Below are 72089 nucleotides of genomic sequence, written 5' to 3' on the forward strand. Positions count from 1 at the left end.
CCAGTACTGAAACTGTTTAAGCAGCCTCTAGAGACTGACAGTTATTGCCCAATAAGTTTCACCAATATTCTCTGTAAGTTGCTAGAATGCATGGTGAGCTGGCAGCTGTGTTGGCTCCATGTGTTTTGTGATCTTTTGCCTCTTTTCCAGGATGGTTTTTGCCAAGGCCATTCCACTACTGTCATCTGAACAGCATTTGCCCAATGTCAACACCTTAAAGTTGTCTTCTTCAACCAGCAAGGGCTTATGGCACCAGGTCTTTGCTACTTTAGATGATTATGGTCTCCAGACTCCACTCCCAATTTTCATCCAGGACTTCCTGTCTTACCTTATTGTTTTGGGTTTGTGTTGGTGCTTCCCACAGTATCCCCCATATCCAAGAGAATGGGATCGGAAAGGTGCAGGCATGAGCCATCACCCATGGCTTGCAATTTTCTGCCACTGAGACTAACATCGTGTACTTCTGTCAATGTTGTACCATTCAACCACAACCAGAACTTTACCGCAATGACCAAACATGTAATGTGGTGGAGAGTTATTGCTTTCTAGGACTGGCCTTTTATTCCTGGCCAACATGGGTTCCCCCATCAATGCTAGCTTAAGCAAAAGTGTTGACTGCACCTTAATACTCTTCGCTACCTGAGTACCACCAGCTGAGTTGCAGATCACAGTACCTTTCTGCAACTTTACAAAGCCCTGGCACAGTCCCACCTTGGTTATGGGAATCTGACACATGTTTGGCATCGCTGTCAGCATGTGGATACTGGATACAGTAAACCACTGTGGAGTTCGACTTGCAACAGGAGCTTGTCAGACTTGCCCTGTGAAGAGTTTATTCATAGATGCTGGGATTTCTCCACTGTGGATCAGGCACCATCAACAGCTTTCCAATTACACTACCCACATTGGCAATGCCCCTAAGCATCTGACTACCACCCAGACACGGTAATCCATCTCCGGCAATGGCAGCCCCAATGAGGGACTACCATTGCAATCTGCATCTGGTAGATCCTCTGAACTTCAGTTCTTCCCTCTTCCATGCCTCCTCTGGACCCACCTCCACAGAGCATACCTTGGCTTCAGCTTCATCTTGACCTATCACAATGTGCAAAACACATGGTCCATCCTAAGGCCCCCTACTGCAAATTATTCTCCATCCTTGATGCATCCCAGAGTTCAGAAGTTGTCTATACTGACAGCTCAGTGGGCACTGGTCATCTAGGCTTTGCTTATACTTGGGCAGGACATTCTGAACTGCTCTGCTTGCCAGATGGCTGTAATGTTTTCACTGCAGAGTTGGTATCCACCTCTCATGCTCTCGGGCATATCCATTCCTGCACTCCCTGAGCAGTTTGCAAACTAAGCTAGTGCTACCCTCACCACACCTTTGTTATTGTTATCCATGATTCCCTGTATGGCCTCAAACAATGTGTAAACTTGGTGACCTTCATCTGGAACCTGTGCCACATTTAGATCCTAGGGAATGAGCTTGCTGAACACTTGGCCAAACAGGCTACCAGTAAACTGACTCTCAAGAACAATTTTCCAGAAACTGACCTGCAGTTGGTATTAGACCATTACGTTTAGGTGCCCAGAATATGGTATGGCTCATTATGACTTCACCAAACTAACTATGGGTGATAAAGGAGACTATGAATCTGTGGAGGTCCTCCATGCAGGCCTCTAACAAGCAATCTACCTTTCTACCTTTAGAAGATCCCCATTGGCCATACTTGTCTAACTCATGGTTATTACCTCCATAGCATGGACCCATCCCACTGTTGTTTTGGCACCCATATGACAGGGGTCCACATTTTGCTGGACTGTCCCAAAATAGCCACTCTGTGGCAGACTCATAGCTTCCGTGACTCACTGCCCTGGTGCCAGGAGACCATTACCCAGAATCTGACTTAGTTTTATGTTTTTTTCATGAAGCAGGCTTTTACCACTCTCTTTAAGGAAGGATCATTTAACTTCACTGTCCTGTTTGGGGGTTGGCAGAAAATTCTGTCTTCCTTGTCCAGACTGAGCTGCAGCTATCTTGGCTTGGCAATCCGGAGCAGTCCTGGCCCTACCCGCTCTTTCTCTGTTACTGTCGTTTCCGCCAATCCTCATGTGATCTGTAAGACTTGTTCATCTTTTCTTGTCTGTGCTTTTCTAGCTGTAGTAGGTAAGGAATTTGGTCACACCGTAAACAATAGTGAGAGCATCTTTTTCTATATGAGAATACCTGCACTGAGTTTGAATGAGCAGCTTTTAGGCAAAAGCAATGGGTCTGTCTTGTTAACCAATTTGTGTGAAATCACAGCGCTGATTCCTTAGGAACAAGCATCAACTCGCAAAACTACTGGTTTTGCTGGGTCAGAATGCACTAAACATCTGTCACTAAGCAAGGCATTCTTGAGTTTCCAAAATCTGTCTTGACAGGTCTTAGCCCAAAAAAAGATACATTTTTGCGATGCCAACAATGCAATGAAGCCACAATTTGTGTGGCACTGGGTATGAACTGAATGTAGTATGTCATCTTGTCTAGTACTGACTGAAGTTCAGACACATTGCGAGGAACAGACAGGTCACAGATTGCAACAAATGAGGCTGGAGGCGGTGCAAACCCTAAGTATTGTAGTTCAGTGTGAAAAAAGTCGCACCTTCAAACAATGGAATATCCAGGATGGAATGTAACAATGCGGAGAAGGAAAATTGCTACTCACCATATACTGGAGATGCTGAGTCGCGATAGGCACAATAAAAATATTCACATAATCTTAGCTTTCAGCCATTAAGGCCTTTGTCAGCAGTAGACACACACACACACACACACACACACACACACACACACACACACACACACACACACACACGAAAGCGCAACTTGCGCACATGCCTGCAGTCTCAAAGAGCTGAAACCACACTGCGAGCAGTAGCACCAGTGCATGGTGGGAGTACCGACTGGGTGGGTTTAAGGAGGAGGCTGGGGCGGGGAGGGGAAGGGATAGTATGGTGGGAGTGGCGGACAGTGAAGAGTTGCAGTTTAGACGGAGGGCTTACTTCACTGTCCTAGCCACCATCCTTCCCACCCCTCCTACTGTGGTATTCCGCTCTCCACCGAACCTACACAATATACTTGTCCATCCTTACACAACCCCTGCTCTCAATCCCTTACCTCATGGCTCATACTCCTGTAATAGAACTAGATGCAAGATCTGTCCCATACATCCTCCTACCACCACCTACTCCAGTCCGCTCACTAACGTCACCTATCCCATCAAAGGCAGGGCTACCTGTGAAACAAGTCATGTGATTTACAAGCTAAGCTGCAACCACTGTGGTGCATTCTACATGGGCATGCCAACCAACAAGCTGTCTGTCTGCATGAATGGTCTAAGTTTATGGTATTGTCAGTATATTTGGTATGAATTTCAATTATTAAACAGTGTTTTGATACAATATGTTCAGGACTTGCTGGTTTATTTGTCACAATTTTCATTTGATAAAATATTATTAACACTGCTTTGCTTCTGTTTCTGTTGTTATCAGACTTAATGTTAATTAAGAAATAATGTCTGTGTGGTGATACTAAAAAGACAGATTTCCTGTATTTATTCATTTTTTAAAATTGTGTTATGGATTTTGCAGTAATTTTTTGATTGCAGAAATAATATTCGAGGATTGCACAGTTGCTAAGTTACTAAGTGAGAGCTTGAACTTGTTAACAGGAAAGACAATGTCCTTCGCCTGTGAAATTACCTGCTGGAGGTTCTTGCAGCTTGCTATCTTCAGTTGGAGCTTTCTCTCTAGTTGCAGTAAAACTTCCAAATGATGCTGGATATACTGGGCTCTACGGAATAATTCTGGGTGAATAATAGAGCATAGAAAATACAGCAATTTGTGTCCTGTGGATGGAAAGGAGTTGCAGTTCTTTTGCTGCTGTGTGCTTAATACATGGAAAAGGTTGAATATCCTTAGCAGTGATATCTAGGAAACTGAAACTTCAATTCAGCAGCAACAGAAACATTTTTCTGTGTAACCGGCCAGCAGCAGTGCAAGATGTGAAGTTGTTAACTTTAAGAACATGATTTTCTTTCACTCAATGTAAGAGTGGTAAGGATTGCTAACTGTTGTTGCTTCCCATTTTCCAGAAATTCTGTTCTTCATTGTCTCTATGTTCTAGACTCCATCCTTACACCAGAGTCTTTTGTTGCTTTGCTAATTCTCATTTGCTCCAACCTTTTTATGCCACCTAACAGTTGAAGGAGCCCATGGTCCTGAAAAGTAGCAAGATTTATTTTTCTTTTCACTGCTTGTGTTACTGCTGTTTAGTAAACAGGTACTTTGTTATTATCTATTTAATTATCAACAGTTTTTAATAAAGTATGCACATTCATGAGCCAGAACATAATTTCATAGTACAAGATATCCAAAATTGTAGCTGTACAGCAGTCAGTAGCTTCTTGCACTTAGAAGTTTGTGAACTGTTTTAATTACTACAGTTTGTTTAAAGTCATTATAATTTCTAAGATGATGCATTAATCTCAAGTTCTGGGCTTCATGTTGATATGCTTACAGCTCTGTCTAAAAAAACACTTAATGGTCAGTTCCAAACCGTACTGCGTATGGACAGGTGCTATCACAGCCGATGTAGAAACTGCAGAAAGGTACCTCTTACTAAAGTGACCAAATATTTGGTGTCATGTTGTATGCTATGGGTCCATGTCATGTCTTGAAATTGTCTAATACTTTCATTTTGATCTAAACTATAACCATGGAAGTTGTATTGTAATAAGTATTGATGGCTCAAAGTACCACATGTATGTAAAAAAGTGGCACTGCTAGTGACTGAAGGGATTGACTTTCTCCAGAAAAAATTGAGGAACCATACATTCCCATCTATCCCTTAAGCTTATGCCAATACAATCTGTTTCATATTTCACACTAGAAAAGTAAGAGAATTAACAAAAGGGAAAACAAAAATCTGAAATAAGATGCAGGGAAGTTCCCTAATTTTGAGAAGCAATGAATTATGCAATGATTCTATCTTGAGTAGGATTTCAGTTTCTAATGTGATGAGAGCCTCAAGAAACTGGTCATGAGGATTAAAACTGATTCTGTTTCCTAGTCTCAACCCCTCTTGTATATTAAAAGTATTAGACTGCTGGCTAGCTCTTCTGACAATGATGATAGTACATATTTTTAGGTGTAAGTGCTTGTAGTTATGTGATGAGAGAAATACATGAAATTTAAAGAATTCAGATTTTCCTACTTATTTGGTTGGTGCCTCATTCTGCTTTTGGTTTCTTCAGCTGTTTTCAAAAGTTGGGCAGTGGGTTGTTCAGTTATTAAACTGGACACAAGATGTTTTTCATTTTTTTATATCCAAAAGACATGTCATCCCTTCATTACTGCTGTATATCAACCACAGTTTATAAAAACACAGTTTGTTGTGCAGCATAGCCAAGCATCAAAGCATAAGAAGCTACTAGCTTCCACCACTCATGTCCCTCTCTAACCAACTGACAATGCATTTCCCTTTCCTTTGCACACAAAAATGGACACTTTACAGAATGCTGGTAATGCCACATTTACTAGTCATTTTAACTGTTTTGTTTTAATAACTTTAGTTCTTGGAATTATGTTTTGTTTTGTTAGTTGTATTTAGTTTTTATAATAAAGGAGATAAGTGAAGACATAATAAGAACTGCCATTTATATGACATTAATGAAGTTAGTCAAATTCAATTGATCAATCTTTGAATTGTAGTTTAATAGAGGTCATTTAGAACTATAAATGCAGTTATGCAAATATGTCTTGGGTTTTACAGGCACTAATAAACATTTAAATGTAGTTATACCTTTTCTGTATAAATACAAAAATTGTAGAGAAATTATTGTACAGATACATAGCATTTTTCTGTTACGTTTTAAAATTGGGATAATTATAGCATTGATTATATTTCCTTGCACTGACAGTCATTAGTGTTGCTTTGGATATATGATTTGGTCTACATTTGGAAATGTAGTTGCAATGTGAAGAAAATGGTTTGTGGTCACAAAAGTGATTTGTAAGCAATTTTCTTTGTAGCTTGATTGCACTTCCATAGTGTTCTACCAATCAGATGAAGTCTACCACCTGGTTTACTCTTGACTGAGCATATATGATCATCCCATTTCATGTACCAAACTGTGTTTCATCCAGGTATTGGTATGCATTGGTTGATTCCAGCTCTTACTCATTCATGTCATAGTCCGAGGATGTGACATTTTTTTTCATATGTGAAGTGCACAATTTTACATTTCTGCATATCCAAACAAAGTTTCCAATATTTGCCCCACTTTGAAAACTTATCAAGTGTTGAATGAATATTTATGTTGCTTCTTTCAAACAATATTTCATTACAGATAACTGCATCATCTACAAAAATTCTGAGGTAACTATTAGTATTGTCTCCAAGGTCATTAGTATAAAACATGAACAGCAAGGGTCCCAGAAAATTTCCTTGGGGGGTACCTGAAGTTACTTTTACATTTGACAATGACTTCATCTGAAAACACATGCTGTATTCTCTCAAACAAAACATCCTCAATCCAGTCACAAATTTCACTTTATACACCATGTGATTGAACTTTCAGCAAGAAGCATAGGTGTGGTACTGATTCAAATGCTTTTCAGAAATAAAAAAAATACAGCTATCTCACTGCCTTGAACCAAAACGTTCACTATTTCATCTGAGAAAAGTGCCAGTTGGGTGTCACACAATCACTGTTTTTGGAGCCAATGCTGGTTAGTATTGAGTAGGTCATTCTATTCAAGATACCTCATAATCTTTGAACACAAAATTTTTGCCAAGATTTTACAAAAAATCAATGTCCAGGATATTGGAAGGTAGTTTTTTGGCTCACTTCTACTACCCTTCTTATAGCCAGATGTGACCTCTGCCTATTTCCAACAACTGGGCATCGGTTTCTCTTCACAGGATCTATAATAGATTGCAGGTTTAAGAGGACTAACTAAGCCACAAATTCAGTACAGAATGTGGCAGGGATTCCATCAAACCCTGCAGCTTTGTTTAGTTTCAACAATTTTAGCTGTTGTTCAATACCACTTATACCTAATACTTGTTCCATTCATCTTTTTGTATGCGCGACGATTACACTGGGGCAATTCTCGTGAGTTTTTCCTTTTTAAATTCATATTTGAAAAGTGTTAAGCATTTCAGCTTTTGCTTGCTACCCTCATTTTCAGTTCCTGTTTGAATCTCTAGGGACTGGACACTAACTTTGGTGCTACTAACAACCTTTTCATACAACCCGAATTCCTTTGGGTTTTATGAGATATCATTTGACAATATTCTGTTATGATAGTCAATGGAATCATCATGCATTGGGCTCTTAAATGCATTTCATCAGGCAGCTCTCTGCCTATAGCCCTATGCTTTGTTTTACACTTATTTTGCATTAATCTCTGTTTCTGTAGAAGTTTCTTTACAGTGATTATATACGATGGAATTCCCTCTCCTTATGAACTTTTGTAGAGGGTACATATCTATTCAGCATGTCATCGGCTATTCTGTTAAACTTGGGCAATAGTTTGTCTACACATTCTTGTCCTGTGCTGAGAGATTAAAGTTCCTCATTGAGATTGGACATTACACATTTCTTATCCAGTTTCTTAATGATAGGTTAGTAATTGAAAAATCAATGTGCTAAATTTCTCTTACAACAGTCATTATATGAAAGCTGTGATCCTGTTATCTGGGAAGTATTTACAAATATTTTTCAATAATATTATGTATATATTATATATGTGGAATGGGAGAATTAATTTAGAAATGATGACAATCACACAGGCACATAATCAATTATTATTCACACATCGAACTTGCGAGTGAAATGGGAGGAAATGGGGTGTGATTAATAAAAGCCATTCTGCTCTATGAAGGGTGAAGGGTGGGGGATGTGGCATTGACCAAAGAAGCAAAACCTTTATAAGTAAACCTGCTCTATTTTCTGTTTCTAGTAATCATCATCTTTATTTTTTCTTATTTAAAAAGAAGCCACTTGCAATGTAACAATTTAAAAAAGGACCCAACAAATGTTTTAAGTGTTTGAATTATGCCAACACTTTTTTTTAAATCAGCTGTGGCTAACTGTAGAAAACTATACCCTCTCTCACATCCTTTCCTTATATTATGAGAGTGACTTCAGTACTAAGATATTTTAACTGTAATGCTTATTTTACAGCTACTCCTGCTGTCAGATGACTGCAGAAAGATTTTATGGGTGTCAAAGACCTCTTACACAAGCAGTCTCTGGTAGAACTGGACACCAACACATTTGGCCAGAGTCAAGGTGGTGATGCAGATGTTGCAGTGCCTCCTGGACCAGGAATCTACTGAACACTACTGTCCGTGTGACCCTGCCAGCATTGGCGAAAAAGTGCAACAGCTGGAGGTGAGTCCTGAGTGTGGGTTTCTAGTAGGTAGTAACTGGCATGTTAAAGATTGGTGACAGGTGGCTATGCCTTTTTTTAGGTTTGAATACAACAGACAAAATATCCTGCAAGACAAATGTCTGCTTGTGTCTGTGTATGTGTGGATGGATATATGTGTGTGTGCGAGTGTATACCTGTCCTTTTTTCCCCCTAAGGTAAGTCTTTCCGCTCCCGGGATTGGAATGACTCCTTACCCTCTCCCTTAAAACCCATATCCTTTTGTCTTTCCTTCTCCTTCCCTCTTTCCTGACGAGGCAACCATTGGTTGCGAAAGCTAGAATTTTGTGTGTATGTTTGTGTTTGTTTGTGTGTCTATCGACCTGCCAGCGCTTTTGTTTGGTAAGTTTCATCATCTTTCTTTTTAGATATATTTTTCCCACGTGGAATGTTTCCCTCTATTATATTCATATCATTAATTTTACAATAATGTGTTTCATATAGTAATATTTGTAAGAGGAACAGTTTGGTTTTTATTTATTTACATATTTGACAAATTTCTCATCCAGGGCTTTGCATGACTGTGTTGAATGTTTTCATTAGTAATGAACTGTCTTGAGCAAAACTACTGTATTATTCCACTTCAGTACACTGCCTTTTGGAGCCACACCACCATTCTCAAGACAACTGTAATATTCTTTGGTCATTGAATCTGCTTCAATCTATCATCTAACATAAGTGAATAATACAGTGGTTAGTTTAATGCAAAAAAAAATCTTGAATGGAATTATTTATATTCATCTTCAATTTGGTCACAAAATTTTTAGCTTGTGCATCCATAAAAATGATCCATATTTGCACTTGCACTTGAAATAGTGAAATACACCATTAATCCAAAAAGTACAGAGACCTATTTTATTGCCAGTGAATCAGTACCAACAGTGGAGTATTATGCTGGCAGCTTGAACTAACAACACTGAACAATAGATGTGCATCTGACCAGTCACTTGTAAGTAGAGAGTGTTAAACAGTGGATGGGTGGTCACATCATGCCAGCGTTGTTCTCATCACAAATCACATTTGACCAACATCCCTAAATCATGTGTGTAATATGTTCACCAGAATCTTTTGAAGAAGAGAAAGGTTTGTGCAAAAATTGTCCCGCAAACCTTTTCTCCCAAAAAAAACAATGATGCTTGGACGCTTTTGCGAGTTGATTGAAATGCAAAATGAGGACATTTCTTTTCTCAAAAACATTATGACAAGTGATGAGACATAGTTGTTGTTAGTGGAAAACACTAATTTAGTGCTCAAACAGTTCACACACTAGGAAGACAAAGTACAGTAAAATTAGCAATGCACAAGTGGCCAGTGGAGACCGATGCTCTGGCCTGTGTATTCACTAGGTCCTACAGGGGGCACAGCCGCCAGGCTGCATATGCAACTGGTGTCATATTAGCAGGCCAGGTGGTCTCTAATGGCTGAATCAAACACAAATTTCACATGCAAACTACAAAACAATGCACACACAAAATTGGTAGTTACAGCTCACCTCTTCCGTTCAATGAAGTGAGCACTGTTCTTATGTCAGTTTCTTTTCTGCTCACCGTAAAGTTTGAGATATGAACTGGAGGACATTGTCTGTAACTAATATATATGGAAGACCTTCTGTTGCAAAAATATTTGATAAAGCTGAAGTTATTGCGGTGGAGAAGTAGCTGGACAATGCACCACATATGGAAGCACAGAAAGTTAGAAAAGGACCTGAAAAATGTTCACAAATTTGTTCCCATGGCTGCTATGGATCTGTCAACGGTGACAAGGAAGTGCGCAGAGCCTCCTGATGGGTGTCACACTGTTGTTGGGCCATTACAATCTTCACCATTTGCCCATCAATGTCTGGCAAGGAAATATTTCTACATGCTAATGCTTTTGTACATGACACACCCTAGTGGTAACCATGCAATAAACACACAACGTCACAGCGAAGGATGGAGGGCTCTACAACCTGGGAGCAGTGTTCTCTGTAGCTAACATCACCACTCCATCCCAAACAGAAAGATAAATTTGTAATGCAAAATAATTTCTCAAAGTATCGGAAGCATGGCCCAGAGGCTTGTTTGACCGCCATGTTGCACAAAAGAAACAACTTTGCTTAACACGGGATTGATAGCTACCACAGCTGCAAATTTAGTGCTAGTAATAGGGAAAGCATCAACAACATTTTGTTCTTCCATGGCTAAATGAAAACAGAGTAACATTAGCATGTTGCACCATAGGTTGGTAATGTATCTCTATTTGAATTTTGATAGGAAAAGAGCCCAATGCTGAAAGTTATGTGTGGCTTCTTCTGCCAAGAATACCAAAGGGTTAAAAAGAGATACCAGTATTTTGTGGTCTGTAATCAGGTGAAACTAAGAACCGTATAGAAAAATATGAAATAATTTAGGGCATACACAATTTCTGAAGCCTCTTTCTCTGTCTGAGAATAAAACTGTCATGCTTATTGTGCTGAATTTAAAGAGATAGAGGCATATGCAAAGGGTGTTTGGATCTGTTTGCATACTTCTGAGTGAGAATGGTGCCAATTAAAAACTGAGATGTGTCCGTCAGAAACAGAAGTGGCTGGTTCTGCAGGAAAGTGACCAAACAAGTAGGCAACTGCAGCTTAAATTTTAATGTGTGGTCACAAGCTGGGCACTAATGGAAAGGAACATCTTTACATAATAATGCATGGAATAATTGTGCCACAGTAGCAGCATCTTGTACTGATTTTGGGTAGTGCACAATTTTGAATAAAAATTCCTGTAATTCCGTAAGAGATGTGGGGTGTGGCAGTGTGGCAATAGCATCCATATGCTGGTGCCATGGATGAATTCCAGCTCATGACATTTAAAAATCCAAATAAATAATGGATGGTTGGAAAAACCTGTGTCTTGTCCAAATTGCACTTTTATCTTCCAGACTGTAAAACAGAAAATAAAGCATGAAATTCCTGCAAATTTTCCTCTGAAGAGGCACCAGATACTACTATGCTGTCTAAATAGTTGAGACAGTTTGGAACTGATGCAATAAGTGGCTGTAAAATGCATTGGAAACTAGCTGGTGAGGTTGCTATGCCAAAAGGCACAGACTGGTATAGATAAGGGCTAAATGGATTATAGGTAACTAGAAGGTGTTCAGGTTACTTGTCAAGTAGCAGCTGATAGATGTATCTCTGTTTTTGAAAAATAAGACCCCCAATAATTTTGCCAACAGCTTGCCCAGGGTACAGCCGAGGGTAGGTGTCAATGATAGACTGTGCATTAATAGATTTTTTTAGAGTAATTGCAGAGGTGTAATTTACCAGCATGTTTTTCTACCATTGCTAGTGGTGCTTATCATTCACATGAAGGAGGAGAACAAATACCATTGAGGGATTGAAGATGATCTAATTCTGCTTTTTCTTAACTCCATATAGTTACCAGTACCAGGGGGACCCATAAAAAATGGGGATGGGCAAATTGTATTAACGTAATATGAGCTTGAAATTCTGTTCAACAATCCAGCTCTGGAGAAAACAGATCAGAAAATTTGGCACAGAGCATCTGACTATTGGAATGAAATTTGATCTGGAACTAAATGCAGTACATCATTGGTGGAGAAGCAATAGAGTTTGAAAGTGTCAGCATAAACATTGCCCACAAATAGGGATGTCAATGAACAAACCACAGCCTTGTAAGTCACAGGTGCAGAAAATAGTCCATGACTGGGAATGTATTGTTTGTTATAGCTCACTAGCCTCTGTGGAAGTGGGGTCAGAGAGGGAGGCCCCCCACCTTTCCCTTTCCAGGAGCCCATAGTTCTTTCATGAGCTCATGCGTGGCACATGTGAGGCTCCGAGGTATTGCAGCCCATTCTTCATTCTTCCTTCCTGGGCTGCATTTCCTTCACTTAGCCTCTCCCCCCACATGCTGGCTTTTTCCCCACTGCCTTCACCTGGCTATCCACCACATTCTCTGTGCTGGGGAGCGGACCGAGTGGTCCTTCTCCGCCTCTATCGCGCCTTAGTGCGCTCGAAATTGGATTATGGAAGCATAGTCTACTCCTCTGCTCGGCCGTCTATTCTTCGGCATCTCGACTCTATCCACCACCGTGGATTACGTTTAGTGTCTGGAGCTTTTTACACCAGCCCTGTGGAAAGCCTTTATGCTGAGACTGCTGAACCTCTGCTGTCCAATCGGCTGGCAGTCCTTCTGAGTCGTTATGCTAGCCATCTGTCTTCCATGCCTGCTAATCCAGCCCATGACCTTTTTTTCGACACCTCCTTTGATGTCGGGTATGCAAGCCGCTCCTCCTCCCTACTACCCCTGGGAGTCTGCTTCCGTCAACTGCTCCATTCTCTCTCCTTCCGCTTTCCTAAAACCTTCTTGACAACTTGGGGTACAGCACCGCCTTGGCTCCATCCCTGGATCAACTTGCTCAGAGACCTATGTCAATTTCCCAAGGATGGTACCCCTACACTTGTCTACCATCGGGCATTTGCTGCTCTATGTGCACAAATGACGGAAGCCACATTTATTTACACCGACGGCTCGAAAACATCATTAGGTGTAGGGAGTGCCTATATTGTTGGCGACACCCCAAATCACTTTCGGCTTCCCGACCAGTGTTCGGTTAATACTGCGGAGCTTTACGCTGTTCTCCAGGCTGTCCACTACATCCGCCGCCATCAGCGGATACAGTACGTAATCTGCTCAGATTCTCTCAGCTCTCTCCTCAGTCTCCAAGCTCTTTACCCTGTGCACCCTCTGGTCCACCGGATTCAGGACTGTCTGCGCTTGCTCCACCTGGGGTGCGTCTCAGTGGCGTTCCTCTGGCTCCCGGGACACGCTGGTATCTGTGGGAATGAGGCGGCCGATATAGCGGCCAAGGCTGCAGTCTCTCTTCCTCGGCCAGCTATTCAGTCTCTTCCGTTTACCGATCTACGGAGCGGTTTATGTCGCCGAGTTGCTCATTTATGGCATGCGCATTGGTCAACACTTCCCCATAATAAATTGCGGGAAGTGAAAGCCCTTCCTTGCGCTTGGACCTCTTCCTCCCGAACGCATCGTCGGGAGGAGGTAATTTTAGCTAGACTCCGGATAGGGCACTGTCTTTTTAGCCATCGACATCTTTTAAGCGGTGTTCCTCCCCCACTCTGTCCCCACTGCTCTCAGCTGTGGACGGTCAGACACCTTTTAATTGAATGCCCCTATTTTAATCCGTTACGCTCCCATCTACAGCTATCGCCTGATCTATCGTTGATTTTAGCAGATGACACGCGCTCGGCTGACCGCGTTCTACAGTTTATTAGTGACAGTGAAATGACATCAGTCATTTGATTTTTTTTTTTTTTGGGGGACAACCAACCCCTCTCTCTAGTGGATTTTTAAGCATTCCTTCTGCCTTTAGTTTCTCAAATTTTATGACTTTGTTCCCCTTGCTGCTGATTTTAAATTTCGTTTTTTTCCTGTTTCCTACGTCACGGGCTGGGCGCTAATGACCATAGAAGTTTTGCGCCCTAAAACCACAAACAAAAAAAAAAAAAAAAAAAAAATTCTCTGTGCTGCTTGAGATTTTGTACCTCTCGCTTGTTACCTTTCATCCATTTGGGCCCACCCTTAGGATTTGGCCTCCACTTCTAAATTTTCTATCTTTAATGTGTGCCATTTGGGGAAGAACTCCCTCCCTACCATCTATGGCATGGATTCCCCCTCCCCCCTCTTCCTTCCCTGCCATAACCCCCTCCATCATGTAAGATAACAAGCATGTTCAGGCTGTCCAAATGGTGGGGCTGTTATGTACCCATCTGGCTGAGCCCCTCCTGACAACACAGTAAACACACTATTTATATGTGAGCTGTTCCCTCCATGTGTGTACAAAGGAGTGGTTGCTTGTCGTCCTGGAGCAGTGGAAGTCTCAGCAATTACCGCTGTGCTACAGAGCTGTTGCTGTGGCTGGCGAATGCCCATGGGCAAAACCCCTGATCGGAGTGGGTGGTATTGAGGAAGATGGTTGGCATATGGATATTCTCTAATGGCCATCTCTTTGAGTGGTAGTGTATCATTGAATGCTGGTTCGTATCACCCTGCAGCCTTCCCTTCCTTGGCTACACCCTGGGAAGAGGGCCAGGCTTGCCATCTTGGAATGAAACCCTGGCCCCTCTAACTGACTGTACTAGAAGGGATAGGGACGCATTCACCTCCACAAAGCCATTGTTTTTGTGGAGAATATCGAGGGCAACATAGAGGTGGATTCTGTCAGTAAGATGCAGTTGGACATGCTGTTCATCAAAACTTCTCCTGCTGCCCAGTCTACAGCCCTCCACGATTGTGATCACCCTGGTGACATCCAGGTGTCTATTACCCTTCACCAGTCTCTGAATATGGTCCAGGGAGTGATGTTTCATAGACCTCATCCTACAAAATGATGACGAACTCCAGTCTAATCTGGAGTGACCACACATTTATTTTGTTCAACATTCCCAGGAGGGTCATAAATACAACCACTAAACCACTACAATTGTAGGCCCCTTTATTCTGGCTTTTGAGGGGGTAAGCCTTCATAGATGGTCAAGATTGTGTGTTACCAATGTGACATGAAGCCGTGCATTCCTCCACCTGTAAGGTGCTTGTGGCACTTATGTTTTGATCCGAAGTGTTCCTGGTGTATGGCGGACCCTGTGTGTGAAGACTGTGGCCACACATGCCGTGTGGGAAGCCCCTGTATTCCACTACCTAAGTGGGCAAACTGTCATGACTGTCACTCTCCACTCTCACAAGATCACTCATTTTATAAAAAAGAAAAGGAGATAGAGTTAAAATCCATTGGATTTTCTATCTTATATTGATTTTCACCAAAAATATTACCTAACACAACCTACTGTCAATTTCTTCTTTCATCTGTTGCGTCCTTTCCCCCTTCCAACTGTATCTTTACTCTATACCCATCCACTTTTCATTTCCTCTTCCCTTGTAGTTGCCACACCCACCCTTCTGGGTGTTGTTCAACCTTCCTGGCCATATCCTATGGGGTGCTGCATATACTGATTCATTGGTCCTTGCAGAACACCTCGGAACACACTTTGCAACAGCTTCAGTGTCCTCTTCCTATCTTGCTACCTTCCTCTGCCAGAAACACTGAGTTGAAGAAACCCACTTCTGTTCATCCCCCACTGAGCAGAATCCTATAATGAACCTTTCACTGAATGGCAATTCCAGCAAGCTTTTACCTCTTCACAACATGGCACCATGCTCAGATTCTAACCACAACCAGATTATCCAACACTTGGGTATTACCCATAGGCATCATCTACTCAGGGTCTTCAACTGTATTTGGCTTGTGGGTGCCATCCCTTCACAATCTGCCATCCACCTGGCCTCTGCATGGGCTCTCCCCCACAGTTTCCAGTTTTCTCCCTACGAAATGCTCGTCACGAATTTTTGCTGCTTACCCTCAGCACCAATTGATCAAAGACTTTATTTAGGCAACCGAAGCCTCAATGCTATAGCACAGTCCTGTTTCTTTGGTCTTACTTTTGATAAAAAGCTGGCATGGATGCCCCATATTCTCCACCTGAAGACACCCTGCATGTGGAAGCTTAATGCTATCTGCCCCTGGCCACACCTCTTGGAATGCAGATCAAGCTTCTCTTCTCCATCTTTACTATGCTCAGGTTTTGTCCACACTAGATTATGGCTGTCAGGTTTATGACTCAGTGGTTCCTTCCACTCTGAAACTACTTGACCCTCTTAATTGTTATGGGGTTCATCTGGCTTTATGTGTGTTTTGCGCTAGTCTTGTCAACAATCACCCTGCAGAAGCAGGGATTCCCTCTCTATATGTATGACCGAGCCAACTCCTGGTTTCTTATGCAACAGCCATTTGGTGATACCCTGATGATCCCTTGTACCCCATCTTCTTTGCAAATGAGGTATGTCTCCCTCCTGCTACCCACCATAGGGTGGGATTGCTGGTTGGAGTGCATCTCACTTCCTTCTGTCCGGATTTTCATCTCTACTCACTGGAAATGGCCTTGTGTATTTCCTCCTCCCCCTTCCCGCCCAGCCCAATTTGATGGACCCTCGAATGGTTCAAATGGCTCTGAGCAATATGAGACTTAACATCTGAGGTCATCAGTCCACTACAACTTAGAAATACTTAAACTTAATTAACCTAAGGACATCACACACATCCATGCCTGAGGCAGGATTCGAACCTGTGACTGTAGCGGTCACGCGGTTCCAGACTGAAGTGCCTAGAACTGCTTGGCCACACCGGCTGGTGATGGAGCCTTGACCACAGATGCAGACTGACCTATTTGACGGTCCTAGGATCTCCGTCTGCCCTATGATATTCTGGAATCTTGTACATTCTGTCCTTGAAGAGTTCCCGGATGCTATCATCTTCAACAATGATAGTTCTAAAATGGTAAATTTGTGTGGGGGGGGGGGTGTATGCTTTTGTCTCCTATTGCACAAATCACCATTTACTGCTGGTATTACGTAGTGTGTTCACATCAGAGTTGCTCGCCATTTTCAGGGCCCTCCATTTTGTTTTTCAGGCCTCCCTCCATAGTGTTTTAATATATCTGGCTCAATATGCAGCTTGCAACCCATTAACTGATGCTGCCCTCGTCCCCCTTTGGTCTCTGCCATCTATGACCACCTCTGTGCCCTTTCCTGTGCTCCTGCTCTGTTGTCTTTCGCTGGGCCCCAAATCATGTGGGCATCCCCAGGAATGAACAGGCTAACAATTTGGCTGGTGACACAGATACTCAGCACCATTTGCTTTCATGATTTTAGGTGCAGCTATGCTAATCTAATCTAGGTAAACATCAAACATCTTTTCCCAAAAGTGAAATGACATATGGTGCTCGATGCTCTCTGTAATAAACTACACACAAACAAGGAGATTACTGCAGTTTCGTACTCTTCCTTCAACTCATCTTGGAAGGAGTCCACTGTCTTATGATACCTGCACATTGGTCATACTGGGCTCATCCACTGTTTTCTATTGCATAATCAGCCACCCCACAATGTGCTCATGGAGCCAGAATGCCAGTATCCCATATATTGGTGGAATGTCCCCTCTGTCTTATGCAAGTAACTTTTGAATTATGGAACTGATGACCTTGCCGTTTAGTTCCATAACTTTGCCTCGGTCAATTCTCAGACCTACTTGGATTTGGATTCTCCCTCTCTGTTTGACTGATTGATTAATAATGCTTCTGCACCCATGTCGACCTGAATTCCCAGTGGTTTGTTAATGCATTCTCATAAGTCATTGGCTAGTTGCAAACATTGCGTTCTACCATCTGGCACCTAGAGTACTGTTCTTGCTACATCTCGCTCCATGAAGGACATAGCCATGCAGACATGCCACCTCAATTTCAGCTATGAGGTTGTGAAACCGACTAGTGTTATGGTAGCAATGCCGTCCTTCCATCCAGCTGCGCAGCAAACCATCAAACTCGCGTGTCACAAAGTGAAATTACCAGCTATACAACCGGCAAGTTGGAAAGGGCAGAACGAATACTCCTGTGAAGACTTCCTATGTCCCTCCAGCCAACCAACACCTGAGTCTTTCTCTGCTAACTGCAAAGGCTTGAAGAAGTCCAACAAAGGCAAATAGTCTGTTTCTCTGCTGACTGAATAGCCTCCTCAGCGGTGTCACCAGGTGATACCTTTGCTTGACCAGCCTCTGTGTTGCTGGTGTGGAATACCAACCATTTTTCTACATTGGAATTAGCAGGCCGACAGCATAAGAAAGCCAATACTTATGTGGAGCAGGATCCTCCTGCCTCTGTGCCCTGTAGCAGCCAGTCTTCGTCAGCTGGCCCTCGAGAGCTGCTGAAGTGACACCTCTTCATTTTTTCCTCATCCTGACTCTTCTCTGATGGAACATTCACGGCCTTTCATACAACAAAGAGGATTTACAGTTGCTTATAGAACTACAGCGTCCACATGAGCTCTTCTTCAGGAAACGAAATTGCATTCACATGAGTCCTTTGAGTTTTTGCATTTCTTCTGAGTCTGTTTTGACCCCCCACCTCCGAAAACAGCATTTCATCTCATGGAGGAGTGATGCTGCTCATATGGCATGACGTTCATAGTTAACCCATCTCCCTGACTACCCACCTTTGAGCTGTTGCAGTTTGCCTCTTCCTTTTTCACTTGACCTCTTCCCTTTGTACCATTTATATCCTGCCATCATTCAGTGTCACCCGGGCTGACCTCCTGCAGCTTACTGGACATTTCTTCTGCTTGGTGACTAATGTACAACATCTCCTTTGGGGTTCTCCCAGAACCCGTCGGAGAGGTGCCCTCTTTGGTGACCTTAATTAACTTAATCTCTTCTGCCTTAACACAGGAGCACTGAGGTTCCTTTCTGACTCCTCAAACACCTATTCCCATTTGGACCTATCCTACTGCACTGCCCAGCTTGCCCATCATCTCAAGTGGTCTGTTCTTTCTGGCACCTACTTGAGCGACCATTTCCCTTGTGCTATCCATTTGGTCACTCCTACCCCACCTGCGTGCACATCCAAATGACAGCTTGCTAAGGCTGATAGGTGGCTTTTCTCCTCCACGGCGACCTTTGATGAACAAAATTTCAAAAATTGTGATGACCAGATGGAATGTCTTAAAAAGGTCATCGTTACTGCTACTTAACGTTCCAGTCCCTACATGTCCTCCTTACCATGCAGTGTCCCTGTCCCTTGGTGGACTGATGCATGCCATGACACAATTTGCATGCAAAGATGTGCTCTCTATATTTCTTATGGTGATCCTATGATGGCAAACTGCATTTATTACAAACAAATGCTTGCACAATGTTTTGTTCCTCGTAATAGGAAAAATGGTAGCTGGATTTCATTCACTTCTTCTTTTAACAGCTCCACCTGCTGCTCTGTCACATGGGCTGACCCCTGATGGCTATTTGGAACCAATATCTATTCCCCAATATCCACTCTGACAGTAGCATACGATGTTATCTTGGAACCTATTGCTATCTCCAATACCTTGGGCCACCATTTTTCGGAAATTTTGAGCTCTTCCTCATATCACACTGCCTGCTCAATTGGAAATGAGTGGAGGAGGCTTGGACAATACCCTTCCCTTCTCCAAATTGTGAGTGCTACAATGCTGCCTTTACTATGAGGGAGATAGATCATGCTCTCCGTTCATCCTGATCCTCCACCCCAGGGCCAGACTCCGTTCATATTCAGATGTTGAGGCATCTTTCTTTTGAGGGCAAACACTTTCTGATTAATATGTACAACTCCAGCTATGCAGAGGGAGCATTTCCCTGAAACTGGCGTGAAGCCACTGTCATAACCATACCTAAGTCTGGTAAGAACAAACACCTTCCTTATAGCTACTGCCCCATCTCTCTCATCAGCCCTATTTGCAAAGTGATGGAATGTATGATTCATGCCCGGCTTGTATGATGGCTCGAGTCTCACAATCTATTAACCATTGTACAGTGTGGATTTTGCGTGCGTCATTCTTCAGTTCACCATCTCAACACTTTGTCCACACATGTCATGAATGGCTTTCTGTGGAAATCCCCAACTGTAGCCTTGTTTCTCGATTTGGAGAAGGCCCGCAACACCCACTGGAGGACTGGTATCCTCCGTAAGGTCTACACTTGGTTCCATCCTGAGCATTGTCCTCTTTGCAATTGCCATTAACCTTATAATGGTCTGCCTCCCACCAAGCATCTCCACTTCCCTTTTAATTGAGGATTTCTCCATGTATTGCAGGTCTCCATGGGCCTGTCTCATTGAGTGGTGTCTTCAGTGATGTTTCGATTGTCTTTAGTCAGGGAGCATCGTTAATGGCTTTCTTTTTTCACTGACAAAACCCTTCGTATGAATTTTTGGTGGCACAGTTTGTTTCTCCCACGATCTTTACATCTGGCGCCAGTTCTCTTCCATTCATTGAAACTACAAATGTCCCGGGGCCCATGCTCGATAGGAAATGCTCTTGTTCCTCTCACGCATCTTACCTGGCAGTCCCCTGTATGCAGTCCTTCAATGTCCTACGTGTCATCGATGGTTCTTGCTGGAGTGCAGATCAAACCACACTCTCCTGCTTGCACCGGTCACTTGTCTGTTCGAAATTAGGCTATGGGTACTTCGTTTTTGCATCTGCACACCTATCCCTCTTATGCCATCTCAACACTATCCACCATCATGACATGCATTTGGTCACCAGCCCCTTTTACACTAGCCCATTTGAGTGTCTCTATGCAGGAGCTGCTTAACTACCATTTTCTTACCACCTTGACTTTGTCCTCAGCAGGTATGCATGCAGTTTGTCTTATATGCATTGCCACCCATCCTGTGCCACCTTCTTCAATGACTCCTTTGATTGCCAGTATGGGGCACGTCCCTCTTCTGTTACCTCGTTTTTGGCTTTTGCTCCTAAAGACCCTACTCCATTCTGGCTGTATTCCATTCAGTTTCACAAACTTCACACAGAATTTCACGATAGCACCTTTGCTTGCACTGGTGGTTCTTGGACTGACCATGGCATTGGGTGTGCCTCTATCATGGGTGCTGATGTTTCTCGCTATCGGATTCCAGAACACAGGTCAATATTTACAGGAGTGTTCCTCACCCTGTATCAGGCCGTGGAGTACATCCAGCAACACTGGCTTTTCAATTGTGTCCTGTGCTCAGACTTGCACAGCACACAGTGGCTTCAAAGGTGCTGAGAATCACCCATCCCTCGATGCAGCAGGTACAGGAAAACTGTCAGTTGCTCACTCTTGATGGAGGGACTGTGATGTTTGTGGTTTCCTGGCCATGTCCATCTGTCTGGAAACGAGGCTGCTGACACTGCTGCCAAGGCTGCAGTCCTTGTACCCCGGCCCACTTACATTCCATCCGATGATCTATCTGTTTCAGCCTGTCAGGAGGTGGTGCCACTTTGGCATCGCCACAGGCCCTCCCTCCATGGGAATAAGCTCCAGATTATTGATCCCATTGTCCCCAAGTTGTTAAAACTTCAGCTTTGTGATGGAATGCCCATTTTTTAACTATTTAGGTTCCCACTTGGATTTGTACTAATTGCAGCAATATGGCGAAGGCCATTTAATTTTTAGTTCTTTACCTCCATTTCTCTATGGTGTATTTTATAGTTCTTTCTCCGTGTCCCTGTTTTTAGCTGTCTTCTCTTACATTGATTGGGACTGATGTGTATTCATTTATTAACTCCTCTCTGTCTTCATGTTCTATAGTTTTGCCGGCCGAAGTGGCCGTGCGGTTAAAGGCGCTGCAGTCTGGAACCGCAAGACCGCTACAGTCGCAGGTTCGAATCCTGCCTCGGGCATGGATGTTTGTGATGTCCTTAGGTTAGTTAGGTTTAACTAGTTCTAAGTTCTATGGGACTAATGACCTCAGCAGTTGAGTCCCATAGTGCTCAGAGCCATTTGAACCATTTCTATAGTTTTGAGATGGGCACATATGTCCCTAGATGCTTTTGCATGCTAAAACGAAACAAACAGTGCACACATTTGAATTTGTTAGATTTTACATTGGGTTGCAGTGTGCAGGTCAAGCAAGTCTCCCAGTGTAGAGGAGTAATACAGGAGAAGAATGTTCTGTAACAAGTGTTTATTTTCACTGTATTAGTTAGCTTTCCTATCTGAGAAGGAATTGTGGGGTGCACACACACACACACACACACACACGTGTGCCGTTTGGTGGCCCAAAGAAATCGCATACCATGTCCAGTGTTCCTAGTGAATTCCTGATAAGTGAAATGTTTCATGTATTGGCGATCACCAATCTGAAACGATGAACTGCACAATGAGAATATCCCGCTATTGCATAGTCCTGATATATGAATGCATGAGCCCCACAGGCTTTCCTCCACATGCATGCAGTATTGTCGTAGCCCTGTCCTCAGGAAATTATTACCAATTTTTCAATTACACATCAAGCTAGTCCTTAGTCAGTCACATCAACCACTGGAATAAATTACAGGAAATCTTCATTAATATCAAGATCCAAGGAATGGATACAGAGAGATAGTTGCTCTATTCTAGCAATTTCAGCAGTTTGATCTGCAAGAATATCGCAACATTTGGCATCATTGGTTATTGATGCAACAGCTGATCAGATTTTGGATTGGGGTCCTTAATGTAATTCTTTTCATATATACCAGTTCCTTTCAAAACTTACTTGTAGGTTTTCATCACCTTTCACAAAATATTTTGTAATTTCGAGAAAATTATTCATCTTGTCGTCTTGTTTGTCAACTTTGGTAGTCCCAAAGCCTCTGTGTCCCAATCATACCATTTCCTGATATACACAAAGAATCATTGCTTGATGATAAGGACTGTACATGTTGTATCCCTTTCCATCTGCTCCACAAGGCCTTGGTCCAGGCAATGTTTCATATTGTTTGTCATGTTCACCATCATGTGAATAAGTCACATTCAATTACAAAGGCTTGTGATAAGTGTTGGTTGTATGTATGTTGAAATATTAGAGTGTATGCGTTCACTCTGAGAACATGGAAGAGACCAGGGCTGGAACATTTTGATGACTACCTTTTGCATAACTAGCAGAAAGCAGCATAATCATTTTTGGAACAGTATACCAACCAAAGATATTTCTTCATCCAACTTAGACTAAACATTCAACATTGACCACTTTGCAAACTGAGGGGAAATTTATAAGTTGTGTTGGGCACAAAATTTTTTGGAAATATTGTAGCGTGATGCGCTCATCAACTTTTTCATTATTTGATAGTAAACAATCACTTGTGTTGTACTTGCAGCCATGTAGAAAGTTGTCAGAGGTTGATGTGTCAGTTAAAGGTGTTGATTTTGTATCAGGACCCAACAAAGGTGATTCTGAATTAGCATTAAAGCTTCTATTGCTTTAAAACAACATTTGTAGCAACTGTGGTGGATCATCCATTATCCAAACCTGAGAGGAAAGAGTTTGTTCTAGTTATAGAGATTTTGAGAAGTACTTAAAATATCATCAGTGAAAGAGTCAGCAACTGAAATTGTGTGTAACAGAGCAAAAGCTGGAATACTTAACACTGTTTTTAAATGTTTTGTTACAAAGGAAAAACCATGAGTATTGTCCTCATTTAAACCTCATACTGCTGAAACAATGAGTGATATTGTTATTAAAAGTCCAATTGGTTTTAAAAAAGCTTAAATCATTGAAATTGAACGAAGCTCCAGGAACTAGTGGAATCCCTATCATATTCTATACTGAATTTTTGGTTGAGTTAGCCCCTTTTTCTAACTACAGGGTGAGTCATAAATAAGGAAAAATATGTCTAGGACCGCATGCTACTATGCATAACATGTGACACATCATTGTAAATTTTGTTCTCCTTGATGTGTTGTGTATGTAAAGCAAAAACACATGTTAATCATTGAATGAGATACCGACGAGCCTCACGATCATGACATGTCATTCACCCATAGATACAACACATGACACACCAATGAGCTGATGTGTATCTGTAAGTGTTTGAAAGATATGAGAGAGAGAAAATCCCATCCCAATGTATCTGAAATTGTATCAGAACTTGGGAATCACACATTGCAGGTTGTAACGGAGTGTACAGTCGCATGTTAGGGAATGTGTGCCCTGTAAGCAGAAAGAGTGGTCAACGGTGGAAGTAAAACCGCAGCATGCACGATGTATTTACAACACCTCTGCAATGGTCACTCTGCTGGATACTCGCCATGTCAACAGTTGCTACCAGCCGCATCGCAGTGTTACTACAGTACCGTGGCAAGTTTCACAAATGAGGAATACGCCGATGTCCACCTCACCTACAGGCTTGCAGATGGAAGAGCTGATGTTGCAAGGCAACTGTATCCCAAGAGGATTCCTAGCCGGCACCTTCCATCCACAAAATCGTTTTACTCTGTGGACAGGCGCTTGAGGGAGTATGGTGCTTGTGTAGCACTTCCAGGATGATGTGGCCATGACCGACAGTTGATGTACATTGCGGATGATGAAGGAAAAGTGTTACAAACCATTGCGGAGGGTTAACAATAAGCACCAGGTCTATAGCCACTGTGGTTGGCATGTCACAATCTACAGTACTCCATAGAAACCAGTACCATCCCTTTCACATGCAGAAGGTACAGGCATTATTGCTAGAAGACTACCAGAGGATGCTGGACTTCTGCAACTTTATCCTACGGTGTCAGATCTACAATCAGCATTTTTCACATACAATACTGTTCACCGACAAAGCCTATTTCATGAAGGAGGGTATAGTGAATTCGCATAATTGGCACCAGTGGGTGGAAGAAAACCCCCACAGCACAGTGATACGAGGCTACCAACAACAATGTGGTGTCAATATCCGGTGTGGTATTATTGATCACCATCTCGTAGGGCAACATGTGCTACCACAAAGGCTTACAGGGGAGCGGTATCTGCATTTCCTAGATGTTACATTCCCAGAATTGTTGGAAGACGTTAGTTTGGTCTTTCATGTGAACCTGTGGTCCTGTGGTACATGCGTGATGGTGCGCTCGCTCACCTGCACAGTACCTTCCCTTCAAAATGGGTGGCTTGTGGAGGCCCTTTAGCATGACCAGCAAGATTGCCAGACCTGAATCCACTGGATTTATTTTTGTGGGGCCATCTGAAATCTGTGATTCATGAAGGAGAGGTTGTTGATGTCAACACCCTTCAACCCAGAATAAAACATGCCTGTGATATTATGCAAAGAGATACAGACATGTTGGATCATGTTCAGCAATCCTTCCTGCAAATAGTTCAACTTTGCCACACACGTCGTGGCTGTCATTTTGAACAGTACTTATAAACCGGCACTGCAGCTTCTGGTCGTGTGTTTCTATGTTAGTTTTGATTTGTACAGCTGTATTGTATTCGTTTGTGTGAACTGCCACATACCTATGTAGTAGTATTTTGTATTCTGCATCTATGTACTCTTTTCTTAAAACTAAGTCTGGACACAAAAACCAAATTATAAAACATGCATGTACAGTAGTGCAGCCCCTCCTCATGTTCGTTTCCCTGTGCCAACTAGCCATGATACATAGTACCGGCCAGCGTAACTGGTATGAGATAGATGTGGGTGCTATCGTTGCTCGCAATGTCATGTACACTGTTGCTTGACGCTGATGCCTTGCCTTCTCGTGAGTGGCTAAACTACCTACAACACTCGCATAGCCAATGTCGGCACACAGTAACACCCAAATGTCCACTTCGTATTTCCACATTTTTACCATTCAATTGCATTGTCATTTATTGACATAGGAACATGTGAGCTCAGTGTGTGACAATTTGCACAACATATTTGTCCTCATTTATGACTCACCCTGTATATTTTATCATAGATCTCTTGAACAAAAACACATGCCCAGTTCTTGAAAAAAGGCACAGGTCACACCCATCTACAAGGAGTATAGTAGAAGTGATCCACAAAGCTACCATGCAGTATCCTTCATACTGACTTGTGCAATCTTAGAGCATATTCTGAGATCAAACATAGTAAGGTATCTTGAACAGAATGACCTTCTCAATTGCAATTATCGTGGTTTCTGAAAACACTGGTGAATTGTAATTCAACTTGCATTTTTCTCACATGACATCCTGAAAGCTTTGGATCAAGGTAGTCAGGAATACATAATGTTTCTTCATTTCTGGAAAGCACTTGACTCGGTACCTTACTTACACTTTTTTGTCAAAAGTGCAATCATATGGTGTATTAAGTGAAGTTTGTGAATTGATTGAGGACTGTTTGGTAGGAAGGAGGCAGCATGCTATTGTGGATGGAGAGTTATCATCGTAGGTAGAAGTAACTTCGTGTGCTCCCCAGGGAAATGTGTTGGTACTCTTGCTGTTCATGTTGTATAGAAATGACTTTATAGACAATATTAATAGTAACTTCAGACTTTATGCAGATGATATGATTATCTATAATGCAGTACTATCTGATGGAAGTTGCATAAATATTGTACATCTTGATAAGATTTCAAAATGGTGCAAAGATTGGCTACTGGTTTTATATGTTAAGAAATGTGAAGTTTTGCACGTCACAAAATGAAAAACCAGTAGAATCTCATGACTATAATATCAGTGAGTCACAGTTGGAATCAACCAACCCAAAGAAATACCCATGTGTAACACTTTGTAGAGATATGAAGTGAAATGATCACATTAGTTCAGCTCTGGGTAAAGTGGGTGGTAGAATTGAGTGTATTGATAGAATACAGGGGAAGTGCAGTCTATCTTTGTATGGTAATATACTGTATCCACACCCTCCACCTAGCAGTTTCCACCCCCTCCTTCCCATTTTCAAGTCCAACCTTGTTTATTTGCAGCCAACTGCTGTATACTAACAATTGCTGTGGCCAAAAGCTTTGTGTGACATTTAATTGTACCTGTCTTCAACTTGACGGGCCTTTTTTATGATATGCAGCAATCTGTCTTTCTTTACATTGTTTATACAACTGGAAACATGTACTGTTACTACATACCAGAGCACGTCATTTAAATAAATGAACTTGAATGCCTTAAAAAAGAAAATAAACTCTGATTACTGTTAATCAATCACAACTTATGACCAAGCCATTTATAGGCAATTACTTGTTGAGCAGAGATACATTTGGAAATAGGCTGTCATTGACATATTATACCAGGATAACTCACTTCTTCACACATTGTAGCAGAGGTGTTGGTAATTCTTATTTTCTGCCTGTAGTATGAAGATGTTGACTGCAGGTGTAAAAAAAAAAGTAAAAAAAAAATCTGAGCTTCTTGTCATGAAGTCCGAACTACTAATTTCCCTATGAACTTTTTATGTATATAGTTCTGCCTTCAGTTGATCTCTGCTTCTAATGATTCTTTCTCTATTAAATTTTTGTAATGCTACAGGGATTTTGTACAGCTTACTGAAACTGAGATTACAAATAATAGTGTTCACACAGATTTCCTGTAGACAAGATTGCTACTGACTGACCCAGGTGTACTCTTTAAAGTTTCACTAAGTTGTGATACACGTGAAATTGGTTCTACACATTTCCTCTATAACAACTTTGTTAATATCTGTTAGTTGTATGTTCTTCTTTGACAACAGGTTTGACCTTAATATAAGTTTTATTTACAATTTTATCTAATACAGTTTTGTTCCTTTCAGTTCATTCCTAACTTTTTCATAATGGGAATTTATTGTATCTTTTGATTTTTCTATAGTAGCGTCATGACTAGATTTAGTTGTGTATCTCAAAATATCATTGACAGATTTTATTGTAGATGTGAAGTGGTCAAGACTGGAATTAACTGCAGTTCTCAAAGAGTTGTACCTCACATTAATTGTATTGCTTCAAGAATTATAACTGTAATCTATAGTATTTTCTTAATTTAGCATTTTAGACATGAAAGTGTCATGGCTGGAACTGCTGACTGCAAATCTTTCATTTTGGCTGACAATTCATTCACCAAATCTGGTTCTTCTTAATTTTTTGACATTTTGATTACGTAAATACTCATTTTGAAACAGAAAAATGTGAAACTGGATGTTGTACTTATCTTTGTCCTTGCTTCATCCCATTGTTTCGCAGTCCTTTGCCAGTTTAATTACCTTTCTTCATTTGACCACTCTTGAAGATAATTCACACATTTTGTTTCTAGGTCCAGTATTTTTATCTTCCTTTTTGCTGTGGTATTTAACATGTAAACAATATTTTTAATTTATGAAAGTCATAAATAATATCAGTACTTTGTCTGCCACAAAGGATGCCAGTCCGAGCCCATAGGTTCGATAAGGAAACTAGAAAACTGTTTGTTAAGTCTGTTTGTTGTAGAATATCAACAGTGAGACAATACTCATCTTTCCCCTTCAATGCCACAGTTGCAGTTGTTTTTGTGGTACCTCATTTCCTTAAAAAAATTGGGGTATGGTCTTACTGATAGTAGTCCTGGATTTCGTGAAAGTTTAACATCATCACATTACCCACCTCCTTGCTGTGCAAGGAGCGATTACTTACAAAGACTAATTCAAGCAAAAATAAAACTTGACTATATGTGTATGATGGGAGAGACTGGCTGGGCACTAGTCTCTAACAATCGAGGATGATACAGCCATATACCAGGAGCAGTTTTGGGTGATGTAATCACAATTCCATGCTGGTATGTTTCTCTATTAAACTGCAAGTGGGGGATGATAGGGTAATGTAAGAAGTAGGGGCATAGTGTAAGAAGTTGGGGGAATTCAGTGCAGGAAAATTTTATTACGGAAGAAACACCGAAAACATCTCGGGATCCGACGGTCGTCACTCCGCCCGTTAACACCGAACGTTAATGTCGCTGGGGGATATACAACTTTATGTCCTTAATGTTGTACTTTCCTGTCTCTGATTCCATTACAGGATCAAATAAAAATGTTTCAGGATGTACTATTGTTTGAACTCGGTAGGGTCCCTCATACACTCCTGGAAATGGAAAAAAGAACACATTGACACCGGTGTGTCAGACCCACCATACTTGCTCCGGACACTGCGAGAGGTCTGTACAAGCAATGATCACACGCACGGCACAGCGAACACACCAGGAACCGCGGTGTTGGCCATCGAATGGCGCTAGCTGTGCAGCATTTGTGCACCGCCGCCGTCAGTGTCAGCCAGTTTGCCGTGGCATACGGAGCTCCATCGCAGTCTTTAACACTGGTAGCATGGCACGACAGCGTGGACGTGAACCGTATGTGCAGTTGACGGACTTTGAGCGAGGGCATATAGTGGGCATGCGGGAGGCCGGGTGGACGTACCGCCGAATTGCTCCACACGTGGGGCATGAGGTCTCCACAGTACATCGATGTTGTCGCCAGTGGTCGGCGGAAGGTGCACGTGCCCGTCGACCTGGGACCGGACCGCAGCGATGCACGGATGCACGCCAAGACCGTAGGATCCTACGCAGTGCCGTAGGGGACTGCACCGCCACTTCCCAGCAAATTAGGGACACTGTTGCTCCTGGGGTATCGGCGAGGACCATTTGCAACCGTCTCCATGAAGCTGGGCTACGGTCCCGCACACCGTTAGGCCATCTTCCGCTCGCGCCCCAACATCGTGCAGCCCGCCTCCAGTGGTGTCGCGACAGGCGTGAATGGAGGGACGAATGGAGACGTGTCGTCTTCAGCGATGAGAGTCGCTTCTGCCTTGGTACCAATGATGGTCGTATGCATGTTTGGCGCCGTGCAGTTGAGCGCCACAATCAGGACTGCATACGACCGAGGCACACAGGGCCAACACCCGGCATCATTGTGTGGGGAGCGATCTCCTACACTGGCCGTACACCACTGGTGATCGTCGAGGGGACACTGAATAGTGCACGGTACATCCAAACCGTCATCGAACCCATCGTTCTACCATTCCTAGACCGGCAAGGGAACTTGCTGTTCCAACAAGACAATGCACGTCCGCATGTATCCCGTGCCACCCAACGTGCTCTAGAAGGTGTAAGTCAACTACCCTGGCCAGCAAGATCTCCGGATCTGTCCCCCATTGAGCATGTTTAGGACTGAATGAAGCGTCGTCTCACGCGGTTTGCACTTCCTGCACGAACGCTGGTCCAACTGAGGCGCCAGGTGGAAATGGCATGGCAAGCCATTCCACAGGACTACATCCAGCATCTCTACGATCGTCTCCATGGGAGAATAGCAGCCTGCATTGCTGCGAAAGGTGGATATAAACTTTACTAGTGCCGACATTGTGCATGCTCTGTTGCCTGTGTCTATGTGCCTGTGGTTCTGTCAGTGTGATCATGTGATGTATCTGACCCCAGGAATGTGTCAATAAAGTTTCCCCTTCCTGGGACAATGAATTCACGGTGTTCTTATTTCAATTTCCAGGAGTGTATTTTTAGAAAAACTTGTGTCTCTTTCCTCAGGGCAGAGCTCTGAAGATGCTGTTTTACGAGAACTAGTTCATCGACCTTGTAGTGAGGTTTGATAGTCTTCTCATTACGTCTAATCACTCATTGTTGCGCCTTTTCAACTAAATTTTTAGAACCCATTTCCTGTTTAAGTTCGTAATCTTTAGTAGGCTTTTCAGGCCAAATGAAACATTTAATAAGAGGTTCTCCTGTAAAGGGTTTGCCTATTACTTCTAAAGGTGTTAACCCTGTTCATAAATGTGGTAGTATATTTAAAATAAGTTTAAAGTCTTTGATCTTTGTTGCCCATAAGGTATGTTTTTTTCATGGCAGTAGGTGTGGCATAATTTCACAAAATTTTTCATTACCTGTTCACACAAATTTGGGGACAGGTTATAGTTCGATATTAACACTTCACAAATACCTTCCCATGCTAAAAATTCTTTAAAATCATTACTAACAAATTGTGGTCCATTATTGGAGAGAAACAGTAGGGTTTTCCTACCTCCAGAAAGTATTGTAGCAAACAGTGTATAACCGTTTGTTGACCAACACTCTACGAAGACTAAAATGTATGACATTCCTCCCTTTCCTTTCAGAATAGGTACTAGGAAATCTGCTGCTGTAAGTTTGTGTATAGACTTTGGAATGATTGGATACACATGAGTGAGTGTTCCTCTCTTTCACCTTCTGAAAGGCTTCACAAGGCCAAATTAATGATGCTACTTTATGTCCTAGCCTTTTAAAGTAACAGAACTTATTCATACGAGCTATACATTTCTTTATTCTAAAGTGTCCATTCCATGTACGAACATACCACACAATTTCATCTTCCATTAACTTCAGAATGCATAAAAGCCATTGTTGCAATCTTATACTATCCCACCAAAATAAAATATGACCCATAATTTTCCATTTCTCTGCTTGCTTAGGAGGCAAGGGATTCCTAATACATGTAGCAAACATCTTGGTAAAAATAGGGATCATGTTCTTTATGCCATCTTTTGTATCCTGGTGTGTGGATACTCTACTGTCAGAAAATTAATTGCAAAAATTACACCAGATCACTTTTAACTCTTCCATGTCTATATGTAACCTAGACAAAGTGTCTGGTACAATATTCTCCAAACCTTTTACATACTGTGTTCTAATGTCATATTCTTGTAGGAACAACATCCATCACATTAATCTAGTATGTAACAAATGACTATTCATCAAAAAAGATAGAGCGTGATGATATGCGTAAATATGGATTTCTGCCCCCATACTAGTGTTTGGAATTTTTGGATACTCCATATTAATGCTAATAGTTTTTCAGTAGCTTTGTAGTTTACATCATATTTATTAAGACTATGGGTAGCAAAAGCTATAGATATGTGATTTACACTATCTAGACCCCACTCTTCTTGGAATAGTTCTGCCGTGATCCCATTAACAGATGCATGGGTTGCAATTTTAAAAGGTTCACCCAGACTCGGATTATGCAATATGGGTGCTTCTACTAATGCTCTTTTTACATTTACAAATGCATTATTTGCCTCTAGATCCCTAACCAATGGTATTTTCTTTCGTAACAAATGTAAAACTCTTGTGTCATTTAGTTCTTGTCTCCTAATATAATGTCTATAGTACCCAGCCATTCTGATAAATCCCTTCAGTTGCCTCACGTTTTTAGGGGTGGACATTCTTCAGGAGCTTTTATGCACCCAGGATCTGGTCTAATCCCCTGTACCCCTACGAGATGCCCTACGAACTTTAACTCTTGCCTCTCAACATGTGACTTAGACAGTTTCACTGTAATAACCTTTTCTTTAAATTTTTTCAGTGATAGGCGATGTTCTTCCCAGTTAGCTGAGATTAGGAGAATATAATCGACATATATTATTAAATATTATATATAAAAACAAAGATGAGGTGACTTACCGAACAAAAGCGCTGGCAGGTCGATAGACACACAAACAAACACAAACACACACACAAAATTCAAGCTTTCGCAACAAACTGTTGCCTCATCAGGAAAGAGGGAAGGAGAGGGGAAGACGAAAGGAAGTTGGTTTTAAGGGAGAGGGTAAGGAGTCATTCCAATCCCGGGAGCGGAAAGACTTACCTTAGGGGGAAAAAAGGACAGGTATACACTCGCACACACGCACATATCCATCCACACATACAGACACATACAGACACAAGCAGACATATGCTTGTGTCTGTATGTGTGGATGGATATGTGCGTGTGTGCGAGTGTATACCTGTCCTTTTTTCCCCCTAAGGTAAGTCTTTCCGCTCCCGGGATTGGAATGACTCCTTACCCTCTCCCTTAAAACCCACTTCCTTTCATCTTCCCCTCTCCTTCCCTCTTTCCTGATGAGGCAACAGTTTGTTGCGAAAGCTTGAATTTTGTGTGTGTGTTTGTGTTTGTTTGTGTGTCTATCGACCTGCCAGCGCTTTTGTTCGGTAAGTCACCTCATCTTTGTTTTTATATATAATTTTTCCCACGTGGAATGTTTCCTTCCATTATATTGATATCATATATTATTAAATAGTTCAATAAATCTCTTCCTAATGCTTCATCCAGAGTGGGTATAAATACTGATACTGAGATATTAAGTCCAAAAGTTAACACATTAATGTGATAAGATTTAGCATCAAACAGGATTTCTGTATACTTTTTTGAGTCCAGATGTAACCTAATTTTGCAGTATCCAGCAGTCAGGGCTATCGTGCTAAAAAACTTTGTTTTCTCCAATTTGGATAACACTTCATTGATGTTAATTGGTCTGTCTCGTTCTGTTTCTACATGTTTATTCAATGTACACATGTCTAGCACACCTCCTGTAACTTTTTTACCACTACTGAAGGGTTATTCATGATGCTAGAAGTAAGTTCTATTATATTGTTGTCAATCATTTTGTCGATTTGCTCCTTAACGGCTTCTTTCAAACTTCCCGGTACTGGATATGGCTTACAGAAAAATGGAGTTTCATTTTTTATGTTAAACTTACATATGTAATCACTGATATTACTGGGAAAATTGGATAATACTTCTTCGTATTACATTAGAATTCAATATAAATCTACTTTCCGTGCATTGGTTAATATTGTGGATTCTTTTACTTTGTTTTGGATGTCAGTCCTATATGCTGATTGGTCTATATTACTGATCTCCGGTGACAGTTGTGCAGTAGCTGTTAATCACAGACAAACCCCTGCAGGTCCAGGGGTTAGAATAGGCCCGAGGTATTCCTGCCTTTCGTACGAGGCGATTAAAAGGAGTCTCACATGTTTTGGACTTGATGTGATGGTCCCCTGTAGGGTTTGACCTCCATTCTTCAAAATTTTCCCAAAGAGCGAGCCATTTGGGGAAGGGCGCCTTACAAGGTGCACTGTGTAGATCATGCATTGAGATCTTTAGCCCACTTTCTTGTCGTCGCGTTGCAGTCCTGCCCATTCTCCATCTCTTGGTTGAGGACACCTTCCTCAGCGCATTTTCCACCATGCATTATGCAGTGTCGATTTCTGCATAGACGATGACCATGGACTTCTTTGCACCTGATATCCAGCACAGTAGCCAGTCCATTGTGGTGGGGCCACCATGTACCCTGTTGTTTGTAGCCCCCTGACCACACATGGATCACGCTGCTGATGAGGACTAGTTCTTGGAAGTGGAGGGCTTGTTCAAAATGAGATTTGGGTCAGTCTTGATCAATACAGCATCCTATGCCCAGTCACAGGAGTAGCTCACTTGTGACAAGCTGGGGGATATTTCTGTAACCATCATGCCCCATAAGAGCTTAAATATGGTCCAGTGTAGCCTAATTCACAGAGGCCTTCTTTTGCAGTCCGATGATGAGCTGTGTGCCAATTTAGAGTGGCGAGGTGTACATTTCATGTGGTGTGTCCACTGGGGTCCGAAGGATAATCAGGCTTCCACTGGTGCCTTCATCTTGGCCTTTGAGGGTGATACATTGCCCGAGAAGGTCAAGGTGATGGTCCACCAGCGTGATGTAAGGCCCTATATCCCTCCACCAATGCGGTGCTTTAAGTGCTGGAAATTCGGTCATATGTCTTCCCACTGTACTTCAGTGTCACAAACAGAGATTGCAGACACCCAACACACCCCAATACTGCATGCGCCCCACTTCCATCTGTGTCAAATGCAGAGAGCAACATTTGCCTTGCTCACCCGACTGCAGGATTCTCCAGAAAGAAAGGAAAATCATGGAGTGAAAGACCCTGGACAGACTGACCTACCCCCCCCCCCCCCACCCCCCAGGGGGCCACAACTCTTTTATGGATACGTGCATAGCGAGCACAGGACCCTGAGCTAATGTGGCCCTCCTTCCTTTCCGGGCTGCGTACCTCCCTTTTCCGCATCCTTCCCTATCCCCCATCTTCGCCCATCCTCCCCTCACCTCTGGTTCTTTCCTTCCATTTCTCACCATCTGGGTGTAGGGTTTGTGCCTACATCCGGACATGGACGCTTGTAAATGTAACGCATTCTTTTCTTCTCTGCTTGTATGTCTTCATCCTTCCTTTGTCCTTCTCTTTTCCTTACCTCTTCTCTTTACCCTTTTCTCCGCTGCGGCATTTGAGACCTCTCTTGTTTCCTTTCCCTATTTTTGTTTTTCCCTTCCTCTTTCTTCCTCCCTGTGCGTGACTGAAGGCCAACCAATGCATTTTCTTGCGTAGCCGGTGACGGGGTAATGCGTAATTCCCCACCCCGGGTAGACAGGTAGGACATGTACATACCCCCTGGTAACGGCCAGGCATAGGGAGGGGTGATTATCTGAGCTGATACCTTCCGAAAGTGCTGATTGGTCCCTCCATCCGTTTGTCGGGAGGTGTGACCTGAGGTGTGAACAATCACCTAAGGTGGGAGTGCCCTCAGAAAGGGCCCCCACAAGGGAGGAGCGCTCCATCGGAGATGCCGGTAATCATGGGTGATACTTTCGCAATGGTTTCCTCATCTTCCACTATGTCTGCTCAGAAGCGTAAGTTCCACGAGTCTCAGCCACAGACAGTCCTTCCACCGTTGCCACAGATCCTTGTTGTTTCTCAGTCTGACGAATGTCATGACTTCTCCACGGTCAACCCTTTCATTATTCAGAAAGGTGTTGACACAATTGCAGGTCATGTAAAGACTTGTTCCAGATTACAGAATGGCACCTTGTTGTTAGAAACAGTCAGTGCCCTCCAGGCACAAAGAATGCTGCGTTCTTCACTGCTACACACCTTCCCTGTCTGAGTGGAACCGCGCCATACTTTAAATTCATCACGTGGGGCCGTTTATACACGCACCCTCAACGAATTGTCTGACGAAGAAATTCAGCACTACCTGTCTGACCCGGGACGTAACGGCTGTTCATAGAGTTATGAAAAGGGTTGACACGAACACCATTCCAACACGCACTGTCTTCTTGACATTTGACAAAGTTCAACTCCCATTGAAAATCAAACCAGGCTATGAGATAATTTCCATTCGCCCTTACATCCCAATCACTACGCATTGCTATCAGTGTCAGCAGTTAAATTACACCAGCCACTCCTGTTCCAATCCGGACAAATGTGTTACGTGTGGCAAGGATGCCCATGAGGGTGCTTATCCACCTCCATCCCCTCGTTGCATCCACTGTATGGGTGACCACGCTGCTTCCTCTCGAGATTGCCCCATTTTTAAAGACGAATAGCTCATTCAGGAAATCAGAGTGAAGGAAAAGGTGTCGACCTTTGCTGCTCGAAAATTATTCGCCAGTCGAGAGCCCACCGTGCCTCAGACACGAAAATACAGCACTGTCCTTGCTTCTCCTCGGCCAACAAAGGAGGTGGCCACGCAGACTTGCGACCTCACCTTTAGTGCCATGGTCGTCAGATCGGCCAGTGCAAAGATCGCCCATTCAACCTCACCGCTTTCGCCTGCCCACTCTATGGCTTACCCTTCATTGGTTTCTGCCAAATCACGAGCCCAAAAGTCAGACACCAAGACTTCGAAAAAAGAGCATACTCGTGAAGACTTTTTACATGCCCCAACTTCACAACCATTGGTTCATCCTTCATCTAAACATCATGTTTCCAAGAAGGCTAATAAGAAACCCAGTTCATCTCCTTCTCCACCAAGGCGTGTCTCACCTACAGTATCACCTGTTGGAAATCGCCCTCAGTAGTCTTCTGTGTCGCCAAGCCGCACTGCTGGCAGCTGATCAACCGGCCGATCGCTGGTGGTAGGAGCTGCTCCTGAACAACCTATGGATCAGAATCTTCTGCCTTCAGCTGAATGCTGCTCCAGGCTGTCGGTCGCAAGCTCTGAGCAGTCGTTGAGTTGACGACAACCTTGGTCACATTCCTCCATTTTCTGCCCACCCTATGTCCATTATCCACTGGAATATCCACGGCATTCGAGCCAATCAGGATGAATTGTCGATCCTCTTACGATCCTACTCGCTGGTCATCCTCTGTCTTCAGGAAACAAAGCTGCATTCCCATGACCGCTTTGTTCTCCTTCATTTTCAGTCCGTCCGATATGATCTCCTCTCTGTTGAAGGCACTCCAGCCCACGAAGGACTCGCGATTCTTCTCCATGATTCCATTATCAGTCAATCCCCTTAAACACTTCCTTCCAAGCTGTTGCTGTCCGTCTTTCCCTTTCTGGATATACCTTTTCTCTTTGTACTGTATACATTCCATCGTCCACACCAATGGCACGAGCTGATCTCCTTCATCTTCTTCGTCAGCTTCCACCCCCCTATTTGCTGGTTGGGGACTTCAATGCCCACCACCCGATTTCGGGATCTCCACATCCTTGTCCACGTGGCTCACTATTACTACACATTTTCCACCAAGTGGATCTAGTTTGCCTCAACACTGCAATCCCTAATTTTTGTCTGCCTCCACGACACATTTCTCTCATTTGGACCTTTCGGGCGGTACTTTTCCGCTAGCTCGGTGCTTTGAATGGTTCGCCCTTGATGATACACACTCGAGTGACCACTTTCCACGTGTCCTTAGATTGCAGCCTCAACTGACATATATGCGCCCGCGACGCTGGATGTTTACCCAAGACGATTGGACACTTTTTTCGTCTCTAGCTACATTCGATGACAGTCACTTTCTTAGCATCAACGATAAGGTCACACATATTACAGACATTATTCTTACAGCTGCGGAACGTTCAATACCACGCACCTCCGAATTGCCCCGGCGCCCCCCAGTTCCTTGGTGGAACGAGGCATGCCGTGACGCAATACGTGAGCAGCGACGTCCTCTCCGTGTTTTCCGCCACCATCCTACTTTGGCCAACTGTATCCGCTATAAGCAGTTCCGTGCGCGATGCCGTCGTGTCATCCACGATAGCAAGAAGGCAAGCTGGAAATTCTTTATTAGCTCATTTAACACCTTCACTCCCTCCTCGGAAGTTTGGAGTCGGATTCGATGGTTATCAGGCGCGCCTAGTTTCTCCCACGTCTCTGGGCTCACAGTCGCGCATGATACATTAGTGGATCCCGTCGCAATTTCTAACTCATTGGGTCAACACTTTGCTGGGATTTCGAGCTCTTCAAATTACCCGCCAACGTTTCTCCCAAAGAAACGTGCAGCGGAAGTGCGACCTATTGCTTTCTCCTCTCAAAATCGCGAAAGCTACAATACTGTTTTCTCCATGCGGGAACTCCAACATGCACTCTTCTTCTCGCTCCTCCGCCCCAGGACCGGATGGTATCCACGTCCAAATGTTGCTGCATTTATCAACCCATAGTCTGCGTTACCTCCTTCGCCTTTAAAATCAAACTTGGACCGACAGTACTTTTCCCAGACGATGGCGGGAAGCTATCGTCGTTCCTGTTCCGAAACCTGGAAAGGACAAACATCTCCCCTCTAGCTATCGCCCCATTTCTCTCACGAGTAGTGTATGTAAGGTTTTGGAGGGTATGGTGAATTGCCGTTTAGCTTGGTGGCTGGAGTTCCGCAGTCTTTTAACACCTGCCCAATGCGGATTCCGAAAGCATCGTTCTGCAGTTGACCGTCTTGTTGCTCTCTCCACTTACATCTTGACCAATTTTCTCCGGAAACGCCAAACGGTAGCAATATTTTTTGATCTGGAGAGAGCATACGATACCTGTTGGAGGACAGGCATCCTCCGCACACTGTTCTCTTGGGGCTTTCGAGGTCGGCTGCCACTATTTCTTCCCGAATTTATGGCAGAGCGCACATTTAGAGTGCGGGTGAACACTACTCTCTCCCGTACTTTCTCCAAAGAAAACGGGGTACCCCAGGGCTCCATGCTGAGTGTTGTACTGTTTGCGATTGGCATAATTCCAATTATGGACTGTCTCATTCCTTGATTTCTCAGGCTCTATCTTTGTAAACGATTTTCCTATCTACTACAGCTCTCAACGGACCAGCCTTCTTGAACGACGCCTTTTAGGATGTCTCGATCGCCTCCAGGCTTGGAGCATCGAAACCGGCCTCCGTTTTTCTCCCAGTGAGACCGCTTGTGTTAATTTTTGGCAGACGTAAGGAGTTTCTTCCACCCTCCTTACACTAGCACCTGTCAACCTTCCGTTTTCGGACGTCGCTAAATTCTTGGGTCTTATGTTTGACAGAAAACTGTGCTGGTCCTCCCACGTTTCCTATCTTTCGCGCTCGCTGTCTGCGATCCCTCAACACCCTCCGTGTCCTAAATGGTACCTCCTAGGGAGCGGACCGAGTGGTCCTTCTCCACCTCTATCGCGCCTTAGTTCGCTCGAAATTGGACTATGGAATCATAGTTTACTCCTCTGCTCGGCCGTCTATTCTTCGTCGTCTCGACTATCCACCACCATGGATTACATTTAGTGTCTGGAGCTTTTTACACCAGCCCTGTGGAAAGCCTTTATGCTGAGGCTGCTGAACCTCCGCTGTCCAATCGGCGATCTATCCTTCTAAGTCGTTATGCTAGCAATTTCTCTTCCATGCCTGCTAATCCAGCCCATGACATTTTTTTCGACACCTCCTTGGATGTAGGGTATGCAGGCTGCCCTTCCTCCGTACTACCACCGGGAGTCCGCTTCCATCAACTGCTCCATTCTCTTTCCTTCCGCTTTCCTGAAACCTTCTTGACAAGTTGGGATACAGCACCGCCTTGGCTCCATCCCCGGATCTGCCTGCTCCTTGACCTTTGTTAATTTCCCCCTTCACTTGTTTATCATCGGACATTTGCTGCTCTATGTGCACAAATGAAGGCAGCCACATTCATTTACACTGATGGCTCGAAAACATCGTTAGATGTAGGGAGTGCCTATATTTTTGGCGACACCCAAAATCAATTTCGGCTTCCCGACCCATGTTCGGTTTATACTGCGGAGCCTTACGCTGTTCACCAGGCTGTCCACTACATCCGCCGCCATCAGCAGATACAGTATGTTATCTGTTCAGATTCTCTCAGCTCTCTCCTCAGTCTCCAAGCTCTTTACCCTGTCCACCCTCTGGTCCACCGGATTCAGGACTGTCTGCGCTTCCTCCACCTGGGGGGCGTCTCGGTGGCATTCCTCTGGCTCTCGGGACACGTTGGTATCTGTGGAAATGAGGCTGCCGATATAGTGGCCAAGGCTGCAGTCTCTCCTCTTCGGCCAGCTATTCAATCGATTCCCTTTGCCATTCTACGGAGCGTTTTATGTCGTCGTGTTGTTGTTTTATGGCACACACATTGGTCGACACTTCCGCATAATAAATTGTGGGACGTGAAAGCTCTTCCCTGTGCTTGGACTTCCTCCCGAACGAGTCATCGGGTGGAGGTAATTGTAACTAGACTCCGGATAGGGCACTGTCTTTTTAGCCATCGACATCTTTTAAGCGGCAATCCTCCCCCACTCTGTCCCCACTGCTCTCAGCTGTGGACGGTAAGACACCTTTTAATTGAGTACCCCTATTTTACTCCGTTACGCGCCCGTCTACAGCTATCTCCTGATATATCGTCGATTTTAGCAGATGACACGCGCTCGGCCGATCGCGTTTTCGAGTTTATTAGTGACAGTGAAATGACGTCAGTCATTTGAAGCTTTTCTTGGGGACAACCAACCCCTTTCTGTAGTGGATTTTTAAGCCTTCCTTCTGCTTTTAGTTTCTCCAATTTTCTGAGTTTCGTTCCCATTGCTGCTGCTTTCCATTTTCCGTTTTTACTGTATCCTAAGTCACGGATCGGGCGCTAATGACCATAGCAGTTTTGCGCCCTAAAACCAAAACAAAAACAAAAAAAATACTGACCTACACTGAGGCTAAGAGAGAATTTGAACGCCTGCATCCTGTGCATATGACATCATCTTACCCTGCTGCTACAACAGTTCTGCAACCATTAACTCCGCAAACCTAGGTCACCTCTTAGAGCTGGAAGACTACACCTGCACCCTTGATGGTGGGGCTTTTAAGCCAGAGAAGTGTAAGTCTTCTTTGGCTTTTCTCACTAGGAATGGGTCTCTTGGGTCACTCTGTTCCCAGGTTTCTTATAGTGGGGAAGATGACACCTGCCAGTGGCTGAAGAGCCCAAAAGGAGCTGGTCATAGGGCTTCACGCTCATCCTCAGTCCCGGAGACTGAGTCAGGGAAACCCAAGGAGCAGTGAGAGAAGTCCAAAAAGAAAACCCCTAAGACCAAGGAAACTGTGGTGGCAGCCACAAACTCTGTGGCTGAGGATGGGGTGGAGATTTTGGCGTCTCCCGAGGACCTATATCTTGCCAGACCCTCAGGCACAATGGATAGAGACTGCTCAGGCAACAAATTGGTGCCATCAGGTGACTCTGAGGCATAATCTGCCTCATTGAATGTTCCTTGCCTTCCCAGTCTCACGATGTCATCCTCCAGTGGAATTGCAGCGGTCTTTTGCACTGCCTGGCTGAACTACGGCAACTGTTCAGTTTTACAACTACTATCTGCATTGCCCTCCAGGAAACCTGGTTCCAAGCAATGCGGACCTCTTCCCTTCACGGCTATAAGGGATATTACAGGAACCAAAGCACTATAATCGAGTGTCAGGTCGGACTTGCGTTTACATCCTAAACTTGGTCTGTAGTGAACATGTGCATCTTCAAACCTACATCTACATCCATACTGCACAATCCACCATACAGAGTGTGGGGGAGTGTACTGTGTACCACAACTAGCATCTTCTCTCCCTGTTCCACTCACAAACAGATAGAGGGAAAAATGACTGAATATATGCCTCTGTACGAGCCCTAATCTCTCATATCTTATCTTTGTGGTCTTTCTGCAAAATGTAAGTTGGCGGCAGTAAAATTGTACTGCAGTTAGCCTCAAATGCTGGTTCTCTAAATTTCCTCAGTGGCAATTCATGAAAAGAATGCCTCCTTTCCTCCAGAGCCTCCACCCACGTTCCTGAAGCATTTCTGTAACACTCCCGTGATGATCAAACCTACCAGTAACAAATCTAGCAGCCCGCCTCTGAATTGCTTCTATGTCCTCCCTCAATCTCACCTGATAGGGATCCCAAACGCTCAAGCAGTACTCAAGAATAGGTTGTATTAATGATTTATAAGTGGTCTCCTTTACAGATGAACCACATCTTCCAGAAATTCTACCAATGAACCAAAGATCACCATCCGCCTTCCCCACAACTGCCATTACATGCTTGTCCCACTTCATATTGCTCTGCAATGTTACACCCAAATATTTAACCGATGTGACTGTGTCAAGCGCTACACTGCTAATGGAGTATTCAAACATTACAGGATTCTTTTTGCTATTCATCTGCATTAATTTACATTTATCTACATTTAGAGTTAGCTGCCATTCTTTACACCAATCACAAATCCTGTCCAAGTCATCTTGTAGTCTCCTACAGTCACTCAACAATGACACCTTCCCGTAAACCACAGCATCATCAGCAAACAGCCACACGTTGCTATCCACCCTATCCAAAAGATCATTTATGTAGGTAGAAAACAACAGCATACCTACCACACTTCCCTGGGGCACTCCAGATGATACCTTCACTTCTGATGAGCACTCACCATCGAGGACAATGTACTGAGTTCTATTACTTACGAAGTCTTCAAGCCACTCACATATTTGGGAGCCAATCCCATATGCTCATACCTTAGTTAAGAGTCTGCAGTGGGGCACCAAGTCAAATGCTTTCCAGAAGTCGAGGAATATGGCATCATTCTGATAGCATTCATCAATGGTTCGCAAGGTATCATGTGAGAAAAGGGTAAATTGCATTTCGCAGGAGCGATGCTTTCTAAAGCTGTGCTGATGCATGGACAGCAACTTCTCTGTCTCAAGGAAATTCATTATATTCAAACTGAGAATATGTTCAAGAACCTGCAACAAACCGATGTTAATGGTTTTGGTCTATAATTTTGAGGATCCACCCTTCTACCCTTCTTATATACAGGCATCACCTGCACTTTTTTCCAGTTACTCGGGACTTTACGATGGGCAAAAGATTCGCGATAAATGCAAGCTAAGTAAGGAGCCAATGCAGTAGAGTACTCTCTGTAAAACCGAATTAGAAACCCATCAGGACCTGGTGATTTACTTATTTTCAACCCAATTTAGCTGCTTCACAACCCCAGGAGTGTCTATCACTATGCCCTCCATACGGGAATCTAATAGAGACTCAAACGGTGGTATGTTTCTACGATCCTCATGCGTAAAAGATATCTCAAATGCTAAATTTAAAATCTCAGCTTTCATTTCACTGTCTTTCATTGCCAGGCCCAACTGATAAGTGAGTGACTGGGTGGAAGCCTTCGACTCGCTTACCGATTTTACGTAAGACCAGAATTTCATTGGGTTTTCAGCAAGATCTTTTGCTAAGGTATGACGGTGGTAGTGGTTGTATGCTTCGCGCATCACTCTTTTTACAGCAGCACGAGTCTCTACTAACTTTGGCCTGTCCTCATTCTCCTGATCTTTCTTGTACTGCGAGTGCAACTTTCTTTTCTTCCTGAGCATTCGCCGAATTGCTTCGTTAAACGACGGTTGGTCTTTTCCATTTGTAACCCACTTTTTTGGCACATAATTCTCCAATGCATGATTTACAGTGTGTTTAAAATTTGCCCATAATTCTTCCACATCCATACCGGTAGTAAATGAAGTTGATTCATTTACTCAGTGGGATGCTAACAACTGCTTATCTACCCTTTCTAGTAAGAATACTATCCTAGCCTTCTTGACTGACTTTTAACTTTCGTAACCATAGTCGTAATGGTATCATCATGATCACTGATCCCTGTCTAAACACTGACACCATTGATGAGGTTTGGTCTGTTCATGGCTACCAGATCTAAAATATTTCCATTATGCTTTGGCTGTCGATTTAGCTGCTCAAGACCCCTCTTGAAGCTGTGGCTGTCATAATATGGACAGTGCGGGAAATAACTGTCTGCAATGTATACCTTCCTCCAGATGGTGCGGTATCCTTGTATTAGCTGCAATGATTGATCAGCTCCCTAAACCTTTCCTACTTCTGCGAGATTTTAATGCCCATAACCCCTTGTGGGGTGGTACCATGCCTACTGGCCAAGGCAAGGATGTTGAAACTTTACTGTCGCAATCCAACCTATGCCTCTTAAATACTGGGGCCGCCACACATTTCAGTGTGGCTCATGGTAGTTACTCGGCCATTGATTTATCAATTTGCAGCCCAGGACTTTTCCTATCTATTTACTGGAGAGCACATGATGACCTGTGTGGTAGTGACCACATCCCGATCTTCATGTCACTGCCCCAGCATCAGGTGCACAGACGCCTGCCCAGGTGGTCTTTGAACAATGCGGACTGGGAAGCTTTCACCTTGGATGTCACTGCTGAATCTCCCCCACGTGGTAACATTGATGTGATGGTTGAGCAGTTGCCTAGCACAATTGTGTCTGTGGCAGAAAATGCAGTCCCTCACTCATAAGGGTGCCCGAGGCATAAGGCAGTCCCTTGGTGGTCGCTGGAAGTCGCTGAAGCAATTAAGGAGCATGGGTGAGCTCTGAAATATCATAAGTGGCACCCTTCCCTGAAGCACCTCATAGCCTTTAAATGGCTCCATGCCCGTGTTCGCCACCTTATCAAACATTGGAAGAAGGAGTGTTGGGTAGATAGATCTTCACCATTGGGTGCCACACATCACCTTCCCAAAGATCAAACATCTTTTCGGGTACTAGGCCCCGACAGCTGCCCCTGGTGTTATCATAAATGGCAAGTTATGTACTGATGAAAATGCGATTGCCAAGCACTTTGCTCAAGCCTCTGCATCAGAGAATTATCCCCCATCCTTTCACACACTGAAATGGTGGCTGGAAGGGAAGGTCCTCTCATTCACTACACACTGCAGTGAATCCTATATCGCCCCATTTACAGAGTGGGAGCTCCTTAGTGCCCTTGCACATTGCCGTGTCACAGCTCCTGGGCCTGATGGCATCCACAGCCAGGTGATTACATATTTCTCATCTGACTACAAGCGACATTTTCTCATCATCTTATACCAGATCTGGTGCGACGGCATCTTTCCATCGCAATGGCGAGAGAGCACCATCATTCTGGTGCCAAACATGGTAAAAACCCCATTGATGTGGATAGCTATCACCCCATCAACCTCACCAATGTTCCTTGTAAGCTGCTGGAACATATGATATGTTGACGGTTGGGTTGGGTTCTGGAGTCGTGTGGCTTGCTGGCTCCATGTCAGGGCGGCTTCCGCCAGGGTCACCCTACCACTGATAATCTTGTATCCATCGAGTCTGCCATCCAAACAGCCTATTCAAGATGGCCGCACCTGATTGCCATGTTTTTTGACTTACATAAAGCATACGATGTGACTTGGTGACCTCATATTATTGCCACATTGTATGAGTGGGGTCTCCGGCGACCACTCTGGCTTTTTATCCAAAACTTCCTGTCGCTCCATACTTTCCATGTCCAAGTTGGTGACTCCCATAGTTCCATCCATATCCTGGAGAATGGAGTCCCGCAGGGCTCTGTATTGAGTGTCTCTCTATTTTTAGTGGCCATTAACAGTCTAGCAGCAGCTGTTGGGCCCTCCGTCTCACCTCCTCTGTATGCAGACTACTTCTGCATTTCATACTGCTGCCCCAGTACTGTTTTCGCTGAGTGGTGCCATCCACAAGGTGCAGTCATGGGCATTAGCCCACAGCTTTCAGTTTTCAGCCGCAAAGTCGTGTCGTGCATTTCTGTCAGCATCGTACCAGAACACACACTTCACCTTAATGACGATCCACTTACTGTAGTGGAGCTTCAATTCCTAGGACTGGGTTTCAACACTCAATTGACTTGGCTCCCTCATCTTCGTCAGCTTAAGCAGAAGTGCTGGCAGCACCTCAATGCCTTCCATTGCTTGATCAATAATAATTGGGGTGCAGATCACTGTATGCTGCTGCAGCTCTACAGAGCCCTTGTCCAATCCTGAATTGACTACGGAAGTGTGGTTTATGGTTTGGCAGCTCCTTCAGCATTGCATTTACTTGACCCTGTGCACCACTGTGGGGTTCCATTAGTGACAGGAGCTTTTAGGACGAGTCCAGTGACTAGCATACTGGTGGAGGCTGGTGTTCTTCCACTGCAGATCAGACATGCGCAACTACCCTCCAGTTACACAGCACACACTCATAGTTCCCCTGAGCATCCGAATTATATCTCGTGTTCTTGAGTACATCCGCTCATGCCCTGGTGAGTCATTTCTCCTGTTTACTGATTCATTGAGCAGCCTACAAGCTATCGACCAGTGCCATCCCCACCAACCTCTGGTAGCGTCCATTCAGGAGTACATCTATGCCCTGGAACAGTCCTGCTGTTCCATGGTGTTTGTGTGGACCACAGCACATGTCAGAATTCCCATCTATGAACTTGCTGACAGGCTGGCCAAACAGGAAACACAGAAACGTCTTCAGGAGATAGGCATCTCCAAAGCTGACTTGCATTCTGTCTTACACCACATGGTTTTTTGGCTTTGGGAGATGGAATGACATAACAGCACACACAACAAATTGTGTATTAAGGAGACCATGAATGTGTGGAAGTCTTCCATGCAAGCCTCTCACAGGGAATCAGTTGTCCTCTGCCAGCTCTGTATTGGCCATACGTGGCTAATGCATGGTTACCCACTCTGTCGTGAGAACCCACCTGAGTGTCACTGTGACTCCCAAATGACAGTCGTCCACCTCTTGCTGGACTGCCCACAACTGTGCTCTTCATTACTGCTGTACCAACTGTGTGAACTCCTGTTAATGGTAACAGAGGTAAGTGATTTTTAGTTTGTAATAAGTTAAAGAATGTGCTAGAAATGAGTAACACCTCACTCCCTGAATCTGTAAATATGTTAACTTCAAAAGTCTCCATGTTTCCTACTGTTATTGGTTGTGTAATATTGATAGTCAAGTTTGGTTCTTCCAGTAAGAACCATTCTTTTGTTGGTATTTTGTGTGAGAAATTAAGATACTTATTATAAACCAGGATTCCTATTGTATCTGTAGGACTGGACCCCAGCCCTGTATCCACATCTCACTACGTTTTCCTCATTACTAGTAATCACCGGTTGGTTACCAGCTTGGCATGCTATATTATCACTTTGTGCTCTATTATTACTTGCCACAAATTCCTGCATAGTTAATGGGATCAAGTGCATCCACAAAATATAATAATACTTCAATCATTCTCCACCCACTACATAATATATCCTTCCTCCGGTAAATGTTCAATAGTCTAATTAAAATTCGAACTAACCCCTCTCCCTCCATTGGTTTGTCAAAGTATTTTGCTCATGTTAAATGCCAGTCAAAATACTTTCTCATTGTTCCCCACATATTACTGTAATACTTTGGTTCCCACAAGTCTGATAATAGCTTTCCTGGGCACTTGCTGACCAATACTTCTCTTTAAACTTCTTTTGAAAATCTTCCCAAGAGGAAAAGTTTGTGTTGTTTACCATTCCCCACTCTGAGACTTCCCCTAACAGATACCCAACAGCAAACACCATCTTTTTTGAATTTTCCCAGTTCTTGGGCATTGCTTGGTTGAACCTTTCCAAAAAATAGGTAGGATGTACTTCCCCATCTGGCTTAAACTTAGGCAATTGCTTAGATAACCCTGAATTGGCTCCCCATTGTAAATCCATCACTACCTCACTAGTTAATACCACATTAGGAGAAGTTATCCTCTTATCTACCTTGTCCTGAATATGTTTGAATTCCTTCCATAATTCATCCATACATTTCTTGGTATCATTGAGTTCAATGGATAAGGCAGGAGACATGTTTTCAGATTACTCTCACGGCAATTTTTTGGTCAATTATTTCCTCTACCTGTTCCTCCAGACTACTCATATTAATTATGTCTGAGGTTTCTAATTTCTCTTGAAAGTTTCTTTCCACAGTACCTACTAGAGTGTTAATGCAAGCAATTTGCTATTGGACTATTGGTATTAACTTACCCTGTTTTTCACAGGTGCAGTATTTTGTTTACAGCAACAAATGTAACATTACATACATTCTGAAATGATCCTAACTTCTCACTAAATTCAGATTCTACATTATCACATTCATATTCAGTATCACATTCACTATCACACTAACATCCTAAAAGTGGTTACTCTGTGACTTTACATGACTGCTTAACAAACTAGTTAATTCCTCTTTCAAATCTATTTTAAAATTCTCTACTTTAGTAGTTAAAGTGTCAAATTCAGTCTTCAAATTAGCCGTAGCTTCACATAAATTACCTAAGTCTTTACTTTGTGAATCTACTTTAACACTTAACAATCCTAAAGTTCTATTCTGAACATCCAATTTATAATTTGAGTATTCACTGCGTCTATTTCTCTACTTAAAGTAGAACTCTGTGCATAGAGTTTTTCCCTTAAAGTTGCACTTATTTCATTTCTCAAAGAGACACCCTTCATCTATTTTATCATTTAATTGAGTATCTATTGAGTCTAATTTAAGACTTAGGTCCTTTCTTAAAGCTGCTGAATCTGCACTTTGGGTGTTGATTAATTTTACTACCTCAGACCAGTCTGTCATCTCCTTACTCATTTTCATTGCCATGGCTGGTTCTGATGTTTCCCCAATTCTCTGCTTATTATCCATATTCTTCTTACCTTTAGATCTAGTAATCATCAAAAAATTCTACACTGAGTGTAATAACTATACTAACACTCTATTATTCAACAGTTTCTTTAACTTCACACTGAAACAGTTATTATTTTGCACTCACCCGGTGTAGAGTTCTAGCTGCGTTGGTGAGTGGATGCGTAATCAGCACCATTGAACAGCACTGGCACCGGCAGCATCGAATGTTGTTTTCAGCATCAGTGTCAGCAGGCATATGTGGAATCAGCACTGGTGATTACCGACTAGTGCCGGCATCATCAGACTTACGCTGGTTCCCATGTCTGCGTCCCTGTGATGCGTTCAAGATTTACTTACACCCCACACCAGATCTTCTTAGATGAATTATTCTTGTCGTATTTATTCTTAGTGTAATATGTGGGAATCTTCTTTTTCTTCTTTTAACATTACATCTTCCTTACATCTTCTCTTTTATTGTGTTCATTAATTTTTGCCCTTTGAATTTTTTAGGCAGAATCCAATTCTGTGAAACAGTTCTCTTGTCCTGCTATACCTGGTCACTATGGCAACACATCGTATCTTCTTCTTGGATTTAATCTCAAAATTACTGTTTTTTCAAGCCCTTTTAACTGGTTGCCACTTTCTAACACTTTTTAACTTTTAAATGACCTGGAGAGCTGTGTGAAATTGCATTACATGCAATTTTCACAACTCTCTCACTTCAGTTGACTTACTTGATCTGCACAGCCAATCTTCTTCTGTGGATATCTTATCTGGCTATCTGGCTCTCTCGATCTTCGAAACCTCCTTCTCTGAAGAGTACTGCTGGTTAACAGATTTTATTAGTAACACACTCTCTCTCTCTCTCTCTCTCTCTCTCTCTCTCTCTCTCTCTCTCTCTCTCTCTATCTCCCCCTCCCCCTCCCCCTCCCCCTACTCTACCTCCCTCCCCTCATGAAATAAGTGGATACTCACATAATACTTTTAATTGTCTTGATATATTTTAACTTCCACAAATAACAAAGCATTAGAATACTTGCAAGTCAACTGACTCCTCCTGTGTTAGGCTTGATTAAAAACATCTGCAATATATTTGGTACTACAACCACACAAAATATGAACCTGTCTTGCCTCTAGCTAGTCCAATATGTGAAGTTTATTTAACAATAATTCAACTGTTCTTCTTTTTTCTTGTTACAATAGTCAATGATATTAAGAAAACCATGAGATACTTTAACACTCGTTTTCTTCCAATACAGCTTCCGTGGTGCGAGCGGCAAACACTTGATACCATCACATCTACCTTGTGTTCGTGACTCTTTTGAAGCCTGCAAACAAAAACATGTCACACAGTATGTACATTCTCTCACACTTATTTATAAAATATCCTGTATTCGCAATGGTAGAAGGACGAGCGGTTCTAGAATTTACGCGGAAATCCTCAAATCGCTACAGTTTGAGTCTTAGTGCTGTGATATTACTGTCTGAAAAGTTGTTTCCAGGTTTTAGGACTATTGATCCATGTTATTTAAATGAACTGCTGTGTACAATAATATCACTCTTTCCAAATTTTATCAACATTTTCCAACATAATAAAGTTCCTTACCATGAACAACATGTGTTAAAAGGTATTGCATTATAAAGCCACTCCAATCATTTCAATATTACTGCAGAAGTTGGACCATTATGGAGTAAGGGGAGTAGCTTACAATTGGTTCGCCTCTTACTTTAAGAACAGAAAGCAGAAGGTAATTATCCGCAATACTGAGAGTGGTAGTGATGTTCAGTCCCAATGGGGCTCTGTTAAGTGGGGCGTTCCCCAAGGGTCGGTGCCGGGGCTGATGCTGTTTCTTATTTATATAAATGATATGCCTTCTAGTATTAAAGGTTATTCAAAAATATTTCTGTTTGCTGATGACACCAGCTTGATAGTGAAGGATCTTGTGTGTAATATTGAAGCAGTAACAAATAATGTAGTTCATGAAATAAGTTCGTGGCTTGCAAAAAATAATTTGATGCTAAATCACAGTAAGACTCAGTTTTTACAGCTTCTAACTCACAATTCACCAAGAACCGATATTTTGATCAGACAGAAAGGGCATATTATAGGCGTGACGGAGCAGTTCAAGTTCCTAGGCGTTCGGATAGATAGTAAGCTGTTGTGGAAAGCCCATGTCCAGGATCTTGTTCAGAAACTAAATGCTGCTTTATTTACCATTCGAACAGTGGCTGAAATAAGTGATACTTCAACACAAATTGTAGTCTACTTCGCATATTTTCATACGCTTACATCGTCTGGTATTATTTGTTGGGGTAATTCTTCTGATTCAAAAAGGGTATTTTTGGCTCAAAAACAGGCTGTTCGAGCTATATGTGGTGTAAGTTCGATAACCTCTTGTTGACCCCTATTCAATAGTCTGGGAAGTCTAACATTGCCCTCACAGTATATATTTTCTTTAATGTCATTTGTTGTTAGCAATATTAGCCTAACCCAAGAGTTAGCAGCTCTCACTCAGTTAATACTAGGCAGAAATCCAATCTGCATGTGGAATGCACTTCCTTGACTCTTGTGCAGAAAGGAGTGCAGTATTCTGCTGCATCCATTTTCAATAAGCTACCACAAGAACTCAAAAATCTTAGCAGTAGCCCAAACTCTTTTAAGTCTAAACTGAAGAGTTTCCTCATGGCTCACTCCTTCTATTCTGTCAAGGAGCTCCTGGAAGAGCTAAAAAATTAAGCAAATTCCACTATTGCATTGTTTATTTTCTTTATTTAAACTTACAACTTGTCACCTGAATATATTTTTTTTATATTTCATTTTATCTGTTTCTAATATTATGTCATAATTTCGTGTATAGACTTGCTCCATGACCATGGAGACTTCTCCTTAATTAGGTCCCACAGAACAATAAATAAATAAATAAATATTAACATATTAACAGAAACTGTTCCCACTTAAAACCTATTTTCAGTTTACTTATTCCAAACTCTTTTTACTAACTAAATTATCAATATTAATACTGCTAATGACAATTGTAATAAAATTTCCAGTGTTGCCAGTTACACAAATAACCACACAAATCCTACATGGCAACTTTGAAGTATCAACATCTGAGAACAAATGGTTTTATAATACTTCTGCACTAACACATACGTGAATGTAATGAAAATAATATCGGAGTTGTAAATACAGACGTAGAACATGCTATGTGTGAAATATTACAGAATTGAATTGTTCATGAGTGCAGTATATCACATTCTTAAATAATGAAAGAGTGTCATTAACCAAGCTCTTGATGAGCCGCAGCCAGATTAGGTGCCCAACATGAACCACATGCATTTCAGTTCTTCACACTTAGTACGTTTACCTCTCTGATAAGAAGTACCCCCGCCCCCTTCCCCATCGGTTCCCTGTGGCCAGGTAGTTGATCAATGAGCTTTGAGCATTGGACTGCTAAGTCAACCCTATGTAGAGTGGTGTTGCTGTCCCAGTTGGCTTGTGGAGAGTGCTCAGTACTCAGGCATATGAAATTTGGAGTATGGTCTTCAGATGTATGTTCGAGGTAAGTCTGCAAGTTGATCAGCTCCCTTGTTGTGGTGTGTCTTCCCCTTTTCAGCTACCACAGGAGCTGTAGACCAACATTAAGAGCTCGCACTCTTAATTCCTGTGGAGTGGCCTACCTTTTGTTCTTATTCTCTCTGTAGCTTGTGGGGAAAGAAAGATGGTCTGTAAAATTAACTTTTGTTTGACACATGTAACTTCGTTGTGTTGATAATGTTTATGATTTTTGGAAACTCCCCCAGAAATTTAGTGTGTGTCTGTATCTTTTTCCAATTCTTTGCAGATTCAGATGATGTCTGCATTTGAATGTCAGATGCACTGTGGCTCACTTTGAGTGAAGGTATCAGCCACGAAGAAGTCAATGTGCCGTAGCTGCAGCAGAAGCATGAAGATGTGACAGAGGTGCTGAAGAACTGTGTGGGAGCTGTAGAAGCCCTGCAATGGCAGACGGCCCAGCTGGGAGAGGAGGACTGTCAAACTCCACAGGCAAGCAACAGCGTGAAACGTCTTCCAACAGTTATTTGTTTAAAATGTTGATTAACCTAAATGACCAAATTAGACTGTTATCTCTTCCTCATAATAGCTTGAAAATTGTCCACATGTTGTCAAATGGCTGGCCATTACAGGCTACTACTACTACTACTACTACTACTACTACTACTACTATTAACTCCAAGTTTGCTAAACTGAGGAAGCAACACGTGTTCAAGCATTGTCCCTCCACAAACCGCTTAGTGAGTGTGACAATAAAGGCCAATGGATAACTGAGAAGGTGAGTGATATATGCCTAATGAAGCAAGAAGAAAGCTTACATTTAGTATTGATACAGTTATAAGTTAAATGATTTGATTTTGTGTGTAGGGAAGAAGAGGAGGTATACAGTACCTAAAATGATAAGAGAAACTTTTGTTGATGCTTATGCATAATAATAAAAAAAACTGAAAACAAAAATCATCTCAATTGTTATGACTTATATCAATGTGTATCTTACTGCTCTATACAGTATGTCAAGTAGGATGTGCTTGGGTTGAGGGAGGTGGTCATCAGTGGCAATTGAATGTCGTATATGCTCTGAGAGTGATAGCTGTGTTTATTACAGTTTTTGTGGGACCCTCCAGGAATGATGGTATAGTGCCGTACTGTCACACTGGAAACAGAATTAGGGAACCGGATAATAACTGCTAGCAGTCACTATAAAACTGACATTATTTGACACAACACTGGTCTCCAGCTTGTCTTCAGTTGGTTAACATACAGATACAAGTTTCCAAACTCAGAGTTGGACATCACTGTATAAATCAAAAACTAATGACATGATGATGACTAAATAGATGCAAAATTCATCATTATAAGTGACTAAGGGGCACAAGTTGCAAAACATTGTGCTACTGTTACTGAAGAATCCAAATAATTTTCACAATAATGTGAAAATGTGCTGTGGAAACAGCATACATGCAACAGTCTCCATATTGAAGGAGGTTGCGACTGACTGTCCACCATGACAGAATTGTGGAGGCGGTGTGATGGTGAATTATGGAAAACCGACACTCGACAATTACAGAGCTTGGCAGCCTTCCTCCCCAGATAATGCGATCCTTGATGTATGAAATTGGCACTGAGCACTTGCTCTTGAAAGAAGTGTGCATCAGGCACGTGCCAAAATACATCATATAAGATCATGAAACTGAATGACATGGGAACACCACTGACACTTTGAGAGATGTACTGTGATGGTGGCAATAGGTTTCTCAATAAGCTTTTAACAGGAGATGTGATGTGGGTTACTCACTGTGTCCAAGAAACTCGGTACCAATCAATGTGTTGGTGTCACAGTAGATAAATGGTCAGGATAAAGTTATAGCAGATAGTATTGATGCGCTCAGTGTTCTGGGAGAGGAAGGGCATTGTGCACACTGACTTGATGCATAGAAGTGAAACATGTAATGCTGTCCATTATTGTGAAACAATGGATATTTCAATGAGCCACTGAATCTGAGTGGCAAGATGCTCAGTGCTTGTATGAAGTTGATCTGTGACAGTGCTCACTGACATACAATTTGGCACACAACATCTATTCTGGAGTAGTTCAGCAGGGAGTTGGTTTACCAACCTACTCACAGTCCTGATTTTACTCCCAGCATATTTCATCTTTTCTTTCACCTCAAGAAGTTCCTGTCATTAGTTCAGCATTTTCACAATGAAGCCTGAGATTCTGCTTCCATTCCCAGTCAGCAGGCTTCTACAACACAAGGATTAAAATTTTGTCCAGTGATATAATAGGTTTCTCACTTCTGGTGGAAGTTATGTTGAAAAATAGGTTTAGTAATGATTTGTGTGTCACCATTAAATATTTGGATATAACTATGTTTTAGTCTTCAAAAATGATGAATTTCATTTTCTGTAAGACTCATTTTTGGTACTAAGCTACAGATCTGTCTTGAACAAGGACACTTCTCATGTACAGTTTACTTCACTTAAAACACTTTTTTTATTTGGTTTTCAGTTCTGTGTCAAAACTGTAATAACATTTGTCACATTACTGCAGTTTATAGTTTACATCCTAATATTTACAGTGAAAAGCAGTAAAGAATTTACTGTTAGCAGATCATTGACATTATGTGAGTTTTCTGACTTGTATGATTTGTTGGAAGTGAATGCGATTCTGTTGTATGCTTGTCACCTCAGTGAAAAATAACAGTAATCTGTATTAACTGAATGTGTATATCTTTATACAGTTGAATCACTAATTGTTGCAACTGTGAGAGAAAGCGGAGGCAAATAGAGAGGAACTGAAATCTGACCATGAAATGCAGCAGTATCAAATGGAGTTGGGAAACCAAGCCCTAGATTGAGTACAATATGTGCAGTGTCCAGCTGAATGGCAGTTTGGGGATGCAGCTCATTGGCATTATGATGCTACAGGTGAAAGTACAATATCTCTCTCTCTCTCTCTCTCTCTCACTCACTCTCACACTCACACTCACACTCACACTCACACTCACTCTCTCTCTCTCTCTCTCTCTCTCTCTCTCTCTCTCTCTCTCTCTCTCTCTCTGGTTCTAGCAATATAGGTTTCATCCTCAGAATTTTTCTTCTTATTTGATGTTTCTAGATCTCTTTGTAATACAATATGATAACAATATGATAAATGGCAAAAAGTTCAGGTTTGTTGATTCAACTAAATATATTGTGTTTAGAGTAAACAGAAGGTTACTTTAGAATAATGATTTAAAAATGGTTGTAAGGAAAGAGTGCTAAGGATGGTGTTCTACTGACAGAAGATTCAGTGAGCATAACAAATCCACTAGTAAAACTAGTCCCACTGTACTAGTTGATACTGTTCTAGAGCATTCTTGAGTGGTTTTGGTTCATTACCAGAGAGCACTGACAAATGACACACAGAGTTCAAAGAAAGGTAGCTCATTATGCATTACCTGGAATCAGTTGAGAAAGTGTCACAGTTAAGATTAGCAATTTCAGCTGGGAATCATTGAAAAAAGAAAATTTTCACTGTGGTAAAAATCATTTCCCAAAATTTCAAACAGCCAGTTTATCCTCTGAACAGCCAATTACAGGGTGTCCCACTCACACCTCCCTGATTTCAAAGGCCCAGGGGAAAAAACTACAGTAGATACTACAATGAAAAATGCACCAGATTGTAGAGCATCTTGGAAAATTTATTTATTTATCATTAGCACACCTCTACATGTGAACCAATTGCAGCATGAAGAATATAGAGTCAATATGCATTTTTGTACTAAGTTCTTTGTAACGTTTCCTCTGTTACTGTTTCAATTGAATTAGTGATATGATGTCGCAATGTAGAAATGTGACAACTTCAGTCACACACGTGGTCTTTCACAAATCCCCACATGAAGAAATCAAGCAGCATAATGTCAGGTGAATGTGGTGGCCAGACAATGAGTTCTGTGTCTGATCCAATGACTGGGAAATTTCCTTCCCAGGAACTTGAGAACAGCCATTGACGAATGTGGTGGAGCTCCGTCTTGTTGAAAAATGATGTTGGGTTACAAGTCTAGTATCTGAAGCTAAACAAACTGCTCCAAAATGTCCAGAGACTCTGACCCATTCACTTTTTGTTCAACAAAGACAAATGTCTCAACAATCCTCTCATGCATTAGCCCACACCAGATGTTTAGTTTAGGGCTGTCACAAACATGTTGAACGACAGTGTGCAGATTGAGATAACCTCAAATCCGAACATTATGGCTGTTAACACATCCTGACAGAGGAAAGATTGCCCCATCTGATTATAATCATGTTCCTATAAAAACTGGTATCCATATCAATATGCTGTAGCATATCTGTAGCAAATTGTCGTTAGTGTGGTTTGGCATTCGTTGTCAGATGTTGCAGAGTTTGCACTTTGTAATCATACATATGTAGATGCTGGCGAACTACATGATGCAATGTTGACTGAAATATATCAAGTTGCCTAGATGATTGAGGAATTGACTTACGTGGGATTCTGAGAAACATTTGTCTGTTGCCCTGCACTGTCTCTTCTGAAAATCCATAACATGCACCACCGGTATGTTTCAGAACACTATCCTGTTGCCAGAAACTTCCTATACCATTTCCCAATTGTTTTCACATCAGGTGGATAACATTCATACGCTCCACAGTAATTTCTGTGCACACTAATATGCCTGAAAGCCATACTACTGTTTGCGCATTGCTGTGTAGTTGCCATTTTCACTTCATGTGACTGTGACCATGCTGCACTCTGGCATTGATACTTAGCACTTCTGAGAATGAATATAAATTCTTTGAGATGCTCTAAAGTGTGGTGTATTTCTCATAGTCATATCTACTGTGGTTTTTCTCTCCTGGGTCCTTGAAATCAGAGTGATTTGAGTGGGACAACCTGTAATTTGTTGCAACACATATGGATCTGTGAACATCACAAGAGAATTAGGAATAACAGCTTCTCTAAATGATGCGGGTTTTAGAGTGTGTAGGATAGACATATTGACTGAAAGTGTCACCTAGCAGCCTCTGCCAAGTACTCGGTAATTACAGTCTCTGAGAACACTCTTGACACAGTGGTTTATGGTGGACAGGATGAGAAATCTGAAGATGTATGTGATGTCAGAATGATACTCGTTTGTTTCTGGTTCCTACCAATGGTAGCATAATATAGAAAATCAATAAATGGAAAATCTAGGATGGAATGTAACAATATTATGCAAAGGATACTTGTTACTCACTAAATAGTGGAGATGCTTTAACAGAGGTAGTGTTGACAGGAAGCTTATTTTGTGGCCACCTTTTCGTTGTTCTTATCTGTGATGCAGCATCTCTGATATATGGTGAGTGACAACTATGCTTTTCATAATATTGTTACTGTGGTATGTGATAGTGCACTGACATTGTTGTACCATATTGTTTCACTGTTAACATTTCCTGTGGCTCTAATTGTGTGCAGAGGACACTCAGTGCCCAGTAATTAGAACTAATGTTAGAGTTTCATTGAAGAGTATGTAGACATACAGAGTACAGTACCATCTGCTAGCTAACATTTACATGTTTGTCTGTACTCACAAATTTGTGAGTAGAGGCCTACATTATTTCACTTGTATTCAAACAGCATCCTTTGTTGCCTGCTGTGTTTTGTTCATAGAGTGATTAATTAATGTGTCTGAATTGTAGAGCAATTGTGTAGCCAAAAAAAGTATAATGTTCACCAGAACCACATGTTGCTTTCACTGAATGATCATAAACAGTGTCATCTTATAATTTTTCAGTTCCTCGATATAATCTTGGTGTGTGGAGAATGTTATTTCTCTCCTTGCCTGTATACAGCTGTATCACTTTAGATTGGGCTGCTATTTCCAAGTTCATTATTAATCTGGTATTACACCTATTTTAGTGTGTAGCATACTATGTTGAAATTTTGGTACATTGAGGATTCAATAAGAGAAGTTAAAACAGTGCCTCTTTTATTCAGTACATGCCATAAGATTACAGAGTGACACGTGTTTCGTTACAGCACTGGCTGCTGGCACAGAGCACAATCTGGTCACTATTTGGCTGAGCTGGCCTCCACGCAGCAGGAGGCGAAGACAGTCAGCTGTGCATCCTGAGGAGAGAGAACTGATCTGGTAGAGGACTGACCAAATCAAACTCATCTAGAAATAGCTAACACAGATGGTGAGTAGCTGCCCAGTAATTAGAACTAATGTTAGAGTTTCATTGAAGAGTATGTAGACATACAGAGTACAGTGTGATCTGCTAGCTAACATTTACATGTATGCACTGTCTATTGTTTCAGGGAAAATTAAGTTTCACAAGAGTTGTCAGTAAACCTGTATCTCTACACAGATTAGCCTAAATGAAACTATTATTGTGCAAAATTAGACTGAATGTCACCTAGTAGTATTGTGGTGAGGTAAGTGTATGAGCAGAGCAGAGATGAATGGGTAGTGTGTGTGTGTGTGTGTGTGTTTGTGTGTTTGTGTGTGTGTGTGTGTGTGTGTGTGTGTGTGTGTGTGTGTGTGTGTGTGTGTGTGAGTGTTTGTGTGTGTGTGTGTGTGTGTTTGTGTGTGTGTGAGTGTTTGTGTGTGTGTGTGTGTGAGTGTTTGTGTGTGTGTGTGTGTTTGCGTGTGTGTGAGTGTTTGCGTGTGTGAGTGTTTGCGTGTGTGAGTGTTTGCGTGTGTGAGTGTTTGCGTGTGTGTGAGTGTTTGTGTGTGTGTGAGTGTTTGCGTGAGTGTGTGTTTGCGTGTGTGTGTGTGTGTGTGTTTGTGTGTGTGTGTGTTTGTGTGTGTGAGTGTTTGTGTGTGTGTGTGTGTGTGTGTGTGTGTGTGTGTGTGTGTGTGTGTGTGTGTGAGTGTGAGTGTTTGTGAGTGTTTGTGAGTGTTTGTGTTTGTTTGTGTGTGTGTGAGTGTTTGTGTTTGTTTGTGTGTGTGTGAGTGTTTGTTTGTGTGTGTGTGAGTGTTTGTTTGTGTGTGTGTGAGTGTTTGTGTTTGTTTGCGTGTGTGTGAGTGTTTGTGTGTGTGAGTGTTTGTGTTTGTGTTTGTGAGTGTTTGCGTGTGTGTGTGTGTGTGTGTGTGTGTGTGTGTGTGTGTGTGTGTGTGAGTGTTTGTGTGTGTGTGTGAGTGTATGTTTGTGTGTGAGTGTTTGTGAGTGTGTGTTTGTGTGTGTGTGTGTGTGTGTGGTGAGTGAGTGTGGTGAGTTTGTGTGTGTGTGTGTGTGTGTGTGTGTGTGTGTGTGTGTGTGTGTGTGTGTGTGTGTGTGGTGAGTGAGTGTGGTGAGTGAGTGTGGTGAGTTTGTGTGTGTGTGTGTGTGTGTGTGTGGGTGTGTGTGTGTGTGTGGTGAGTGAGTGTGGTGAGTGAGTGTGGTGAGTTTGTGTGTGTGTGTGTGTGTGTGTGTGTGTGTGTGTGTGTGTGTGTGTGTGTGTGTGGTGAGTTTGTGTGTGTGTGTGTGTGTGTGTGTGTGTGTGTGTGTGTTGAGTGAGTGAGTGTGTGTGTGTGTGTGTGTGTGTGTGTGTGTGTGTGTGTGTGGTGAGTGACTGAGTGAGTGAGTGAGTGAGTGTGTGTGTGGTGAGTGTGTGGGGGGGGGGGAGTGTGTGTGTGTGAGTGAGTGTTTGTGTGTGAGTGAGTGTGTGTGTGTGGTGAGTGTGTGGGGGGGGGGGAGTGTGTGTGTTTGTGTGTGTGTGGGGGGGGGGGAGTGTGTGTGTGTGTGTGTGTGTGTGTGTGTGTGTGTGTGTGTGTGAAAAGTGGGGGAAAGACTGAAACCTAAAGTATGATGCAAGATGTCACATGTCCTCAGCTCTAAAAGTTCTCATGTTGAACTGAAAACATTTGGATAACGATCTCGAGTGGATAATGGAGTGTTGAGATGTGACCCTGGATTGACGTATACTAGTTGCCTGGACAGAAAAACCCAATCTCTCACTACAGGTGGTGGATAGCCGTGTTCGGTTACGCCTGTGTGTGTGTGTGTGTGTGTGTGTGTGTGTGTGTGTGAGTGAGAGAGAGAGAGTGTGAAAAGTGGGGAAAGACTGAAACCTAAAATAAGATGCGAGATGTCACATGTCCTCAGCCCTAAAAGTTCCCATGTTGAACTGAAATCATTTGGATAACGATCTCAAGTGGATAATGGAGTGTTGAGATGTGACCCTGGATTGACGTATACTAGTTGCCTGGACAGAAAAACCCAATCTCTCACTACAGGAGGTGGATAGCCATGTTCGGTTATGCCATCTTTGGGTGAGATTGTTCTCGAGACATACACCTGTTGTTGCCATCAGGGAGTGATCGTGCTTTTAGGAACGTTGTCAGCAGGAGTCTTGCCTATGTAGAGAGACCAGGCTTGGGCTGCAGTGTAAAATTTTGGGGCATGATGGTGTATTGACACTGACATACTGGCGACAAAACTTGCACTATCAGAAACTGATTGAATATCTCTCTGGTGCTTTCAGGTGAATGTCGGAAATGGTGCTTTCCGCAGCACCTTACAGTTCTTTTTTGCCAAGGATAGAAAGTAAAGGAGACACATACCGCATTGCACTATCTATGTCTACAAAGGGTGAATGTTGGAAATGGTGCTTACGGCAGCTCCTTACAGTTCTTCACCTAGGGTTCAAAGTAAGGGAGACATGTTCAGCTGTGCGCTAACTATGTCTACAGATGGTGAAAGTTGGAAATGGTGCTCTCTGCAGCTCTTTCCTATTCTTTTTCACCTAGAATATAACGTAAAGGAGACATACCCAGCAGGGCACTAGCTATATCCACAGATGGTGTAAGTTGGTAAGAAAGCTTTCTGCAGCTCCTTACAGTTCTTCTTCATCTAGGGTAGAAAGTATGGGATGCATAAACAGCTGTGCGCTAACTATGTCTACAGATGGTGAATGTTATAAATGGTTCTTTCTGCAAGTTCCTTACAGTCCTCCTTCATCTAGGATAGAAAGTAAGGGAGACATATACAGCTGTGCACAAACTGTGACTACAGATGGTGAATGTTGGAAAGGTGCTGTCTGCAGTTCCTTCCAGTTGTTATTCATCTAGGGTAGAAAGTAAGGGTCACATGTACAGCTGTGCGATAATTATTTCTACAGATGTTGAATGTTGGAAATGGTGCTTTCTGCAGCACCTTACAGTTGTTCTTCAACTAGAGGAAAAAGCAAGGGAGACAAGTATAGCTTTGCGCTAACTATGTCTACAGATGGTGTTTATTGTAAATGGTGCTTTCTGCAGCTCCTTACAGTCCTTCTTCATCAAGGGTAGAATGTATGGGAGACACATACAGGAGTGCGCTAACTATGACTGGAGCTGGTGAATGTTGGAAATGATGCTTTCTGATGCTCCATACAGTTCTCCTTCCCCTAGGGTAGAAAGGACGGGAGACATGTACAGCTGTGCGCTAGTAATGTCTACAGATGGTGAATGTTGGAAATGGTGCTTTCGGAGGCTCCTTACAGTTATTCTTCATCAAGCGTAGAAAGTAAGGGAGGCATTATCAGGTGTGCGCTAACTATGTCTACAGATGGTGAATGTTGGAAATGGTGCTTTCTGAGGCTACTTACAGTTCTTCTTCATCAAGGGTAGAAAGTAAGCGAGACATGGTCAGATGTGCGCTAACTATGTCTACAGATGGTGAATGTTGGAAATAGTGCTTTCTGCAGCTCCTTAAGGTCCTCCTTCGTCTAGGGTAGAAAGGAAGGGAGCCATGTACAGCTGTGCGCTAGTAATGGTTACAGATGGGGAATGTTGGAAATGGTGCTTTCTGAGGCTCCTTACAGTATTCCTTCATTAAGCGTAGAAAGTTAGGGAGGCAAGGTCAGGTGTGTGCTAACTCTGTCTAAAGATGGTGAATGTAGGAAATGGTGTTTTCTGCAGCTCCCTACAGTTCTCCTTCACCGAGGGTAAAAAGTAAGGGAGACATGTACAGCTGTGCGCTAACTATGTCTACAGATGGTGAATATTGGAAATGGTGCCTTCTGAGCTCCTTGCTGTTCTCCTTCATCTTGGGTAGACAGTAAGGTAGACATGTACAGCTGTGCGCTAACTATGTCTACAGATGGGGAATGTTGGAAATGGTGCTTTATGGGGATCGTTCCAGTTCTTCTTCACCAAGGGTAGATTGTAAGTGAGACATGTTCAGGTGTGCGCTATCTATGACTAGAGGTGGTGAATGTTGGAAATGTTGCTTTCTGCAGCTCCTTACAGTTCTTCTTCATCAATGGTAGAATGTATGGGAGACACATACAGGAGTGCGCTAACTATGACTGGAGCTGGTGAGTGTTGGAAATGATGCTTTCTGATGCTCCATACAGTTCTCCTTCACCTAGGGTAGAAAGTAAGGGAGACATGTACAGGTTTGTGCTAACTATGTCTACAGTTGGTGAATGTAGGAAATTGTGCTTTCTGAGGCTCCTTACAGTTCTTCTTCAACAAGGATAGAAAGTAAGAGACATATGTACAAGTGTGCGCTGACTCAGTCAACAGATGGTGAATGTTGGAAAAGGTGCTTTCTGGAGCTCATTACTGTTTTCCTTTACCTAGAACGTGAATGTTGGAAATGGTAAGTGAGACATGTACTGGTGTGAGCTATCTATGTCCAGAGATGGTGAATATTCGAAATGGTGCTTTCTGCAGCGCCTTACACTTCTCCTTCACCTAGGGTAGAAAGTAAGGGATTCATGTACAGGTATACGCTAACTCTGCCAAGAGATGTCGAAAGTTGGAAATTGTGTTTTCTGCAGATGCTTACAGTTCTCCTTCACCTAGGGTAGATAGTAAGGGTGACATGTACTGGTGTGCGCTAACTATGTCTACAGATTGTGAATGTTGGAAATGGTGCTTTCTGAGGCTCCTTACAGTTCTCCTTCATCAAGGGTAGAAAATAAGGGAGACATGGTCAGATGTGCGCTAACTATGTCTAGAAATGGTGAATGTTGGAATTGGTGCTTTCCGCAGCTCCTTACAGTCCTCCTTCACGTAGCGTACAATGTAAGGGAGACATGTACAGCTATGGGCTAATTAAGTCCACAGAAGGTGAATGTTGTAAATGGTTCTTTATGCAGCTCCTTACAGCTTTTCTTCTCCTAGGGTAGAAAGTAAGGGACACATGTACAGGTGCACTCTAACAATGTGTACACATGGTGAATGTTTTAAATGGTGCTTTCTGCAGCATGTTACAGTTCTTCTTCACGCGGGGAAGAAAGTAAGGGAGATATGTACAGCAGTGCGCTGACTATGTCAACAGATGGTGAATGTTGGAATTTGTGCTTTCTCAGGCTCCTTACAGTTCTTGATCATCAAGGTTAGAGTATAAGGGAGTCATGGTCAGATGTGTGCTAACGATGTCTACAGATGGTGAATGTTGGATATGATGCTTTCCGCAGCTCCTTACAGTCTTCCTTCACCTAGGGTAGAAAGGAAGGGAGACATGTGCAGCTGTGCGCTAATAATGTCTACAGATGGTGAATGTTAGAAATGATGCTCTCTGAGGCTCCTTACAGCTCTCCTTCATCAAGCGTAGAAAGTAAGGGAGGCAAGATCAGGTGTGCGCTAACTATGTCTAAAGATAGTGAATATAGGAAATGGAGCTTTCTGCAGCTCCCTACAGTTCTCCTTCACCGAGGGTAGAAAGTAAGGGAGACATGTACAGCTGCTCGCTAACTATGTCTACAGATGGTGAATATTGGAAATGGTGCCTTCTGAGGCTCCTTACAGTTCTTGTTCATCAAGGGTAGAAAGTAAGGGAGACATGGTCAGATGTGCGCTAACTGTGTCTACAGATGGTGAATGTTGGAAATGGTGCCTTCTCAGCTCCTTACTGTTCTCCTTCACCTAGGGTAGTGTGTAAGGTAGACGTGCACAGCTGTATGCTAACTATGTCTACAGATGGTGAATGTTGGAAATGGTGCTTTCTGAGGCTCCTTACAGTTCTTGTTCATCAAGGGTAGAAAGTAAGGGAGACATGGTCAGATGTGCGCTAACTGTGTCTACAGAGGGCGAATGTTGGAAATGGTGCTTTCTGAGGCTCCTTACAGTTCTTGTTCATCAAGGGTAGAAAGTAAGGGAGACATGATCAGATGTGCGCTAACTGTGTCTACAGATGGTGAATGTTGGAAATGGTGCCTTCTCAGCTCCTTACTGTTCTCCTTCACCTAGGGTAGTGTGTAAGGTAGACGTGCACAGCTGTACGCTAACTATGTCTACAGATGGTGAATGTTGGAAATGGTGCTTTCTGAGGCTCCTTACAGTTCTTGTTCATCAAGGGTAGAAAGTAAGGGAGACATGGTCAGATGTGCGCTAACTGTGTCTACAGATGGTGAATGTTGGAAATGGTGCCTTCTGAGCTCCTTACTGTTCTCCTTCACCTAGGGTAGTGAGTAAGGTAGACGTGTACAGCTGTACGCTAACTATGTCTACAGATGGTGAATGTTGGAAATGGTGCTTTCTGAGGCTCCTTACAGTCCTTGTTCATCAAGGGTAGAAAGTAAGGGAGACATGGTCAGATGTGCGCTAACTGTGTCTACAGATGGTGAATGTTGGAAATGGTGCCTTCTGAGGCTCCTTACAGTTCTTGTTCATCAAGGGTAGAAAGTAAGGGAGACATGGTCAGATGTGCGCTAACTGTGTCTACAGATGGTGAATGTTGGAAATGGTGCCTTCTGAGCTCCTTACTGTTCTCCATCACCTAGGGTAGTGAGTAAGGTAGACGTGTACAGCTGTACGCTAACTATGTCTACAGATGGTGAATGTTGGAAATGGTGCTTTCTGAGGCTCCTTACAGTTCTTGTTCATCAAGGGTAGAAAGTAAGGGAGACATGGTCAGATGTGCGCTAACTGTGTCTACAGATGGTGAATGTTGGAAATGGTGCTTTCTGAGGCTCCTTACACTTCTTGTTCATCAAGGGTAGAAAGTAAGGGAGACATGGTCAGATATGCGCAAACCGTGTCTACAGATGGTGAATGTTGGAAATGGTGCTTTCTGAGGCTCCTTACAGTTCTTGTTCATCAAGGGTAGAAAGTAAGGGAGACATGGTCAGATGTGCGCTAACTGTGTCTACAGATGGTGAATGTTGGAAATGATGCTTTCTGAGGCTCCTTACAGTTCTTGTTCATCAAGGGTAGAAAGTAAGGGAGACATGGTCAGATGTGCGCTAACTGTGTCTACAGATGGTGAATGTTGGAAATGGTGCCTTCTGAGCTCCTTACTGTTCTCCTTCACCTAGGGTAGTGGGTAAGGTAGATGTGTACAGCTGTACGCTAACTATGTCTACAGATGGTGAATGTTGGAAATGGTGCTTTCTGAGGCTCCTTACAGTTCTTGTTCATCAAGGGTAGAAAGTAAGGAAGACATGGTCAGATGTGCGCTAACTGTGTCTACAGATGGTGAATGTTGGAAATGGTGCCTTCTGAGGGTCCTTACAGTTCTTGTTCATCAAGGGTAGAAAGTAAGGGAGACATGGTCAGATGTGCGCTAACTGTGTCTACAGATGGTGAATGTTGGAAATGGTGCTTTCTGAGGCTCCTTACAGTTCTTGTTCATCAAGTGTAGAAAGTAAGGGAGACATGGTCAGATGTGCGCTAACTGTGTCTACAGATGGTGAATGTTGGAAATGGTGCTTTCTGAGGCTCCTTACAGTTCTTGTTCATCAAGGGTAGAAAGTAAGGGAGACATGGTCAGATGTGCGCTAACTGTGTCTACAGATGGTGAATGCTGGAAATGGTGCCTTCTGAGCTCCTTACTGTTCTCCTTCACCTAGGGTAGTGAGTAAGGTAGACGTGTACAGCTGTACGCTAACTATGTCTACAGATGGTGAATGTTGGAAATGGTGGTTTCTGAGGCTCCTTACAGTTCTTGTTCATCAAGGGTAGAAAGTAAGGGAGACATGGTCAGATGTGCGCTAACTGTGTCTACAGATAGTGAATGTTGGAAATGGTGCTTTCTGAGGCTCCTTACAGTTCTTGTTCAACAAGGGTAGAAAGTAAGGGAGACATGGTCAGCTGTGCGCTAACTGTGTCTACAGATGGTGAATGTTGGAAATGGTGCCTTCTGAGCTCCTTACTGTTCTCCTTCACCTAGGGTAGTGAGTAAGGTAGACGTGTACAGCTGTACGCTAACTATGTCTACAGACAGTGAATGTTGGAAATGGTGCTTTCTGAGGCTCCTTACAGTTCTTGTTCATCAAGGGTAGGAAGTAAGGGAGACATGGTCAGATGTGCGCTAACTGTGTCTACAGATGGTGAATGTTGGAAATGGTGCTTTCTGAGGCTCCTTACGGTTCTTGTTCATCAAGGGTAGAAAGTAAGGGAGACATGGTCAGATGTGCGCTAACTGTGTCTACAGATGGTGCTTTCTGAGGCTCCTTACAGTTCTTCTTCATCAAGGAAAGAAAGTAAGGGAGACATGGTCAGATGTGCGCTAACTGTGTCTACAGATGGTGAATGTTGGAAATGGTGCTTTCTGAGGCTCCTTACAGTTCTTGTTCATCAAGGGTAGAAAGTAAGGGAGACATGGTCAGATGTGTGCTAACTGTGTCTACAGATAGTGAATGTTGGAAATGGTGCTTTCTGAGGCTCCTTACAGTTCTTGTTCATCAAGGGTAGAAAGTAAGGGAGACATGGTCAGATGTGCGTTAACTATGTCTATAGATGGTGAATGTTGGAAATGGTGTTTTCTGAGGCTCCTTACAGTTCTTGTTCATCAAGGGTAGAAAGTAAGGGAGACATGGTCAGATGTGCGCTAACTGTGTCTACAGATGGTGCTTTCTGAGGCTCCTTACAGTTCTTGTTCATCAAGGAAAGAAAGTAAGGGAGACATGGTCAGATGTGCGCTAACTGTGTCTACAGATGGTGAATGTTGGAAATGGTGCTTTCTGAGGCTCCTTACAGTTCTTGTTCATCAAGGGTAGAAAGTAAGGGAGACATGGTCAGATGTGCGCTAACTGTGTCTACAGATAGTGAATGTTGGAAATGGTGCATTCTGAGTCTCCTTGCAGTTCTTGTTCATCAAGGGTAGAAAGTAAGGGAGACATGGTCAGATGTGCGCTAACTGTGTCTACAGATGGTGAATGTTGGAAATGGTGCTTTCTGAGGTTCCTTACAGTTCTTGTTCATCAAGGGTAGAAAGTAAGGGAGACATGGTCAGATGTGCGCTAACTGTGTCTACAGTTGGTGAATGTTGGAAATAGTGCTTTCTGAGGCTCCTTACAGTTCTTGTTCATCGAGGGTAGAAAGTAAGGGAGACATGGTCAGATGTGCGCTAACTGTGTCTGCAGATGGTGCTTTCCGCAGCTCCTTACAGTCTTCCTTCACCTAGGGTAGAAAGGAAGGGAGACATGTGCAGCTGTGCGCTAGTAATGTCTACAGATGGTGAATGTTGGAAATGATGCTCTCTGAGGCTCCTTACATCTCTCCTTCATCAAGCGTAGAAAGTAAGGGAGGCAAGATCAGGTGTGCGCTAACTATGTCTTAAGATAGTGAATATAGGAAATGGAGCTTTCTGCAGCTCCCTGCAGTTCTCCTTCACCGAGGGTAGAAAGTAAGGGAGACATGTACAGCTGTTCGCTAACTATGTCTACAGATGGTGAATATTGGAAATGGTGCGTTCTGAGCTCCTTACTGTTCTCCTTCACCTAGGGTAGTGAGTAAGGTAGACGTGTACAGCTGTACGCTAACTATGTCTACAGATGGTGAATGGTGGAAATGGTGCTTTCTGAGGCTCCTTACAGTTCTTGTTCATCAAGGGTAGAAAGTAAGGGAGACATGGTCAGATGTGCGCTAACTGTGTCTACAGATGGCGAATGTTGGAAATGGTGCTTTCTGAGGCTCCTTACAGTTCTTGTTCATCAAGGGTAGAAAGTAAGGGAGACATGGTCAGATGTGCGCTAACTGTGTCTACAGATGGTGAATGTTGGAAATGGTGCCTTCTCAGCTCCTTACTGTTCTCCTTCACCTAGGGTAGTGTGTAAGGTAGACGTGCACAGCTGTACGCTAACTATGTCTACAGATGGTGAATGTTGGAAATGGTGCTTTCTGAGGCTCCTTACAGTTCTTGTTCATCAAGGGTAGAAAGTAAGGGAGACATGGTCAGATGTGCGCTAACTGTGTCTACAGATGGTGAATGTTGGAAATGGTGCCTTCTGAGCTCCTTACTGTTCTCCTTCACCTAAGGTAGTGAGTAAGGTAGACGTGTACAGCTGTACGCTAACTATGTCTACAGATGGTGAATGTTCGAAATGGTGCTTTCTGAGGCTCCTTACAGTTCTTGTTCATCAAGGGTAGAAAGTAAGGGAGACATGGTCAGATGTACGCTAACTGTGTCTACAGATGGTGAATGTTGGAAATGGTGCTTTCTGAGGCTCCTTACAGTTCTTGTTCATCAAGGGTAGAAAGTAAGGGAGACATGGTCAGATGTGCGCTAACTGTGTCTACAGATGGTGAATGTTGGAAATGGTGCCTTCTGAGGCTCCTTACAGTTCTTGTTCATCAAGGGTAGAAAGTAAGGGAGACATGGTCAGATGTGCGCTAACTGTGTCTACAGATGGTGAATGTTGGAAATGGTGCCTTCTGAGCTCTATACTGTTCTCCTTCACCTAGGGTAGTGAGTAAGGTAGACGTGTACAGCTGTACGCTAACTATGTCTACAGATGGTGAATGTTGGAAATGGTGCTTTCTGAGGCTCCTTACAGTTCTTGTTCATCAAGGGTAGAAAGTAAGGGAGACATGGTCAGATGTGCGCTAACTGTGTCTACTGATGGTGAATGTTGGAAATGGTGCTTTCTGAGGCTCCTTACAGTTCTTGTTCATCAAGGGTAGAAAGTAAAGGAGACATGGTCAGATGTGTGCTAACTGTGTCTACAGAAGGTGAATGTTGGAAATGGTGCCTTCTGAGCTCCTTACTGTTCTCCTTCACCTAGGGTAATGAGTAAGGTAGACGTGTACAGCTGTACGCTAACTATGTCTACAGATGGTGAATGTTGGAAATGGTGCTTTCTGAGGCTCCTTACAGTTCTTGTTCATCAAGGGTAGAAAGTAAGGGAGACATGGTCAGATGTGCGCTAACTGTGTCTACAGATAGTGATTTGTTGGAAATGGTGCTTTCTGAGGCTCCTTACAGTTCTTGTTCATCAAGGGTAGAAAGTAAGGGAGACATGGTCAGATGTGCGCTAACTGTGTCTACAGATGGTGAATGTTGGAAATGGTGCTTTCTGAGGCTCCTTACAGTTCTTGTTCATCAAGGGTAGAAAGTAAGGGAGACATGGTCAGATGTGCGCTAACTGTGTCTACAGATGGTGCTTTCCGCAGCTCCTTACAGTCTTCCTTCACCTAGGGTAGAAAGGAAGGGAGACATGTGCAGCTGTGCGCTAGTAATGTCTACAGATGGTGAATGTTGGAAATGATGCTCTCTGAGGCTCCTTACAGCTCTCCTTCATCAAGCGTAGAAAGTAAGGGAGGCAAGATCAGCTGTGCGCTAACTATGTCTAAAGATAGTGAATATAGGAAATGGAGCTTTCTGCAGCTCCCTACAGTTCTCCTTCAATGAGGGTAGAAAGTAAGGGAGACATGTACAGCTGTTCGCTAACTATGTCTACAGATGGTGAATATTGGAAATGGTGCCTTCTGAGCTCCTTACTGTTCTCCTTCACTTAGGGTAGTGAGTAAGGTAGACGTGTACAGCTGTACGCTAACTATGTCTACAGATGGTGAATGTTGGAAATGGTGCTTTCTGAGGCTCCTTACAGTTCTTGTTCATCAAGGGTAGAAAGTAAGGGAGACATGGTCAGATGTGCGCTAACTGTGCCTACAGATGGCGAATGTTGGAAATGGTGCTTTCTGAGGCTCCTTACAATTCTTGTTCATCAAGGGTAGAAAGTAAGGGAGACATGGTCAGATGTGCGCTAACTGTGTCTACAGATGGTGAATGTTGGAAATGGTGCCTTCTGAGCTCCTTACTGTTCTCCTTCACCTAGGGTAGTGAGTAAGGTAGACGTGTACAGCTGTACGCTAACTATGTCTACAGATGGTGAATGTTGGAAAAGGTGCTTTCTGAGGCTCCTTACAGTTCTTGTTCATCAAGGGTAGAAAGTAAGGGAGACATGGTCAGATGTGCGCTAACTGTGTCTACTGATGGTGAATGTTGGAAATGGTGCTTTCTGAGGCTGCTTACAGTTCTTGTTCATCAAGGGTAGAAAGTAAGGGAGACGTGGTCAGATGTGCGCTAACTGTGTCTACAGATGGTGAATGTTGGAAATGGTGCTTTCTGAGGCTCCTTACAGTTCTTGTTCATCAAGGGTAGAAAGTAAGGGAGACATGGTCAGATGTGTGCTAACTGTGTCTACAGAAGGTGAATGTTGGAAATGGTGCCTTCTGAGCTCCTTACTGTTCTCCTTCACCTAGGGTAATGAGTAAGGTAGACGTGTACAGCTGTACGCTAACTATGTCTACAGATGGTGAATGTTGGAAATGGTGCTTTCTGAGGCTCCTTACAGTTCTTGTTCATCAAGGGTAGAAAGTAAGGGAGACATGGTCAGATGTGCGCTAACTGTGTCTACAGATGGTGAATGTTGGAAATGGTGCTTTCTGAGGCTCCTTACAGTTCTTGTTCATCAAGGGTAGAAAGTAAGGGAGATATGGTCAGATGTGCGCTAACTGTGTCTACAGATAGTGATTTGTTGGAAATGGTGCTTTCTGAGGCTCCTTACAGTTCTTCTTCATCAAGGGTAGAAAGTAAGGGAGACATGGTCAGATGTGCGCTAACTGTGTCTACAGATGGTGAATGTTGGAAATGGTGCTTTCTGAGGCTCCTTACAGTTCTTGTTCATCAAGGGTAGAAAGTAAGGGAGACATGGTCAGATGTGCGCTAACTGTGTCTACAGATGGTGCTTTCCGCAGCTCCTTACAGTCTTCCTTCACCTAGGAAAGAAAGGAAGGGAGACATGTGCAGCTGTGCGCTAGTAATGTCTACAGATGGTGAATGTTGGAAATGATGCTCTCTGAGGCTCCTTACAGCTCTCCTTCATCAAGCGTAGAAAGTAAGGGAGGCAAGATCAGGTGTGCGCTAACTATGTCTAAAGATAGTGAATATAGGAAATGGAGCTTTCTGCAGCTCCCTACAGTTCTCCTTCACCGAGGGTAGAAAGTAAGGGAGACATGTACAGCTGTTCGCTAACTATGTCTACAGATGGTGAATATTGGAAATGGTGCCTTCTGAGCTCGTTACTGTTCTCATTCACCTAGGGTAGTGAGTAAGGTAGACGTGTACAGCTGTACGCTAACTATGTCTACAGATGGTGAATGTTGGAAATGGTGCTTTCTGAGGCTCCTTACAGTTCTTGTTCATCAAGGGTAGAAAGTAAGGGAGACATGGTCAGATGTGCGCTAACTGTGTCTACAGATGGCGAATGTTGGAAATGGTGCTTTCTGAGGCTCCTTACAGTTCTTGTTCATCAAGGGTAGAAAGTAAGGGAGACATGGTCAGATGTGCGCTAACTGTGTCTACAGATGGTGAATGTTGGAAATGGTGCCTTCTCAGCTCCTTACTGTTCTCCTTCACCTAGGGTAGTGTGTAAGGTAGACGTGCACAGCTGTACGCTAACTATGTCTACAGATGGTGAATGTTGGAAATGGTGCTTTCTGAGGCTCCTTACAGTTCTTGTTCATCAAGGGTAGAAAGTAAGGGAGACATGGTCAGATGTGCGCTAACTGTGTCTACAGATGGTGAATGTTGGAAATGGTGCTTTCTGAGGCTCCTTACAGTTCTTGTTCATCAAGGGTAGAAAGTAAGGGAGACATGGTCAGATGTGTGCTAACTGTGTCTACAGAAGGTGAATGTTGGAAATGGTGCCTTCTGAGCTCCTTACTGTTCTCCTTCACCTAGGGTAATGAGTAAGGTAGACGTGTACAGCTGTACGCTAACTATGTCTACAGATGGTAAATGTTGGAAATGGTGCTGTCTGAGGCTCCTTACAGTTCTTGTTCATCAAGGGTAGAAAGTAAGGGAGACATGGTCAGATGTGCGCTAACTGTGTCTACAGATGGTGAATGTGGGAAATGGTGCTTTCTGAGGCTCCTTACAGTTCTTGTTCATCAAGGGTAGAAAGTAAGGGAGACATGGTCAGATGTGCGCTAACTGTGTCTACAGATGGTGAATGTTGG

This window comes from Schistocerca serialis, unplaced genomic scaffold (assembly GCF_023864345.2).
Source record: "Schistocerca serialis cubense isolate TAMUIC-IGC-003099 unplaced genomic scaffold, iqSchSeri2.2 HiC_scaffold_1353, whole genome shotgun sequence".
NCBI lineage: Eukaryota > Metazoa > Arthropoda > Insecta > Orthoptera > Acrididae > Schistocerca > Schistocerca serialis.